Source organism: Schistocerca serialis, chromosome 4 (genome assembly GCF_023864345.2).
Source record: "Schistocerca serialis cubense isolate TAMUIC-IGC-003099 chromosome 4, iqSchSeri2.2, whole genome shotgun sequence".
Classification (NCBI taxonomy): domain Eukaryota; kingdom Metazoa; phylum Arthropoda; class Insecta; order Orthoptera; family Acrididae; genus Schistocerca; species Schistocerca serialis.
This window is the reverse complement of record NC_064641.1, coordinates 455,255,392-455,327,480: the sequence shown is the minus strand read 5'-3', so window position 1 is coordinate 455,327,480 and position 72,089 is coordinate 455,255,392.

Here is a 72,089-nt window from a genome sequence, read left to right as displayed (position 1 = left end):
ACGCAGCGGACTTTATAATGCAGAGTGATGGATGCCCTGACGTATCTACCGCCAGTTAATCTTGTTTACATTAATCTAGCAAACTGTCTATGGTTTACCTGTCCGTTTCCTAGAATTATCCTGCGGATAATTAGTTATTTAGGATAAGTAGACAAGTTGCCTGTCCTCTTCAAACTGACTCAAAAGTTGCACCACAACATAAATAAAAAATAAGTAAATTAAATGATCAGGATAAATTAGTACCTACGACAGAACCAATGCAGTTATCCGTATCACATTTATTTAAGATTGAAACCATAGATATTAAATCACTGGTATTGACCCCTCACTGCTTAGCTCTGCCCTGCTTAACGCACACGATCTGCTAATACACACGAATTGACTGACACCACCGTTGTACGAAATATCAAAAAAAGTTAGTACCCCAGTGCAGAAAGAATTGTACTTGTGATGTCTTCAATTTATTATAAAGTCAGTACAGTGCCAGAGCGTATGCTACATCACCGTAATCGTAGAAATGCGGAGATACAGAGCGCTGCTTCTCGAAGATTTCGAGCCAAAAGCACTGCTGGAGCCTCTCAGATCTCTGGAATATGACTCGAAAACCTTGGACGGTTGACTGCGGTGCGAATACTGCTAAATGAGTAATGCCTTATAACTTTAGTGTGCAGCAGATGCTGTTTGCTGTACCAGCGACGAACGCTCAGGCGTATGGCGAAATTCAGATAACGTATAAGTATAGCAGCAAATACAGTGTTCTAACAGCTGTCTACTACAAAAGAGCAGAAAGCAGCAGTCCGTCAGTCGTCTGCACAGAGCGCGTCCGATTTGAACGAACTGTAAGATGTAAGACGGCAAATTGACTAAGTTTCTCTATCGTGTTTCCTGCAGCAAATCTCAGTTCCCCTCCCCTTTAAACGTGGGTGGCGAATCATTTCTGGAAGTCGCTTGCTTTGGTTTTGGAGTCAAAGCTTCTGGAATATCTCCGCAGTTCATCGACGAAATGTGAAAATATCAATCCACGTCAAGTCGATTACATTTTTGCGGAACACGCCATGCCTACGTGCTCAACAAGTTAACGGCCAGCGGCGCCGTGGTGGCGGGTGTCAAGCCGTGCGGAATCCGCTGTATTGTCTACGGTCGTGACTGCCAGGCGCCGGGCGCCACATCGTCTCGGGGTTCGCGAGTCTTAAGCTACTAGAATGAGATTTTCACTCTGCAGTGGAGTGTGCGCTGATATGAAACTTCCTGGCAGTTTAAAACTGTGTGCCCGACCGAGACTCGAACTCGGGACCTTTGCCTTTCGCGGGCAAGTGCTCTACCATCTGAGCTACCAAAGCACGACTCACGCCCGGTCCTCACAGCTTTAATTCTGCCAGTATCTCGTCTCCTACCTTCCAAACTTTACAGAAGCTCTCCTGCTTCTGTAAAGTTTGGAAGGTAGGAGACGAGATACTGGCAGAATTAAGGCTGTGAGGACCGGGCGTGAGTCGTGCTTTGGTAGCTCAGATGGTAGAGCACTTGCCCGCGAAAGGTAAAGGTCCCGAGTTCGAGTCTCGGTCGGGCACACAGTTTTAATCTGCCAGGAAGTTTCTTAAGCTACTGCTCCCATTTGCTCTACAAAGACGGCCGCTGCGACCCACTCGTACTTCCCACGGCTACGTGTCTCAAGAGTTTCAGAAGGAAAATGGTTTAAGCATACGCTCCCATTCTTTCTTACACTGAGCTAGTACAGTATTGCTTCTACCCAGTCACCCAACATGAACAAACGCAGATGATACAGTAACGGATTAGACCCTATCTGATATCTCCCTTTATCAAGTAATACCGAAAGGGAAGGCTCCTTGTAAGGTGCAAAATACTACCACCTTGCAATCTACAGGAGCATCCAAGTTAAGGTCCCATTATTAACAGCTCTTATTGAAGGTTATACTGTTCAGGTAGTATTAAGAACGGCGAGTTGGATGCAACTGGAAGTGAACAGCAACGAAATCCTAAGGTCAGACTGGAATATTTATCATAAAGATTGGTTGGTCGCAGGTGGTAGTGGCTATTTATTGCAGTAAATAATTCGATAACACGAAGGCTATTTGGAAAGTAAGGTCCGATAGGTTGCGGAATGGAAACGACAGAAAAAATCCGATGCAGCTTTGTACAAATGTGTTGGGCAGTGTCTCTAGTATACCTGTCGATAGCATCACATTGCTCTTTCCAGTTCTGAGAACACAGCACGAATATAACAACAGTGTCTCCCGCTAAGTATGGGTACTCGCTGCGAGGTTCTGCCTGATTTCATGCGACCCCATGTAATGTACGTATAATGCATGACAGTACTCGGACACACACATCAGGTGCATATACAATGCCCCTGCAGCGTTTTCGATGGAAAGCGTTTGATCAGCCACAACACGGCCCCGACTTGGCTCCCTCTAACGAAAATGAACCGCCTGTAACGAGAACAACCTTTTGGCACAGACAACGACCAGTAGAGAAGCAGTGGAAATTACAGGCGGCTGACTTCTATGACGATGGTACTAGAAAGTTGGTACAACGTTACTACAAATGTCTAAGTCTGACCGGCCACTACTTAAGGAAACGGCTGGATGCTGTAGCAAACTGTTGCAAATAAAAAAGTTTTTCATTTTCTCTCTGGTTTCCATTTCGCGACCGATCGGTCCTTGCTTTCCGAATAGCCCCCGTATCTAGGGTAGGTATCACGGATTCCTAATGTGATTAAATTTTCATGGTTGGGGTTCACAGTCACCTAATTTTTGAAGGACATCATATTCGCCGTTGACTGTAGAAATTGTTTATTTCAATGTTCCAGTTTCAGCCTTTGGTCGATTTTGAAGTAGCACTGCAAAAGATTTTGTGTGAGCACATGTCACAAATGTGCTACAGCGAAGTTTTCTGCAGTTCCACTTGAAAATGGCCCAAAGACCTAAATTTCAGTAGTGGAATAAATAATTTCTGCAGTCAACGGCAAATATAGAGTCCTTTAAAATAGTTTCCGAATGTGACTTAATCTGAGTGAAGTTAAGCATCAAAAGTCGATCAACATGGTAATCGGATGCTTTTATAGATCATCTGTGCTAGGAGCTATGGTGGTTAGGTGCTTGAGTGTGACTTAAACTCACCAGGTAGATTGGGAGAGCCATGCCATCAAAACTGTTGGAAGAGGAGTGACATTATTCCGAAGTCTTGTCCGAAAACTATTGCGAACAGTTAGTTAAAGAACTAATTCCTTCAGTTAATGTTTTGGAATTCCTAACAACAAATCGATCTGAACTTCTAGAATCAGTTAACGTAGAGAAGGGTACCAGTGATCATACGGCCGTCATAACATTTATGAGTATGGGTGTTAATGTATAAGGACCGTCAACAAAGGTAGGAAATGTTTTTGCTTAGCAAGAGTGACAGGATAGAAACTGTAGAATATCTGAATAGTCAGAATAAAATACTCAAGCGGTGGGGACAAAGATGTGGAGCACAAAAACTTCAAAACCATCGTTCATAATGCAACTATGTAGGAACTTCTGCATCTGAATATACGTAACACACAGAACCATCCTCCAGTTACAGTATTATAAAATTTATGCCTAGTGAAATGGAAGATCAAACAATGTATTTCACTCCAAGATTAATGCTATTACTCCCAACAAGGGTAAATAAAATTAATGGACGTGATAAACGAATCTTGTCTATCTGAATAACAAACAGAATTAAGTATTTCGACATATTTATATCCAAGAGATTTATGTGATATGAAACATTGCTAGCATGACACGTCAATTCGAACCCCTACGATACTCCACACTACGAGACTGAGTCCTGCCTTCCTCACACTGCATGTAAGTCCGCGAAACACTCCATGTGAGTATGTGCCAAAAAGATAAAAAAAAACAATGGGAAATGGTAGCGATCGCCTGCGCCAATCACAAACCACCTCCATTTACCGTACAAATAAGCTGTTCCTCCAGTCCTAACACATTTTGAGGCATCGAATAGGCGTTCACTCTTACATTTTCTGCTATCGCGGTTGGCGTCCCAGTCGACATACTGTTATTTTGCACGCACGAGAAACAGCACAGCTTGTGTGATACGTGGCCCTGGAAAAACGCAAAAGCTCTCCTAGCGCCACAGCGTCGGATGTCCCGCAGTGCCGCCCCTTTTCCGCTGCTTCAGCAAAATGTTTCCACAGGTCTAACTGATACCGACCTTACAGGAATGTTCACAGGAAATAACGTGACGACCTCTGCAGAAACTGGGAATGCACAATGCCTCAGCCGGACAATTTTCAGTGTCTCAGTGTGTTACAACTCGGCGAAAGCAGACGTAAAACGCCTGGCGGTGGATTCGTCACTCCCCATGGCCAGTGGACCTCCCTGTGGCTCAGGCAGCGCCCTCTGCCTCGGCTTCCGCTGTGTGAAAGCCAGTCTCCTTTCATTCTGCTGGTACCTGCTCTTGCGACCCACTGTGTTCTCCCAATTGGCACAGTAATTCTCCCCTGCTCCAGACGTGGCTATCCGACAAAACAAGGACTGAGCTCCACTACCTCTAATTACTTCACGCATCTAGCTACCACTGAATTCAGTACTACAATCACTATCAACCCTCTTTGATAGTCTTCTTGACCATAGACGCTTCCTAACCAAATGAAAGTACCCTAATTGTATGCGTTAGCTCCACTGCTCCAAAGGACTTGTCGCCTCTCAATCTGACTAAGAACCATATGACGGTTTGGTCTTACGTAAAGTCAGAGAAATGTTCGAAATAATCTACTCAGTCACTTAATACCAAAGGAAACGCGGCAAGTATTTTTGGTGCTGATTTAATTAATAATTAGAATATTTTACTGTTCTGATGCTTACAACAAGGAAATCGGTATGGAAGACTTTATTGATATAACAAAATACGGTGATTGGCAGTAGGGTGACCTGCGTTATTTGCATGTCTCTCCTTGTTAATTCGGTGGCAGTCTTTAATGGATTGTGAACGGCTGCGGTGGGTACTAATATGAGGATTCGAGACAGAGAGACAGGAAACGCTTTGGCTGGGCAGGTATGTGACCGGTGTATGGGGCCGCAGAAGTGAGGTGGCGCCTGAACCTACAGGGTACGGCAAGTATTGTCCTCTGACAACGGCCGCTGGCGGCTAAGCTCCAGCCTCGGGCGGTACGGTGCCAGGCGCAGAAGTCGGGGGCGACTTTTCCATGTTTTTCTGAGTTCTTTGGGGATTAGAATGTGCCGCCTGTAGAAAGTGCAGTCCACCATAAAGTGATTTTAGCCGCGTAGTGGTCCTCTCTGAATTTCTTGAGCCTGATTGCGAGGGTGTGGACATTGGCGTGAGAACGTGCAGTTGCCATAAAGAAGAGTGACCTCAGATCGCAGTGTTCTAATGAATACTTTTTCGTAGTAGGGGGGAGCTCCTTGTTGCCATTGGAAGCTAGAAATGACGCGCTATTTTGGCGGGATTCTCTGTTGGAAGACTCCTCCTAGTTGGTGGGTAGTAGTTTGTATGTTTGCGATTGCGGACTGGCAATATTTTGGCGACAAGGAATACGCAGGACGCAAGTGAGCGCCGCATGCGAAGCACTGGCTGGTACGACGTGAAGGTGAAGCATTTGCGAGCAGGTTGCGAAAGTGTCCGGATCGACTTGGCGTAGCAACGCGTTAGAGGGTGGCGCATCTTGGAGTCCTGCTCAATTGCTGACGACTCCGTTATCGCGGCGGGTCCTGCACGTCTTCACCGTGCAGATAGAAGCGTCTCAGTCTCACTTGCGGCGAGCATTACTTAAACTCATTTCACATTTGTGGAATCCAGGACGATCGTCTGTCTCATCTCCTTTGCAATGGTAATAAACCTGTAGGTCTTACGGGCTTTTTATCATCAACTTCCAGTCACTGTACCGATCATGCATCATGGGATCTAATAACAGTCAGTTATCATTCAACATTGGGAGAGTGTAAATAACCTTTATATAAATTTAGATAGAGACAATTTGTAAGTAGGCTGTTTATGTTTTCTTATTGGCAACGTTACGTAGCGCTCAATATGAAAATCACTGGCTGTGCTGTGTGCAGTCTGTCGCTAGTTTGCATTGTTGTCTGCCATTGTAGTGTTGGGCAGCGACAGCTGGATGTGAACAGCGCGTAGCGTTGCACAGTTGGAGGTGAGCCGCCAGCAGTGGTGGATGTGGGGAGAGAGATGGCGGAGTTTTGTAATTTTTCATGAACTGATATATTTATATATGATGATATCAAGGTAAATACATTGTTTGTTCTCTATTAATATCTTTCATTTGCTAACTATCCCTATCAGTAGTTAGTGCCTTCAGTAGTTTGAATCTTGTATTTAGCTGGGAGTAGTGGCGCTCGCTGTATTGCAGTAGCTTGAGCAGCGAAGATTTTTGTGAGGTAAGTGATTTGTGAAAGGTATAGTTTAATGTTAGTCAGGGCCATTCTTTTGCAGGGATCTTTGATAGTCAGATTGCGTTGCGCTAAAAATATTGTATGTCAGGTTAAGCACAGTCATGTAGAAGTGTTCAAAGGGGACGTTTCAAATTATCACAGGTTTCTATTATTCATTAATATGTTGATCTCATGATTGTATTTATACATACAATTATATTGTAGGCTTCTCATGGCCAGCCGGTGTGGCCGAGCGGTTCTAGGCACTTCAGTCTGGAACCGCGCGACCGCTACGGTCGCAGTTTCTAATCCTGCCTCGGGCATCGATGTGTGTGATGTCCTTAGGTAAGTTAGGTTTAAGTACAGGGTCATTACAAATGATTGAAGCGATTTCACAGCACTACAATAACTTTATTATTTGAGATATTTTCACAATGCTTTGCACACACGTACAAAAACTCTAAAAGTTTTTTTAGGCATTCACAAATGTTCGATATGTGCCCCTTTAGTGATTCGACAGACATCAAGCCGATAATCAAGTTCCTCCCACACTCGGCGCAGCATGTCCACATCAATGAGTTCGAAAGCATCGTTGATTCGAGCTCGCAGTTTTGGCACGTTTCTTGGTTGAGGAGGCTTAAACACTGAATCTTTCACATAACCCCACAGAAAGAAATCGCATGGGGTTAAGTCGTGAGAGCGTGGAGGCCATGACATGAATTGTTGATCATGATCTCCACCACGACTGATCCATCGGTTTTCTAATCTCCTGTTGAAGAAATGCTTCTGCTTTAGCCTTTTCCGTAAGATTTTCCAAACCGTCGGCTGTGGTACGTTTAGCTCGCTGCTTGCTTTATTCGTCGACTTCCGCAAGCTACGCATGAAACTTGCCCGCACGCGTTCAACCGTTTCTTCGCTCACTGCAGGCCGACCCGTTGATTTCCCCTTACAGAGGCATCCAGAAGCTTTAAACTGCGCATAACATCGCCGAATGGAGTTAGCAGTTGGTGGATCTTTGTTGAACTTCGTCCTGAAGTGTCGTTGCACTGTTATGATTGACTGATGTGTATGCATTTCAAGCACTACATACGCTTTCTCGGCTCCTGTCGCCATTTTGTCTCACTGCGCTCTCGAGCGCTCTGGCGGCAGAAACCTGAAGTGCGGCTTGAGCCAAACAAAACTTTATGAGTTTTTCTACGTACTGTATCTGCAGTGTGTCGTGACCATATGTCAATGAATGGAGCTACAGTGAATTTATGAAATCGCTTCAATCATTTGTAATAGCCCTGTACTTCTACGTTCTAGGGGACTGATGACTTCAGATGTTAAGTCCCATAGTGCTCATACCCATTTGAACCATTTTTATTTGAAGGCTTCTGATCTATATCCTGGAAGATATTGGCAATCAGCTCAAAATCAGCCCCAATGTACTACTCCAGCCAGACAGCCTTAGGCAGAGTGAGAAATTTGTTTTACAAATTCCCTAGGGCTCTAATTATCCATTTAACTTTGTGCACAAGCTTTTGGAGGATAGGTCTTAGGGAGGTGGCCTACCTGCAATTAGTTTTGGAGATTTAAGAGAAATCTTTCATGACGGGGTTTTGCACATAATAGCACGGAAACGGAAAATGACAAAGCCGAAATATTGAATTCAGTCTTCCGAAACTGTTCAGCGGCGGAAGATCGTAACATGGCTACTCTTTTCAGTCATAGTATTAACACCGAAGTGCCAGGTATTGAGGTAACTGATAGTTTTGTAGTGGAGAGACAACAGAACCAGATCTGTAAGGTTCTACAGAGATTATGCGAAAGAACATGCCCTCCTTCTAGCAGTAGCTTATCGTAGGTCTCTGGAACAAGGAAGGGTACTTGGCGACTTGGGAAAAGGGTAGAGTTCCCGTTTTCAAGAAGAGTTGCAGGACCGATGCACATAATTATAGGCCCACATCATTGACATCAATCTGTTGTATAGTTATGCACATGTTTTATGATAATATATTATGACATTTTCGTACAGAGGAAATCTCCCCTATAAAAATCGACATGGATTCTGCAAACAGAGATGTTGCGTAACTCAGCCCGCTCTGTTCCTCCATGAGATCCACAGCGCTGTAGACATCGGCGTGCAGGTTGGTGCCGTGTCCCTCGACTTCAGGAAGGCATTTGACATGTACCGCACTGCCATTTAGCGAGAAAAATACGAGATTACCAAGTACCGGACTGGAATTAAGTCTTCTTTGCAGATATAACTCAACATGTAGCTCTCAACGGAACAAAATCGACAGATGCAAAGGTAATTTTGGGGATAAGCCAAGGAAATGTCGTAGATCCGTCACTGTTTACAACTTACATAAATGATCCAGTAGAATACGTCGGAAGCTCTTTGATGCTGTTCGCAGATGATGCGGTTGTCTATACATTTCTTAGCTATAACAATAAGGAGAGACAACAATAAACACACATTTGACATCTTCAGAAAGCCAACAGCCACAGACGTAATTATACATTCTTCATCCAACTACCCGCAAATTAAAAATTAGCGGCCTTATGACACATGATACAAAGACTAAATAACATTCCACTGAGCAAAGAAAACTATGAAAAAGAATTACAAACAATACAACTCATAACCAGAAACGATGGTTACAACACCCATATATTATGAAAACACAACAAAAAAATTAAATCACAACTAAATAAAAGCGAAAAAAAAGCAGAGAACATAAACACCAAAGAACCCCCCCAGACAACAACACACAGAGAAACACAAAACAATAACACTCATGATATGAAAAACAGGAAAAAGGTACACTCTTACATACAGACACAAAGCAACACACAAGATAGGAAATACACTAAAGAAATAGGGGTTACACATAGCTTACAGAATAAGAAACACACTCTAATCACATATTCAAACAACAGACAAACCAGATAAATACCAAGGAGTAGGTTCAAATGGCTCTGAGCACTATGGGACTTAACTTCTGAGGTCATCAGTCCCCTAGAACTTAGAACTACTTAACTTAACTAACCTAAGGACACCACACAAAACCATGCCCGAGGCAGGATTCGAACCTGCGACCGTAGCGGTTGCACGGTTCCGGACTGTAGCGCCTAGAACCGCTCGGCCACCCTGGCCGGCCCAAGGAGTAGGTATATACCAGCTATAATGCCAAGAATGTAAATCAGTATATCTGGGGATGACAAGCAGGAACTTCAAAACTACATACAAAGAACATATAAGAAGTTGGAAATATGGAAAAAAGCGATTCTACCTTTGCCGAACGCTTCATAAAACATGGACATGAACCATCAAACATGAAATGTGACATGACAGTTATCAAAGCAAAAATCTCCTGACATTCTAAGGAAACTTTCACATACAAAGAGCCATTGCAATAGAAAAGAAATTACTCAACGACCAAATGCATAAAAGCAATAACTTTCTGATCATGCTAGCCACCAAAAAACCGAAACGTAACCAGGATAAATAATTAGTGAATCTCCTTCCCCCCTTCTTTCTCTCTCTCTTTCTCTGTCTCTCCTTCTCCCCTCCACACACATACGCAAACACACACACACACACACACACACACACACACACACACACACAAATATAAAAAAAGAAATCACCTTCCCAGGAAAGAATTACACAATTACACACAGGAAATAACACACCCACACACACATACACAACAAATGGAAAATACCAAACCACACACGAAACACAAACAAAAGACAGATAAACACACAGCAACAGATGGCAACACTACACACCGAAAACAGACATATGTTGATTACAAAATGGAAAGTGCAAGTGATATATGCGATGTGGCAAATGTGGATGAAAGAAGCCAGAAATCGGCCAGCTGGAGCGTGGAAACTAATGAATACATCTCCAGGACCACAAGCATTTGTTAACAGCGCTGGAAATCGTAAGTAACGCCGAACGATACGTTCACATTACGAAATTTGTGCTACAAAAGTTGAGCCTAACTTAAAAACAAGAGAAGAACACAACAAAATGTAGCATACCAGTATATTATATCGATCACATAATACGTTTATTGTATGTACAAAAGGAAACATGTATTACAGGCCACTGATGATGCTTCGCAAATAAAAGAAGCGAAACGCGTATGGCAATAAACAGCCTTCAATTAGTTGCATAGACGGTACATACCTCCATGAATTAAACGCAACTAAGGGAAAGACGGAATACAGAAAAAAATGATGATAAATGTAACATATTGATTATACACAGGAAAAAAAGTCCTCTTATTGGTTATTCATCTATCTGGGCTATCTGGGATCCTCACCAGGAACGACTGGTAGTAGAGAAAGGTATAAAGGAGAGAGAGAGAGAGAGAGAGAGAGAGAGAGAGAGAGAGAGAGAGAGGGGAAGATGCAACGAAGTGCGGCGCGTTTTGTTGCGAGATCGTTATGTCGGCGCGAGGGCATTACAGGGATGATCAAAAAACTTCAGTGGCAGACGCTACGAGAGAGGCGTTGTGCATCGTCGAGATACTACTGAAATTTAAATTTCGAGGGAATACTTTCGGGGAACAATCGAACAAAGTATTACTTCGTTCCACTTACATCTCGCGCCATGTTCACAACGAGAAAATTCGAGAAATTAGATCTACTGCAGAGCCTTGCCGACAGTCATCCCTACTCCGCGCCATTCGCGAATGGAACAGCGAGGGGGGAATCAGTTAATGGTGCCAGAAGTACCCTCTACCACACACACTCATGTGGCTTGGGGGTATCGATATAGATGAAGATGTAGATCACTGTCCTCGGAACACAGCAGCACTTTTGTGGCCTTGTGACGCGGTCATCCTGCTAGAAGATACCATAGCCAGCGGGGAAGATATCAAGCATAAAGGGAAGCATTTACTCAGAAAAAATGTCACGTACTCCACAGCTTGTTTAGGGTCACTCCTACAGGTCCCATGGAACTTCAGATGATTGTCCTCTAGCGTAATATAGTCCCCAACGGCCTGTGGTTTTTGCCTGGACGACACCATACCTAGACACGACCGTGGATCTCTTGTAGCCACGTGATTCATCAGACTTGGGAGCACTTTTCCGCTGACCCAGGGTCCTATCTCGGTGATCCTGTGTGCACTGCATTCGTAATTGTCGATGTAGTTAGGTTAAAATGGTCACATGTAACGGTGTCTGCTGCAGAGCCCCATGTTCAACAATACACGCTGAACACTGTGTTTCTAAGCACCAGTGTCGTGCTCTGTCGTCGGATCTGCCACAGACCGCCGCCTACCATGTGTTATTGAGCTGGCTAGCCTCCGACCACGAGGTACTCTAACGAGACGTGGACGCCCAACACCTTCCCGCCTACTTGCCTTTCAAAGACGCACGCGAACAAGTGAACAGCTTTTTGTACTTATTCGTTTTTGAGACGATCGTTCCCAGGCACCGGACATAATAATCTGACCTTGGCCATAGTTGCTTATGCTAGTGTATTTCCGACTTTGAGACCCGTGCCGCAGTTACCATTACTGGTCATTCGTCTGTGCTCGTAATATATATTTCTCTATCGTGTCATATGCCAACAACACCACTATATGGCATCTAATCTCTAGGTGGGCACTAGTTCAAAATGGCTCTGAGTACTCTGGGACTTAACATCTGAGGCCATCAGTCCCCTAGAACTTAGAACCACTTAAACCTAACTAACCTAAGGATAACAAACACATCTATTCCCGAGGCAGGATTCGGACTTGCGACCGTAGACGTCACGCGGTTCCAGACTGAAGCGTCTAGAACCGCTCGGCCACTCCGGCAAGCCGATGGGCACTAGTCATAACGTTTTGGTTCATCAGCAAACGTAGATGTAATAAAAGAAACATTCGCGATTTGACTAGCAAATGGGAGAGGTGACAGTGGTACACAAAGTGCCCTCCACAAAGTGACTTGCAGGATAGATACGTACAGAGGGTGGACAAAAATATGGAAACACCAAAACGCAGCACATTATCTTGCCAAATTCGTTGTAGGAAAACTGTTGGTATTCAAAACAGCTGCCAATCGTCTCTTAATGGATGTATATAGGTCGTCTATGGTTTTGAAGAGAATCTTATACCATCCTTCCTGCAAAATAGTGGCAAGTTCAAGCAATGATGATGCAACCATGCACTCTTGTGTCGAAAATAGGCTCAAAGCCAGAATAATATTATAATCTGGAGACTGGGACGGCTACGGGAGATGCGAAAATTCATTCTCGTGCTCAAAAAACCCGTCCTGGGTGGTACGAGCTGTGTGAACAGCATCCTGTTGTCATGGAACACTGCGTCACCAATGAGGAAGAAACACTGTACGACGGGATGGAACTGATCAACCAGAGAAGTCACATAATCATTGGCGGTAATGAGACCTTGCAGAGTAACCATGGCCCCCTTGGAATACCACGATATGGCTGCCCGAACCATCACCGAACCCATGACATGTTTCTCTCTTAGGACGAAAACATTGTGGGAAGTTGGAAACATTGTGAAACGAGACTCATCTAATCTGCCTTTGCTCCATATTCCAGATTTTATGTGTCGGCACCACGTTTCCGTGTTTTGGGCATTTGCATCACTGATGACTTACTTTAGAATTCCATCTCCCCATTCAAGTCCCTGCTTATGAAGCTCCCTTCATGTTGTTTCGGTGCTGTCAGGGATCGCGAGTGCGACATTCTGCTCTGTAGTGGCTTTTGCAGATGTCGTCCTCCCATTTTTCGTCACAAGCCACTTCAATGACCGTCAGGCACGATCACTCAACGAACACTTTCGTCCGCATTCTTACTCAGGGCTACCGAGCGAGGTGGCGCAGTGGTTAGCACACTGGACTCGCATTCGGGAGGACGACGGTTCAATCCCGTCTCCGGCCATCCTGATTTAGGTTTTCCGTGATTTCCCTAAATCGCTTCAGGCAAATGCCGGTATGGTTCCTTTGAAAGGGCACGGCCGATTTCCTTCCCTCACCCGAGCTTGCGCTCCGTCTCTAATGACCTCGTTGTCGACGGGACGTTAAACACTATTTTCCTCCTCCTCCTCTTACTCAGGGATGACTTTTTTCCGGTTTCGCTGTACACATTTTATCTCTTCGATACGGTGCCAAATATTTCGGCTGTGTTGGTTACGAAAGTACCCACCACACTCGCGCCAATTTGCCCACGTTGGAATGCATAAATGACCTAGTAAATGGTAGGATTACCGGTAACATTTCGACGCGCAGGTCGCCGAAGTGGCGTCAAATCGAAAGACCTGCACCAGGCGAACGGTCTACCCGACGGGAGGCCCTAGCCACACGACATTTCCATTTTTACCGGTAACATTGGTAGAAAAGAGTTGGGAGTCGATGATTAATGTTTGCTTTTTGTTTGTTTCGCACATAATTAGAACAGCACTTCGTTCAGCGTTACTCCATTGTGTATTTTATAGCCTTAAAAATATAACTTGCATTTTATAATTATTAGAAATTAGTTGGGAACGTAACTTCTGCGCTTTTAAGCAAGCAAAGCATTCACTTTTGATGCAAGTACCGCTCACATGATCAAATGCAAATAGGGTATGTAATTGTTGCTGTTAGCCGGCCAGAGTGGCCGTGCGGTTCTAGGCGCTACATTCTGGAACCGAGCGACCGCTACGGTCGCAGGTTCGAATTCTGCCTCGGGCATGGATGTGTGATGTCCTTAGGTTAGTTAGGTTTAATTAGTTCTAAGTTCTAGGCGACTGATGACTTCAGAAGTTAAGTCGTGTAGTGCTCAGAGCCCGATTGTTGCTGTTATTTTGCACTCAATAGAAATTTCTTCTTCATGATCAAAGGTAAAAATTTCCTGCTACTATTGATAAGTACGAAAGCTGTTTAGCAAATAACAGGAACATGTTTTATACAAGGATTTTTCCCACTGTGTACAAACTCTAGGGATTGATCAATGACAAAAAAGGTCTATGTCCGTGGCTTCTATTCTAGAGACCATTTATTCAATCATACATTGTTGCAAGACTGCGGTCTAATACGCGCTGTACCACGCAGCCACAGTCACAGTATGCATGGTTTCCTTCTAGAGTGTGGTACTGCTCCTCATATGTTATGCCCTAGCGCCTTCTCCTGCCATAGTAATTGGTTATGTTGTGTCCGATTCACTTTTCTTGCTGACTCACCTCGTAGTGGATGTGATACAGCGTTGAACACAACTGTTCCATATTCGAAACGAGAGCTTGCCGATATGGTGTTTACTTACGGAAAGGCAAGTGGCAACGGGGGGCGGGCAGCAAGGTTGTATCAGGAGACTATCTCCACCGACAACCACTGCATTCAGTGTTCACAACAGTGTTTCGCCGTTTGTCTGAGAGAGGGTTAGACAGCAGTCCACGAAACAATGTACGATTGGACGAATGATCTCTAGCATTGTAACTATGTATTTTCGGACGTAAGTTCATTAGATCTTTTTTGTTCCGTATCCTGTCATTGATCAATCCCTAGAAATTGTACACGGTGGAAAAATCTCCATGTATAAGCTTGACGAAATATTCAAGCGATGTTTGATAAGTTTTTGTTTCGCATTTTTCTTTTAATTGCAGCTTGTTTTTGAGGAAATTACGTCTTATAGCGCTACACAAGAAATCTGCAACAGTCCTCTATTTTCCGAATAAAACCTCAAATAAACATTGACAAGATCAATTTTCCTCTAAGCACTGCTTACGTAACAGACTGAAGGATAACAATATAGAACAAATATGTTCTGTGGGTTACACAGCCCTTTATACGAGAATAGCCTCACTAAGTTTCTGGGCGGTTCACTGATTCCAATTTCTAGGGGAATCTAGTGAGACACTGATCACCTATGCAAACAAAGAGATCGAAATGAGGTAACGCCCGATAGTTATGCACAACACCTAACGTACAGGTAGTGGTGTTACGATCTTAACTGACCAAAGCTACTAGGATGAGCGCCATAGTCTACTCTCACGATAGTTTACAGTAGCCTACAGTAGTGTTAAAAGTATACTCATCACACATTTTCGTCCAAGTCCTGACTTAGCGGGTTATGTTTTTCGCTTTCCTCGGATGCAATATAAATCTTCGATATGGTGCCTCTAGAAACAGCAAACACTTTGGTTATCTTGGTTATGGAAGCATCGGCCTTACGACCACCAACAGTTTGCCCATGTTTCAATAAACTGAACTTCGACATATCTACATCTGCATCTACATCTGCATGGATACGCTGCAAATCACATTTAAGTTCTTGGCAGAGGGTACATCGAACCACCTTCACAATTCTCTATTATTACAATCTCGTATAGCGCGCGGAGGGAATGAACACCCATATCTTTCCGTACGAGCTCTGATTTTCCTTATTTTATCGTGGTGATCGTTCCGCCCTATGTAGGTCGATGTCAACAAAATATTTTCGCATTCGGAGGAGAAAGTTGGTGATTAAAATTTCGTGAGAAGATTTCATCGCAACTAAAAACGCCTTTCTTTTAAAGATTTCCAGCCAAAATCCTGTATCATTTCTGTGACACTCTCTCCGATATCTCGTGATAACACAAGACGTGCTGCCTTTCTTTGAACTTTTTCGATGTATTCCGTCAGTCCTATCTGGTAAGGATCCCACACCGCCAGCAGTATTCTACGTGGTGCATTCAAGTTCTAAGGCCTGCGATTTTTTTCTAATTAACTGCTCACCCGAAATCGATGAAACTACTTCTCGACGTAATCGACCCGCAGACGTACACATTTTTCACAACGCTGACGCCATGATTCCATGGCAGCGGCGAAGGCTTCTTCAGGAGTCTGTTTTGACCACTGGAAAATCGCTGAGGCAATAGCAGCACGGCTGGTGAACGTGCGGCCACGGAGAGTGTCTTTCATTGTTGGAAAAAGCCAAAAGTCACTAGGAGCCAGGTCAGGTGAGTAGGGAGCATCAGGAATCACTTCAAAGTTGTTATCACGAAGAAACTGTTGCGTAACATTAGCTCGATGTGTGGGTGCGTTGTCTTAGTGAAACAGCACACACGCAGCCCTTCCCGGACGTTTTTGTTGCAGTGCAGGAAGGAATTTGTTCTTCAAAACATTTTCGTAGGATGCACCTGTTACTGTAGTGCCCTTTGGAACGCAATGGGTAAGGATTACGCCCTCGCTGTCCCAGAACATGGACACCATCATTTTTTCAGCACTGGTGGTTACCCGAATTTTTTTTGGTGGCGGTGAATCTGTGTGTTTCCATTGAGCTGACTGGCGCTTTGTTTCTGGATTGAAAAATGGCATCCACGTCTCATCCATTGTCACAACCGATGAAAAGTAAGTCCCATTCATGCTGTTATTGCGCGTCAACATTGCTTGGCAACATGCCACACAGGCAGCCATGTGGTCGTCCATCAACATTCGTGGCACCCACCTGGATGACACTTTTCGCATTTTCAGATCGTCATGCAGGATTGTGAGCACAGAACCCACAGAAATGCCAACTCTGGAGGCGATCTGTTCAACAGTCATTCGGCAATCCCCCAAAATAATTCTCTCCACTTTCTCGATCATGTCGTCAGACCGGTTTGTGCGAGCCCGAGGTTGTTTCGGTGTGTTGTCACACAATGTTCTGCCTTCATTAAACTGTTGCACCCATGAACGCACTTTCGACACATCCATAACGCCATCACCACATGTCTCCTTCAACTGTCGATGAATTTCAATTGGTTTCACACCACGCAAATTCAGAAAACGAATGAGAGCACGCTGTTCAAGTACGGAAAACGTCGCCATTTTAAGTATTTAAAACAGTTCTCATTCTCGCCGCTGACGGTAAAATTCCATCTGCCGTACGGTGCTGCCATCTCTGGGACGTATTGACAATGAACGCAGCCTCATTTTAAAACAATGCACATGTTTCTATCTCTTTCCAGTCCGGAGAAAAAAATCGGAGGCCTTAGAACTTGAATGCACCTCGTAAAAGAGGATGGACAAGCGAAGTGTAGGCAGTCTCCTTGGTAGGTCTGTTACATTTTCTAAGTGTCCTGCCAATAGAACGCAGTCTTTGGTTAGCCTTCCCCACAACATTTTCTATTTTCTTCCTTTGAATTTAAGTTGTTAGTAATTGTAATACCTAGGCATTTACTTGCATTTACGGCTTTTAGATTAGACTGATGTATCGCGTAACCGAAGTTTAACGAGTTCCTTTTAGTACTCATGTGGATGACCTCACACTTTTCGTTATTTAGGGTTAACTGCCACTTTTCGCACCATTCAGCTATCTTTTCTAAATCGTTAAGCAGTTTGTTTTGATCTTCTGATGACTTTATTAGTCGATAAACGACAGCGTCATCTGCAAACAACCGAAGACGGCTGCTCAGATTGTCTCCAAAATCGTTTGTACAGATAAGGAACAGCAAAGGGCCTATAACACTACCTTGGGGAACGCCAGAAATCACTTCTGTTTTACTCGATGACTTTCCGTCAATTACTACGAACTGTGACCTCTCTGACAGGAAATCGCAAATCTAGTCACATAACTGAGACGATATTCCTTAAGCACGCAATTTCACTACGAGCCGCTTGTGTAGTACAGTGTCAAAAGCCTTCCGGAAACCCAGAAATACGGAATCGATCAGAAATCCCTTGTCAATAGCACTCAAAACTTCAATTGAATAAAAAAATGTCTCTGAGCACTATGGGATTTAACATCTGAGGTCATCAGTCCCCTAGAACTTAGAACTACTTAAACCTAACTAACCTAAGGACATCACACACATCCATGCCCGAGGCAGGATTCGAACCTGCGACCGCAGCGGTCGCGCAGTTCCAGACGCGCCTAGAACCGCTCGCCCACAACGGCCGGCAATAGGCCGTTTCCTTCGAGGTAATTCATAATGTTGGAACACAATATATGTTCTAAAATCCTGCTGCATATCGACGTTAACGATATGGGCCTGTATTTAGTGGATAATCCACAGAACAGTGTACTGATCACGACTGACATTTGGAACGAATCGAGAACATTGCACAGATGCTGTTAGTTGGTTGGTTGGTTTTAGGGATGGGGACCAACAGCAAGGTCACCGGTCCCATCGGATTACGGAAGGATGGGGGAAGGAAGTCGGCTGTGCCCTTTCAAGGGAACCATACTGGCATTTGTCTGAAGCACTTTAGGGAAATCACGGAAATCCTAAATCAGGATGACCGGACGCGGGTTTGAACCGTCGTCCTCCCGAATGCGAGATCAGTGTGCTAACCACTGCGCCACCTCGCTTGGTACAGGTACTGTTCGTGGTCAAACAGAGTGGTGGAAGCTACAAGACTTGGTTAGCATCTGCACCTACTATATGTTCAAATGGTTCAAATGGCTCTGAGCACAATGGGACTTACGGAATATCGGACCAGGTTTGTGATTGGATTCAGGATTTCCTAGAAGAAAGAACACAACATGTCATTCTTAACGGTTCAAAATCTGCAGATGTAGAGGTAATTTCGGGAGTACCGCAGGGAAGCGTGATAGGACCTTTATTGTTTACAATATACATAAATGACTTAGTTGACAACATCGGTAGCTCCGTGAGGCTATTTGCAGATGACACGGTTGTCTACAAGAAAGTAGCAACATCAGAAGACTCGTACGTACTCCAGGAGGACCTGCAGAGGATTAACGCATGGTGCGACAGCTGGCAGCTTTCCCTAAACGTAGATAAATGTAATATAATGCGCATACATAGGGGCAGAAATCCATTCCAGTACGATTATGCCATAGGTGGTAAATCATTGGAAGCGGTAACGACCGTAAAATACTTAGGAGTTACTATCCGGAGCGATCTGAAGTGGAATGATCACATAAAACAAATAGTGGGAAAAGCAGGCGCCAGGTTGAGATTCATAGGAAGAATTCTAAGAAAATGTGACTCATCGACGAAAGAAGTAGCTTACAAAACGCTTGTTCGTCCGATTCTTGAGTATTGCTCATCAGTATGGGACCCTTACCAGGTTGGATTAATAGAAGAGATAGACATGATCCAGCGAAAAGCAGCGCGATTCGTCATGGGGACATTTAGTCAGCGCGAGAGCGTTACGGAGATGCTGAACAAGCTCCAGTGGCGGACACTTCAAGAAAGGCGTTACGCAATACGGAGAGGTTTATTATCGAAATTACGAGAGAGCACATTCCGGGAAGAGATGGGCAACACATTACTACCACCCACATATATCTCGCGTAATGATCACAACGAAAAGATCCGAGAAATTAGAGCAAATACGGAGACTTACAAGCAGTCGTTCTTCCCACGCACAATTCGTGAATGGAACAGGGAAGGGGGGATCAGATAGTGGTACAATAAGTACCCTCCGCCACACACCGTAAGGTGGCTCGCGGAGTATAGATGTAGATGTAGATGTAGATGTAGATGTAAGGGGGGTAGGACGTCAAACGGGCCGACTTGGAGCAGGAGAGGCATCACAGGGCATTTTAATTTCCAGTGTCTATAATTTTACAAATAAATTCATAAAACTTTTTCAGACACACCAGTAAGGATTCAGGATTCACACTCATTGCAGTGGAAATTCGAAAACAAAACAAAATATTTTTTTTATGTGTGAAATTTCATCATCTTTTTCACTTACTAATGGCTGCATTTGTTGTTATAGGTACACTTTTCTTCATAAGTTAGAGAGATTCTTCGATGAATTTTGCACAGAATACATACCATACCCACAGGTGTATGAAACTTTAGAATTTATTTAAGTTATGAAACAGAAGAATGAACTGTTATATTTTAAACTTCGTCATTTAGAAAAAAACACAAATTTTATAGTTAATTACCTCAATTTTCGCCCGAGTTTTTAATAGATCTGGAAAATACTAGAGTTTCATACAAGTATGTTTTGTATGCTGTGCAAAACTCATTGAAGAATCTCTCTTACTTATGAAGAAAAGTGTACCTATAGTAACAAATACTGCCATTAGTAAGTGAAAAAAATGATGAAATTTCACATGTAAAAAAAGTCATTTTGTTATGTTTTCGAACTTCCACTCCTATGAGTGTGAATTTTCAATCCTTCCTGGTCATGCTGACAAAGTTTTATGAATTTATTTGTAAAAATATAGACAGTGGAAATTAAAATGTCCTGTGGTGCCTCTTCTGCTCCAAGTCGGCCCGTTTGACTACCCCCTTAACATCTGAGGGACTTAACATCTAACTAACCTAATGACATCACACACATCCATGCCCGAGGCAGGATTCGAAGCTGCGACCGTAGCCGTCGCGCGGTCCCAGACTTAAGCGCCTATAACCGCTCGGCCACACCCGCCGGCTAATATGTGCTCGAGGATGCGTTTCTCGCAGTATTTTCACATTTTTGTCCACCCCCTGTAGATGAAGTAGAAGTACTTTGGTCTACCAGAAGTCTTTCATAACTGTAACGGGTCAGAGAGCAGCCGCGGCGGAGTCTGTCCGCCCACGCGCATGAATGGGGACCAGCAGGCGGCACACATGCTGAGGGACGGAGCAGGCGCGAGGCGTGGCGGCCAAAAAACAGCCGCGTCTCGGCGCCGCTCGTCTCGGGTTGCGGCCGCGGCTTTGTCCCGGCTACAAACAGCGCGCCACGCCGCGAGCTGCGCGTGCGCACCCCGCCCCGTCAATGGGCGCTGGCTGGCCTGCGGCCTGCGCCGTGACGCAGGCATCCACAAGCCAGGCGAGCCGGCGGAGGCGCTACGTCTGAGCGATGAGAGGCAAACATAGCCTCACCACAGGACTCGGAAAAGCTATCAGAATACCGACATCTTGAGGAAGTCCTCACAGTTCAGCTCTCGTGCCAATCAGAACTGGAACCCAGATCTCCTACTGTCCCCATCCGTCTTACACCTTCTTACACCTTCACTGTCCATTCGTTGTTGTTGTTGTTGTGGTCTTCAGTCCTGAGACTGGTTTGATGCAGCTCTCCATGGTACTCTATCCTGTGCAAGCTTCTTCATCTCCCAGTACCTACTGCAACCTACATCCTTCTGAATCTGCCTGGTGTATTCATCTCTCGGTCTCCCTCTACGATTTTTACCCTCCACGCTGCCCTCCAATACTAAATTGGTAATCCCTTGATGCCTCAGAACATGTCCTACCAACCGATCCCTTCTTCTAGTCAAGTTGTGCCACATTCTCCCGAATCCTATTCAATATCTCCTCATTAGTTACGTGATCTACCCACCTTATCTTCAGCATTCTTCTGTAGCACCACATTTCGAAAGCTTCTATTCTCTTCTTGTCCAAACTAGTTATCGTCCATGTTTCACTTCCATACATGGCTACACTCCATACAAATACTTTCAGAAACGACTTCCTGACACTTAAATCTATACTCGATGTTAACAAATTTCTCTTCTTCAGAAACGATTTCCTTGCCATTGCCAGTCTACATTTTATATCCTCTCTACTTCGACCATCATCAGTTATTTTACTCCCTAAGTAGCAAAACTCCTTTACTACTTTAAGTGTCTCATTTCCTAATCTAATTCCCTCAGCATCACCCGATTTAATTTGACTACATTCCATTATCCTCGTTTTGCTTTTGTTGATGTTCATCTTATATCCTCCTTTCAAGACACTGTCCATTCCGTTCAACTGCTCTTCCAAGTCCTTTGCTGTCTCTGACAGAATTACAATGTCATCGGCGAACCTCAAAGTTTTTACTTCTTCTCCATGAATTTTAATACCTACTCCGAATTTTTCTTTTGTTTCCTTTACTGCTTGCTCAATATAGAGATTGAATAACATCGGGGAGAGGCTACAACCATGTCTCACTCCTTTCCCAACCACTGCTTCCATTTCATGCCCCTCGACTCTTATAACTGCCATCTGATTTCTGTACAAATTGTAAATAGCCTTTCGCTCCCTGTATTTTATACCTGCCACCTTCAGAATTTGAAAGAAAGTATTCCAGTTAACATTGTCAAAAGCTTTCTCTAAGTCTACAAATGCTAGAAACGTAGGTTTGCCTTTTCTTAATCTTTCTTCTAAGATAAGTCGTAAGGTTAGCATTGCCTCACGTGTTCCAACATTTCTACGGAATCCAAACTGATCTTCGCCGAGGTCCGCTTCTACCAGTTTTTCCATTCGTCTGTAAAGAATTCGCGTGAGTATTTTGCAGCTGTGACTTATTAAACTGATAGTTCGGTAATTTTCACATCTGTCAACACCTGCTTTCTTTGGGATTGGAATTATTACATTCTTCTTGAAGTCTGAGGGTATTTCGCCTGTCTCATACATCTTGCTCACCAGATGGTAGAGTTCTGTCATGACTGGCTTTCCCAAGGCCATCAGTAGTTCTAATGGAATGTTGTCTACTCCCGGGGCCTTGTTTCGACTCAGGTCTTTCAGTGCTCTGTCAAACTCTTCACGCAGTATCTTATCTCCCATTTCGTCTTCATCTACATCCTCTTCCATTTCCATAATATTGTCCTCAAGTACATCGCCCTTGTATAAACCCTGTATATACTCCTTCCACCTTTCTGCCTTCCCTTCTTTGCTTAGAACTGGGTTGCCATCTGAGCTCTTGATGTTCATACAAGTGGTTCTCTTCTCTCCAAAGGTCTCTTTAATTTTCCTGTAGGCAGTATCTATCTTACCCCTAGTGAGACAAGCCTCTACATCCTTACATTTGTCCTCTAGCCATCCCTGCTTAGCCATTTTGCACTTTCTGTCGATCTCATTTTTGAGACGTTTGTATTCCTTTTTGCCTGCTTCGTTTACGGCATTTTTTATATTTTCTCCTTTCATCAATTAAATTCAATATTTCTTCTGTTACCCAAGGATTTCTATTAGCCCTCGCCTTTTTACCTACTTGATCGTCTGCTGCCTTCACTACTTCATCTCTCAGAGCTACCCATTCTTCTTCTACTGTATTTCTTTCCCCCATTCCTGTCAATTGTTCACTTATGCTCTCCCTGAAACTCTGTACAACCTCTGGTTCTTTCAGTTTATCCAGGTCCCATCTCCTTAGAGTCCCACCTTTTTGCAGTTTCTTCAGTTTCAATCTGCAGTTCATAACCAATAGATTGTGGTCAGAATCCACATCTGCCCCTGGAAATGTCTTGTGAAAATCATCAATATCCACCTTCGGCAGCGAGGGCCGCTGCGAGATGTGCGGAAAGAGACTCAATGAGGTTCTGAAAGGTGTGGGACCGTGTCGACTACTTGCCATGGACAGCTGCACTGTATCCGGATGGTCCCACAGAATCTGGAATGCACTTAAATACGAGAAGTTTGGTGACCGGGGACATACAGTATACTCATCCTTGTGCTCTTTGAAGCACGCACGTAAACTGTCCTGCTGGTAGATGCTGAGGAAAAACAAACTGCATGTAAGGTTGGGCATGGTCCCTACGGATAGATGCACAACTGTGTTGCTACAGAGACCCTTCCAGAATGACGAGATCACATAGGGAACGCCAGGAAAACATTCCCCAGACTATAACGCTCCCTTTCCGGCCTTTATCCTTCCAGCTATTGTAGCAAGGTGTTTCCTTTCAGGAGTTTCACGCCTTACACGCCATCCGCAGCTCGTGGTCGTGCGGTAGCATTCTCGCTTCCACGCCCGGGTTCCCGGGTTCGGTTTCCGGCGGGGTCACGGATTTTCTCTGCCTCGTGAAGACTGGGTGTTGTGTGCTGTCCTTAGCTTAGTTAGGTTTAAGTTCTAGGGGACTGATGACCATAGATGTTAAGTCCGATAGTGCTCAGAGCCATTTGAACCATTTTTTGAACCTTACACGCCAACGGTTATCTGCCTGATGGAACTTCAACCGTGATTCGTCTGTGGACGTCCAGTCGCGGTACTAACATGGAAATTCCAGCCTTCGTCGCCGATGAACAACAGTCATGGGTGCATGAACCAGGCGCCTGCTGCAGAGGCCTATACGCTGCAACGTTCGCTGAGCAATTGTTCAGGAGATTCTGTCGATAGCCCCTTCGTTAATCTGAACCATCCGTTGCTCAACACTTTCGCTTCTATTCGCCTATACACATCACTCTAGCCGTCGTTTACCCCTGTCATCCATTGCTCGTGATGCACCACAGATGCCACTTAATGAAGGCACCAGTCGAAAAGCTTACAAACTTTGTAGTTTCGGAAATGTTTCCATCCCTGTCTCTAATGCCAATGATTATGCCCTTTTGGACGCTAGATAAATTCATCCGTTTCTGCATTGCGACAGCTGTAGTGTTTTCTGTGAACTCCCGACACGATTTATATACCCTCCACTGCTGGTACTGCCATATGCCGTCTGTGAGTGGTTATTGCACGTTGACTTCGAACGTACACGGTGGTGAATGGAGCGTGTATAATCTCCAGACACTACTGCTAGATGGAGGGGGAATTTCAGTAGCAAATCTGCACTAGTGACTATTAAATCTCAAACACTGGGAGGATAACAAATAGAGAAAAATTGCCTCGTGTATATGGCATAATGTGAAAAATACATGATTAAATTTCGTGATTTGGAGGTATACAATCGTGATATATATTACATAGAGCTACCGCTACTAGGGCACCTAGCCAAGTAAAAATAAAACGTTCTTCTTTGAAGTTAAAAAATTAGTATATCTACACCGCCATATATTAATATCTGGTCATGGAAACACTCAATTTGTGAATCCGGTGGTTGTGGCCAGTTGGTCTGATCAAGTCAAATCTGTAGTGTGATGCTATTTATTTACTTTTTTTTTATTTTGACTAAAGTTCAGTCTTGATCACACCATTTATGTTTCAATGACATAGGTAACCGGTTTCGGTTATTTTTACATAACCATCATCAGACCCATGGCTCCCTTAGGATGGTATGCGGAGCTCTCCTCAGCTACTACGAAGTCCATTTATTTACCTTAGTAATAAATGTAAAAATATTGTTCAGGTAGCTCAGACTCAGTCACTCGCTTCAGCCCTTTTACTCTAGGGCTCCATCTACTTCTAGCAACTTCTTTGATCAATCTAAATAATGTCAAACTCTCTATACTTACATCTATACTTGTCTAATCTCTGTTAGAGCTCTGTAGAGGAGCACTATAACGGTTAACATAACAGTAACTTGTGTGTCTTGGAGGACCACTGTTTGCGGGACAGTCCAGAAATCGCAATCACAGAAAAGTCTAACATCGCTGAATACGAAGTCCTGGTGATTCTGTGGGTCCACGGTGGCGGAGTGTCGCTCAAAGTGGACAGCTGATGTCTCGTGCAGGCTATAGAGGTGGTGATACAGGATTGTGAGTTGGCTTCGACTGACTTTGCTGTGGCCATGCAGCGTCTTAAATAAAGTCGTAGCGGAAGGATAAGATTCTGAATACTTGTGGTCATGTGACATCGTGGACACTTGTAGGATGTCTCGGATCGTAGGCACGGCATGATGGAGTTCCATATGACAACAAACTGCTCTTGCTATCATTACTCGGATCTGTTTGTTTCTGGCTTGTGATACTGTGGCGGCTAGAGGACCACGAGCGGGCCACCAGTCTCTCTCTCTCCTGTTTTGTCCCTAATAGTCCCAGGTGCAGGTATGGCGACCAGCACGACGCTGCAGCCTCAGTCTTCTAATCATCTCCGATTTTATCCATAACAGACATGAGGTCCTGTTTTGAAGGTCAAGCGTTCATCATCCAAATTTCTATACAACAACCCCTAAAAGCGATCAACATGAAACATAAACAAGAATGTCAAAAATAAAACAGCGTGGCTGTGCCATTGGAGCTGTGACTTCTTAAGATGCACGAAGGGTGTTCAGTAAGTAATGCAACAACTATTTTTTTGCTCTGCGTATTCCGGTTGAAAAAACGCGAAAGTTGTGCGACATCGTGGAATATTTCCGTTTCGGCCCCTACAGTTTCATGAATTGTATATATCGTTTATGCAAACTAGCCCCGTAAGCGTCGGTTTAAGTATGAACATAGTGTACTGAAGCATCGAAACTGGTAACCATATAATAAATAACAAAGAATGGCTGCAGGTGCTCTATTTTATTACATAAGTGAACGGCCGGAGCCCCACAAAACTTCAGGCAGAAGGATGGATATACAAAAACTCCCGTTCGAGCTGATCGACAGAGTACAATCAAACACTCCGCTGCTCAAATGGAATTCTGTGTTGGTAGTGTTGACACATTCGTCCACCATTTGTGGTACTCAAACGTGTGTGCTCGTGGGGTTCCTCGTCGCCTAGCAGAAGACCATAAAGACCAACGAAGGACCAACTGTACGAAATTGCTTGCGGGTTACGAGGCTGATCGTGACAATTGTTTTTTCGAACATGCCTTGGACGATGAAACATTGGTTCACGTTTTCGAACCGGAAACAAAGCGGCACCACCTCTCTCCCGAAGAAAAGGTCCAAAGCAGCAGCCTCAGGTGGTAAACTCATAGCATCGATCTTATGGTGCTCTAAAGGAGATTGATGTGCTCCCTCACTGTACAATGATCAACTCTGAAGTGTTAAGTGCCACCGTCAGGAAAACGAAGAAATGACTTCAGCTTGTTCGTCGCCACAGAAGTACAAATGAACTTCTCTTTCTCCACGAAAACGCAAGGCTTCACACAAGCCTGCACCCCCGAGAGGAGCTCATGCAAATTTATTTGGTTGTTCTTCCTCATCCACCCTACAACCCGGACCTCGCACTTTCCGACTTTTGGTGTAATGAAGGATGCATTCCACGGAAAGCAGTATGTGATGGGAGGGAGATTACTGGTGCAGCAAGAAGTTGGTTGCGACGTCGACCACTGGGAGTGGTGCGCTAATACAGTTTCTCCCAGTACAGAGGCGTAGCACCATCGCACCGAATGGAGGTTATGATGGAAAACAGGGTTTTGTTGCCAAAAGGGTGGGGAATAATACGATGTACCGGAATTGGAATCCTGTATTAAAGTAACCATCTTTCAGAAGAAAAATTCTGCATTAATTATTGAACATCCTTCTTATATCCAGATCACTCTCAACTGATAAAACAGACTAAAATGGAATGGCGTATGTTGTTCTGGGTATTGGCAGCGTCATAATAACAACCATGTATCATCCTCACAGCCACATCCGTAAACAAACAGTATTAATAAAGATCCAGGTTAAATAAAATTTAAATGAATTTACCATCAAAATTAGGACGACATCAGAACCACCAGCTACGACTACCAGATTAATAAATTGAATGCTTCGAAAATAAATTATTAATTACAACAACAAATTATTTATAAAATACACAGATTAAATAAAGCTTAAATGAATTTACATCACAGTTAAAACAAGAACAGCATATGAAAACGGGCCAGTGAAAGGTAACTTCAGTAATATATTGAGTCTAAAAAGACAAATGTTTACTGTAAATTTTATAGCTGTTAAGAACGTTAGCTTCCCTTTTGAAACACTAGGCGTGTTCACTATTTTAAAAAGTGCCATAAACACGCTCCATGGTACATGAACTTCAGTTAACATCCACAGAGTATACCACAGAAACTAACCAGAAACAGTTCAGTATTAGAAATATAAAACACCAGTACCATAGCTACTCATGGTGCACACAACCAATATAAAAGCATCATCAATCGTAACTACAAAAACATTGAGCAGACTGATTCTCCAACTGACAACATTCGGGGTGACAATTATTGACCTATACGAAAAAAAAGAAATTATTTACTAACTAAGGCATACGAACACTTAATTCAACATGTAAACGACACTAAGGATATTCGGATTTCAGCTGTTGTGGATTGGCAAGAGCGCCAACCCACTATGAGAGGAAGCCGAAAGGCACGCGTCTTAACTCACGCAGGTTGGCGTGAGGTCTGGAACAGGTCAAGGAAATGAGACTAACAAAAAACGTACGTAGCTGCTGGAATACTTAACTTTAATCCATAATTGGTGAACATCGCTCTTGACGGTACATGTTTTACAGCATCAATAGTAACTGGTAATGACGCCTTGCTAGGTCGTAGCAAATGACGTAGCTGAAGGCCATGCTATCGTCTCGGCAAATGAGAGCGTAATTTGTCAGTGAACCATCGCTAGCAAAGTCGGCTGTACAACTGGGCGAGTGCTAGGAAGTCCCTCTAGACCTGCCGTGTGGCGGCGTTCGGTCTGCAATCACTGATAGTGGCGACACGCGGGTCCGACGTATACTAACGGACCGCGGCCGATTTAAAGGCTACCACCTAGCAAGTGTTGTGTCTGGCGGTGACACCACATTCCTCCCCCGCAAATCGGCGGACGGTTGTGGCATAAGGCTTCCGCCCGCCGGGGGAAGGACCCCATGTTGACGTATGCGACGAGGTGGGGAGCCTAACAACAGGCGACGCTGTGTCACCCGCATCCTGCCATTCGGACCGAGGGGACCTAGGAAACGCCTGAAAACCTGCTCCAGGGTGCACGCCAACAAGCGGTGTATGCGCCCGTAGAGAGGCAGGAGGGGCCGAAGGGTCGACCTCCATCGGGCAGGGGCACCCGACGGGCGAAGACGACATATGGTCCGGAGCGGGCAAGAGTTCCATGTCGGAGGACAACTGGTCACGGGAAGCGATCGGCGGCGCGTGACCCAGGGAGGCGCCCGGCGGTTGCAGCGACGCGTCCACTGCGGGCGTCGCCGGCGGGAGAACAGGCGGCGGCGGCGGTGGCGGCGACGCGTCGTCATGGGGCAAAATGGAAGGCAGCGTCGATAACACCTGGGGCTGAGGCGAACCAGTAGATGGGTCCCCCGGGTGCTGACCGGACGGCACCGTCGCTGAAAGCAGACGGGGAGCGGCAGATCCCGTGCGACGACAGAGGCGCAGCTGATTGAGATACCGACGCACCTCACCAGAGGCCCCCAAAACCAGATACATAGCGCGGCCGAGGCAGCGAAGAATGCGCCCTGCGAGCCAACGCCGTGAACCTCGATAGTTGCGATAGTAGACAACGTCGCCTGGAGCAAAAGCAGGTGTCTGCCGCTGCACAGGAACCTGATACGGCGGATGTAGCAAAGACATCAAGGTGCGATGACGGCGACCTTGCAGCAACTCAGCCGGCTAGCGACCATCTCGGGGCTGAGAGCGATACGAGAACAAAAAGAGCAATAACGCGTCCTCCCAAGAATGAGACTCTTTCAACTTCGACATCTGTGACTTGAAAGTCCTGACCAAACGTTCAGCGGCACCGTTTGACTGTGGCGAAAACGGCGCGGACGTCAGATGTTGAATACCATTGGCCTTGCAGAATGACTGAAATTCTGCGGACATGAATTGTGGGCCATTGTCGGAAACAATAGTCTGTGGAAGACCTTCAATGCAAAAGATAGCGGACATCGCTTGAATGGTGGTAGATGACGTCGTGGAAGACATCCGGACAACAAAGGATTATGAATGAATCTACCACAACCAACCATCGAGCATTCCAGAATGGACCAGCAAAATCGATGTGTAAGCTTTGCCAAAGGGAAGTGGCTTTTGGCCATGCAAAGAATTTCTGCGGTGGTGCTGATTGTGGTTCGGCACACACCATGCAAGAAGAGCACATATTCGTAATCGCGGCATCGATTCCGAACCAAGTACAGTGCTGACGAGCAAGTTGTTTCGTTCTCACTAAACCGCAATGTCCTTGGTGGAGAAGCTGTAAGACAGAGGACTGTAACGAATGTGGGACCACGACCCTGGACTGATCATTATCAGAACGCAACAGCAAAACACCACATCGTACAAAAGTCTCTCCTTGTGAGCAAAAAATCGGCGAACCAACGGATCCCCGATCCGTGACTTTGACAAGGGCCACTGAGTAGCAACGAAACGCAGAACGGTAGCCAGGACAGGCTCGGCAGCTGTGGCTACACGACGAAAATCAATCGGAAACGAGTCGACCACGTCATCGGTTTCCGAATCAATGAACATGCACGCATGTTTGGAGGAATCGAATGCTCTATCCTCAGCAACAGGCAAACGGGACAACGCATCGGCGTTTCCGTGCTTAGCAGTGGACCGATACAAGATATCGTAGCGGTACTGCGAGAGGAAAATAGACCAGCGAATAAATTTCTGCGCTGTACGTGGAGGTACAGACTTGTTCGGATGAAAAAGCGATGTCAAAGGTTTGTGGTCCGTGATGATGGTAAAGTGACGACCATACAAGAAATCATGAAACTCAGTAACACCAAATACGAGAGCCAATGCTTCTTTCTCGATCTGTGAATAATTTCTTTGCGTAGACGAGAGCAATTTGGACGCAAAGGCAATAGGGCGATCGTGCGAACCATCTTTGTGCGCAAGCACAGCACCGATCCCGAAATCCGATGCATCCACCATCAACAAAAGGGGCTTCCGGGGATCGAATGGCATAAGGCAAGTATTGGAAAGCAACGCCGATTTCAACTGGCGAAAGGCGCGTTCGCATTCCGTCGTCCAGACGAACGGAACGCCTTTACGGTGTAAGCGATGAAGCGGAGCTGAAATGGAAGAGGCGTGGAGCACATATTTATGGTAATAATTGATTTTTCCCAGCACACTCTGTAGCTGCTTCAAATTCTGCGGCGAAGGCAAGTCATGTATGGCACGGATGTGCTCTGGACTGGGATGTATGCCTTGGGCATTGAGTACATGTCCCAGATAGGGTAAGTCACGAGCAAAAAACACACATTCGTCCTTCCGCAAGCGAAGACCATTTTGTCGCAAGACCTGAAATAATGATCTGAGATTGGCTAAATGTTCTTCTTCCGTCTTTCCGGAGATCACAATATCGTCCAGATAGTTTGCTGCAGTAGGGACCGACGCACAAACAGTTTGTAGATATTGCTGAAACAATGCAGGGCGGATGCACACCCGAATGGCAGTCGTTTGAAGCGATACAAACCAAGATGCGTGTTAACCACCAAAACGCGCTGGGATTCTTCGTCCAGCGATATTTGCAAGTACGCATCTGCTAGGTCCAACTTCGAAAAATATTTACCCGGGCACAGTTTGTCAAAAAGATCTTCCAGGTGTGGTAAAGGAAAAGTGGCAGTCACTAGTTGTGGATTCACTGTTGCCTTGAAGTCCACGCAAAGTCTCAATTTTCCGGAAGGTTTTTGCAAAATTACTAAGGGTGATGCCCAGAGAGAAGCCTGCACTCGTTCAATTACACCTTGTGATTCCAAATCGTGTAATGTTTTTGCGGCCTCATCACGCAATGCGTGGGGAACATTGCGTGCACTGAAAAATTTCGGTTGCGCGTTTACTTTCAGTTCCAAATGTGCTTTATAGTTCTTAGCACAACCAAGGCCCGGTGCAAAAAGGTCTGGAAATTCTTCACATAGACGAGAAGGCACAGTCTGAAGGCACAGTCTGGTTCACTGATAGGACCTGATTTACTATAGACAAGTTAAACAACTGAAATAAATCGAAACCAAACAAGTTCACTGCAGAAGAAGAACAAAGGACGTAAAATGACACAAGTTTTCTTTGTCCTTTGTATGTTGCAAGAAGGCTGCAATGTCGTAACACAGGGATCACTTGTCCTGAATAGCTACTTAACATTTGTGGCACGCAACGGAGGTGTGCCCAGCTGTTTGTACATGTCTTGATTGATCAGTGAAACTTCAGCTCCGGTATCGAGCTGGAATTGTATCACTTTGCCATTAATGTCCAAGTCCACAAAAAGTTTATTGCCCTACTGACGACAAGAGCGACTGTCTCGTGCAACGTGAACTGACACTGGTACAAAATCACTTGCGACTTGACGGGATTTCCCGCGATGTTGACGCACACTATTTGTGGGATGAACACCGTCACTGTTAGAGAGAGTGGCACTGGGCGGAGTGGAATGAACTGCATGAATTTCCATAGGCGAAGTTTCACGAGCCTGAGTATCCTTGGTTCGATTCCGATTCCGGCGCAAAGCAAAGGGCCTGGCATGGTAGTGAGCTTCCGAGCGGAGCTTTTTCTGACAAACACTTTGAACATGTCCTTTTTTATTACAGAAAAAGCAAATAGCCTGGCGCGACGGGCAATTCTCACACGAATGTCTAGTAGCACACCGTGGGCATGATTTTAGCACTGCATTTGCTTGCCTGCGCGGCACACGCGGCTGAGAGCCTGGTGGCAGCTGTGCGGACGGGCGCGAGGGCTGTTTACTCCTCCGTGCAGCTCGCCTGGCGGGCCGGTTAACGTGACACACGGCTGGTGAAGTTTCAAATGATTCCTGAGCAAAGTCAAGTGTGTCCTGTCGATCCAATATGTCCATCACTTGTTGAAGGGAGGGATTGACTAGTTTCAAAATCTGTTACCTTATACGAACATCAGAAACGTTCTGTGCAATTGCATTGAGAGGTGGCATGAGCCCCCTCTCATATTTCTATCTTACGATTTTCCTCTCTAATTGCATGCGGTGAAAAGTTGCTATTCCTTCACACGCGGACTTCCCACACAGCGTCTCTCGTCACCCAGGTGCTCCGGTGACCGGCGGGCTCTCCTGATCTCGAGAGGGTTAAGCCGACGGGTGTGAGGGAGTGGAGTGAATGCTTTCCAGACGCCGACATTGTCAAGAGACACGCCCACAGGGGCCTGAAGTAGCGGCTGGGCTAGAGGTTCCGTTACTTCGCAGAAACTTAGCGAAAACACTTTCTGGTGGGCTACCAGCGAGGCGTGGGAATGACTCGTGTACCCAGCCAGTTGTGGCGGGAAAATTCCCGCGCTTTCTGCAAAATAGTAACTGTGATTGGCTTGCTCAAGGCATAGCTCCGTTACATAGCAAAATCAGCGCAGAAATTAGCGCCAAGAATCTCCATTGATGGAATGGTAGTGCTCCGGCAATAGAGTGGAATTTTCCGCCGGTTTTCGAGTTGCTGATTGGAACGGTTAACCACGGCCACTGTCGTGTGGGCGGGAATGTTCTGTGTTTGGCCTGTACAGGTGCTCTAGTAGTCGGCTCTCGCCTTTTGGTTGGAGTAGGTTATAGGACTGAGCTCTCGCTGCTCAGGTCAGCCTGCCTTCCGTGGGCTGTCTAATATACTTTTATTTAATTGTAACTGTTTGACGAAGTTGCTGAAGTTTCAACTTCAATGTAACTTTCCGAGTACAGTTCGCAATTGAGCGTTCTGCGTACAAGCGGCCTATGTTGTCTGTCTTGAGCAGTTTTGGCTAAAGTTGACTGTATTGGAGTTACAGTGTGACTTCGCTTGTTAGAATCAATCACTGTACCGTCAGTGATTGTGTGGCGAGCCTTCTTCGTCTCCCTCAGAGGCGCATTTGTATTGCTAGGAAGTCTTTAGTCTGGAACAACCAAACCAGGATAATTCGTTTCGGGCTATACTCGCGACATTATCATCACCACAACAGGACGTCGAAGCAACCAGCCATCGCCTCAGGTACGCCAGATCGTGTTCTGGCAGTTAAGAAGACAGTTTTGTAATGTATGTCCGCAGCACCGGCAGATAGGGATTTTCCTAGGTGATAATCAGAGCTCAGCAGAGCGCGCCTGTTCGTCTTTTTCTAACTTTGTCCTGTCTTGGGTAGCAGCAATTAATGTTGGGTTAGCTGTGTGTCTCTCTTAAGATCTGAGTGACAAGGAATTGGCTCCACATACCACTTCGTCATGAACTTCACAATCTAGTTTAGGGACAACTTCACCTTCAAAGCGTTTGTTTGAGTATCCAATTTAAGCCAATTTGATGTATTGTAAATGTTTCATGTGTTTTTGTTTATTATTTTGTGTTTAGTCTTAATAAATCATATTGTTATTTTGGACAGAACTTTCATTCTGTTAATCGGTAGAGCAACCCTATCATTTCTCACTACGTTAATGAAACCATCCTTTATTTAACTTATTTATCATTTTAAATTATTGTAGATGCCAAACTCTTTTCTACTCCACTTGCAGGGTTGATTTCAGTCAGTTCGCATATATTTTATAATCCATGTGCAACAGCAAAAGTCGGAGTTAGAATAGGGGGGGCTTAGAGCATCATTTACATATGTAGATTCTAGAAGAATTTAGTGATAAATACACTGCTAGCCCCGGCACCTCGCAGCTTCACGCACCATAGTATCTGAATAAGGGAGTCCACATTGACACTCAAAAGCACAATCCCTAGTAAGGCCTTGCAAAGTTGCAACCCACTCCCTATTAGTCTGACCTGCCGTACGTTTTGTACGAAAGAAGGTATACCGTTTGGCAACTACATTGACTGATTCTTTGAAATATGCATCTAATGCAGACAAAATTTCGTCGTAGGACAGAGTTGCTACGTCGCGTCGGGGAAATAATTTGACTATCTCACGGTACGTTTGCACCACGACGGATGCTAACAAAAAAGGCTGCCGCTCGTTACCTTGAATTCTGTAGGCGGTGAGATGGAACCCAAATTGGCGTGACCACTCCGTCCAGCTTTCCAGTGCAGCATCAAAAGGACGAAAAGGTGGTGCAACTGCGTGTTGTGGCTGCGTGAGCGGTGGAGCGGTGGCCGCCGCATCGTTTTGCATTGCACGTTGACCCTGGACGAGCTGTCCAAGGGCATCCAGCAAGGCCTGCGTCTGTTGGTTCTGTAAGCGATAAAATTCGGATGTACATCTGGAGATTGTGGCGAAGGCATTACACAAGTAAATCAGGGCAGTATAGTTACGAACGCGAATTGGCCTCGTCGCCAGATGTTGTGGATTGGCAAGAGCGCCAACCCATTATGAGAGGAAGCCGAAAGACAGGCGTCTTAGCTCACGGAGGCTGGCGTAAGGTCTGGAACAGGTCAAGGAAATGAGACTAACAAAAAACGTACGTAGCTGCTGGAATACTTAACTTTAATCCATAATTGGTGAACATCGCTCTTGACGGTACATGTTTTACAGCATCAATAGTAACTGGTAATGGCGCCTTGCTAGGTCGTAGCAAATGACGTAGCTGAAGGCCATGCTATCGTCTCGGCAAATGAGAGCGTAATTTGTCAGTGAACCATCGCTAGCAAAGTCGGCTGTACAACTGGGCGAGTGCTAGGAAGTCTCTCTAGACCTGCCGTGTGGCGGCGTTCGGTCTGCAATCACTGATAGTGGCGACACGCGGGTCCGACGTATACTAACGGACGGCGGCCGATTTAAAGGCTACCGCCTAGCAAGTGTGGTGTCTGGCGGTGACACCACATCAGCTATGACATATTCGATATGCGCGACATCATTGGCAACGATGTGGCGCAAACGAATAGAGAAATTCTGCATGACCTGCTGAAGTGTCGGAACATCGATGCTGTCAATGACCTCCTGAGCAGTTGTTTCCAGCCCAGTAATGGTTTTGAGGTTATTTGTGTATATCTTGTCTTTAACATAGCTCCACGAAAAGGAATTGCATGTTTGCGGATCCGGAGAATATGGCGGCCAATCGAGGCCCATGCCAGTGGCCCCTGAGTACCCCAGGACAGAATGCTGCCCCCTAAGTTCTCCGCCAGGACATCAAACGCTCTCCTGCTTCAATGGGGTCAAGCTTCGTCTTGCATTTACCACATTTTGTGAAAATCGGGCTAACTTTGGATAATGGGGATGAAATCGTTTTCTAAAACCTTCACGTACCCTTTGGTATCACTGTGCCACCAAGGAGTATCGCACCGATTATACCATGACTGGCCACTGCACGCCATACAGTCACCCGTTGAGGTTGAAGAGACTGTGGATTCTCAGTCCCCTAAATGTGCCAGTTTTGCTTATTGACGAACACATTCAAATGAAAGTGGGCTTCGTCGCTAAACCAAAAATATTCGCATCAAAATTCTCTTCATTCCCCTGCGACCAACCGTGCAGTTTGAACGTCCTAACGCAAACCGTCCAGAAGTTATGACGATTTTATTTCATGTAGTTTATTAATTGTCACTCTCTACAATCAGCAAAAATTCAGTATCCTACACTGCAAGCATAATACACTGTGAGCAGCCATAAACATCATGCACTGTATGTGTCTGACACGGAGAGGACACCGCCACACAACCAGCAGTATCCATAGCCCCGTAGCTCCCAGCTCCTCAGTTCTGTTCAATTCAGTAGGCGCACAGTAACTGCCTTGTGTGACGGCGACCACACGTAAACGGGTCCGCTCTCGTCTTGAGGCCAAAGGTCTGCCGGCGGCCCACCAGCGCCGTCAACAATAGTCGCTCCGCTCACATGACAGTGAGCGAAGGAATCTCAGACAGGTTTCTCTATTAATAAATGCAGTACGTAACTATTTCATTTGATCGGGCATCTTAAAAGTAGAATGAGATCCAGTACACAGATATATTAATCTCAGACTGGTAAAAGTTTACAACAGGCGCAGAAAGTTACCATGTACCTATTTACACACATAGTTACAATTATAAAAACAAGGGAAAGAACGCGATACTCAGCACTGTTTTAGGTTAATTAACAGACTGAGACGGACAGTAACAATACTGCGTTCCAAAACATGTTTCAAGTTCCTATAATTAGTCGAAAAAGTATCAGTTATACCTTGGAAAGTACAGTGATGCCCGGTACTTTGTTTTCAATAAAGGAGAGCACTTGTACCCGGGGAACCTACTGCGAAAAGGAAAACAACGCTGAATACGAGATACGAGGGGCGTTCAATGAGTAACGCAAGGAGGTTGCGTTTTTCAATATTCCACTAAACCATATTATTTCCTATTCGTTTGGTTAAAATCTCTATTTTTCGACATAACCTCCGTCCAATGCGACGGCCTTACGCTTCCTTACTTGGAGAGCCAGTATGCCCGCATGGTACCACTCTCCCGATCGATGTCAGAGCCAACGTCTTGCAAATCAGTAGCTTCCCCATCATCCACGCACTGTTTCAGGCGGAGTGCATCCTTCATTGAGACAAAGAGATGAAAATCGGAAAGTGCGGAATCTGGGCTCTAAGGTAGATGAGGAAGAATACTCCAATGAAGTTTTGTGAGCTCCTCTCGGGTGAGCTGATTTCTGTGAAGCCTTGTGTTGTCATGGAGAAGGAGAAGTTCGTTTACATTTTGTAGCGACGAACGCACTAAAGTTATTTGCTCAGTTTCCTGAGGGCAGTACAAGACACTTCAGAGTTGATCGTTGCACCATGCCAGAGGATGTGGTTGTTGTGGTCTTCAGTCCAGAGACTGGTTTGATGCAGCTCTCCATGCTACACTATCTGTGCAAGCTTCTTCATCTCCCAGTACCTACTGCAGCCTACATCCTTCTGAATCTGTTTAGTGTCTTCATCTCTTGGTCTCCCTCTACAATTTTTACCCTCCACGCTGCCCTCCAGTACTAAATTGGTCATCCCTTGATGCCGCAGAACGTGTCCTACTAACCGATCCCTTCTTCTAGTCAAGTTGTGCCACAAATCCCTCTTCTCCCCGATTCTATTCACTACCTCCTCATTAGTTATGTGATCAACCCATCTAATCTTCAGCATTATTCTGTAGTACCGCGTTTCGAAAGCTTCTATTCTCTTTTGGTCCAAACTATTTACCGTCCGTGTTTCACGTCCATACATGGCTACACTCCATACAAATTACAAATACTTTTAGAAAAGACTTCCAGAGACTTAAATCTATACTCGATGTTAACAAATTTCTCTTCCTCAGATACGTTTTCCTTGCCGTTGCTAATTCACATTTTATATCCTCTCTACTTCGACAGTCATCGGTTATTTTGCTCCCCAAATAGCAGAACTTATCTACTTCTTTAAGTGTCTCATTTCCTAATCAAATTCCCTCAGTGTTACCAGACTTAATTCGAGTACATTCCGTTATCCTCGTTTTGCTTTTGTTGATGTTCATCTTATACCCGCCTTTCAAGACACTGTCCATTCCGTTCACCTGCTCTTCCAGGTCCTTTGCAGTCTCTGACAGAATTACAATGTCATCAGCAAACCTCAAAGATTTTATTTCTTCTTGGATTTTAATTCCTACTCCAAATTTTTCTTTTGTATCCTTTACTGCTTGCTCAGTATACAGATTGAATAACATCGGGGAGAGGCTACAACCCTGTCTCACTCCCTTCCAAACCAGTGCTTCTCTTTCATGCCCCTCGATTCTTATAACTGTCATCTGGTTCTTGTACAAATTGTAAATAGCCTTTCGCTCCCTGTATTTTACCCCTGCCACCTTCAGAATTTGAAAGAGAGTGTTCCAGTTTACATTGTCAAATGCTTTCTCTAAGTCTGCAAATGCAAGAAACGTAGGTTTGCCTTTCCTTAATCTAGCTCCTAAGATAAGTCGTAGGGTCAGTATTGCCTCACGTGTTTCAACATTTCTACGGAATCCGAACTGATCTTCCCAAATGTCGGCTTCTACCAGTTTTTCCATTCGTCTGTAAAGAATTCGCGTTAGTATTTCGCAGCCCTGACTTATTAAACTGATAAGTCGGTAATTTTCACGCCTGTCAACACCTGCTTTCTTTGGGACTGGAATTATTATACTTTCCTTGAAGTCTTGCTCACCAGATGGTAGAGTTTTGTCATAGCTGGCTCTCCCAAGGCTATCAGTAGTTCTAATGGAATGTTGTCTATTCCCGGGGCCTTGTTTCCACTAAGATCTATCAGTGCTCTGTCAAATTCTTCACGCAGTATCACATCTCCCATTTCATCTTCACTTACGTCCTCTTCCATTTCCATAACATTGTCCTCAAGTACATCGCCCTTGTATAGACCCTCTATATACTCATTCCCTCTTTCTGCTTTCCCTTCTTTGCTTAAAACTGGGTTTCCATCTGAGCTCTTGATATTCATGCAAGTGGTTCTCTTTTCTCGAAAGGCCTCTTTAATTTTCCTGTAGGCAGTATCTATCTTACCCCTAGTGAGATAAGCCTCTACATCCTTACATTTGTCCTCTAGGCATCCTTGCTTAGCCATTTTGCACTTCCTGTCGATCTCATTTTTGAGGCATTCGTATTCCTTTTTGCCTGCTTCATTTACTACATTTTTATATTTTCTCCTTTCATCAATTCAATATCTCTTCCGTTACCCAAGGATTTCTACTAGCCCTTAGTTTTTTACCTACTTGATCCTCTACTGCACTCACTATTTCATCTCTCAAATCTACCCATTCTCCTTCTATCGTATTTATTTCCCCTATTACGGTCAGTCGTTCCCTAATGCTCTCTCTGCAACTCTCTACAACCTCTGGTTCTTTCAGTTTAGCGAGGTCCCCTCTAATTAAATTCCCACATCTTAGCAGTTTCTTCGATTTTACTCTACAGTTCATAAGGAATAGATTGAGGTCAGAGTCCACATCTACCCCTGGAAACGTCTTACAATTTAAAACCTGAGGATATCAAACACAATAACCTCTTCAGGGCTCCAGAAAACCGTCGCCATTGCTTTAGCGGCTGAGGGTGTGGCTTTGAATGTTTCATTCAGAGGAGAAGTGGAGCGGCACCACTCCATGGATTGCCATTTTATTTCAGGTTAGAAGAGATTAATGGACGTTTCATCGCCTGTGACGACGTTCGGCAAAAAATTCCCACGATCAGCCTCGTAACGCGCATGAAATTCTGCGCAGATAGTCCTTCCCTGCTCTTTGTGGTCTTCTTTTAGGCGGCGAGGAATGCAGTGGGTGTACACCTTCGAATATCCCGTCTGGTGGACCAGTGTGACAGCACTACCACCAGAGACGTGCAGTTGAGCAGCGAGGTGTTTCACTGTGATCCGTCGATCACGAGTTATGAGAGTGACCGCACGTTTCAACATTACAGGAGTCAAAGCTGCATGCAGCGGCCGGCACGCGAGATGCTAGACAGGATTGCACGACCTTGTTGCTGAGGACCGGCTCCTAACTCAACGAATTACCATGCTTTTGTTCACTGCCAGGTCTCCGTAGACAGTTTCCAAGCGCCTTTGAACATCCGCGATTCTCCGGTTATCCGGTAAAAGTAACTCACTGACGCCTCTCTACTTGGAACGCACCTTCACTACAAACACCATTTTGAAGGCCAAGTATTACGCCGCGGTCTATCTGAACTTCATGAAATTATAAGACCTGGAGCAGGAATATTCGACTGTGTCCCTCAACAAATTCCGCATTTTTTAATCCTAATTGGCCGAGAAAAATAATGTGTTGCATTATGTATTGCAAATACACGCTTTACAGGTAACAGAATTTTAGAAAATGTGATCATTTACTGAAGCATCGATTTCTTCAGTGCACCAATGTTCTTCTCATGAAGTGAATGAAGAAATACCGAAACTGCACTTTATTTTCGCTCTTTGCACCTAACGACGTGAAAAATAACTCCCGTTCTTGTTTCTCTACGCTGACCGTGTTCCATCGTAGCGTCTTTTCGTTAATAATCTTCCATTATGGCCAGCCATGACACAAATGCTTCTCTTAGCGGCTACTTAGATCTACACGTGTAGAGGGACAGAGACGGACATAACAGTACGCCCAGTGGAAAGTTGGTCTTTCGGCTCAGTGTGTCGGAAATGAAAATTTGTGGCCCACGTAAAGCGCAAACACCTGCAGACGATGGAACGTTGAGGTACGCACAAATGCTTAACTTTGGCGCCTTCTGAAAGTATATAGTTGGCAGATGAAGTAAGAAATTCCAGTCACACTCCCTAGTAACCGATGAGAAACGGTAATAGAAACACAGACTAATTTGTAACCACAAAAACCAGACCACATTTAGAAATTGGTAATAATCAATGTAATTTTCTGTAATACGTATGATGAATAATTCACTTACATTGAAACTAATGTGGAGTTGTGCCTCCGTCACACTACAGTTCTGGAGTAGTCTATCTTTATATCATATGAAATGGGTTCCTTGAAACTTTGCATTCATCTGTTCAGCTACTCCCACTGGAAGGTACCTGAACTTCTAGCAAAGAATGCACTACAGCATCTCCCTCATATTGTTAGAATTAGGGCAATGAATATTCGACTAAAAAGACGCTGTTTGTACTCGTATATCCTAACGAACCCCCCCCCCCCCTCCGACACACACACACACATATCCTATCCAACTGACTTTGATGCTGGTGAGCACACCTTTGACGCTCTCGAGCGAGATATTAGAGCTCTGGATCGGAATTCATGTGAGTTAAACGACCGGTTGAACGGTCGTGGATTATGGTGGCTCTCCGAAATTGTATTATGATTTCCGGTACCACGCGGAGTGGCCGCGAGGTTTGAGGCGCCATGACACGGATTGTGTGGCCCCTCAAGCCGGAGGTTCGAGTCCTCCCTCGGGCATAGATGTGTCTGTTGTTCTTAACACTAAGTTAGTTCAAGTAGTGTGTAAATCTAGGGACCGATGACCTCAGCAGTTTGGTCTGGTCCCTTAGGAATTCACGCTCATTTGAACATTTTTGATTACCGGTATCCATCACCCGCGGGAATCCACATATCGTAGTTGCAATGGTACTGGTGGTGGTCGTAGTGGGGGAGGGGTCTGGAGTCCAAAGAAGGGTTGAAGCAACTCTGTTCGCTAGTGTGTCCTGTGCAGGCGTCTAAATTTATGCGTAGCTACTGCAAGCTACATCAACTTATAACCCGCTTACTCCGTCTCTGTCTTTACAATTGTTACCCGCACACTTCCCTCCATTGACAAATTGACAATTTCTTAATGCCTCAGAATGTGTCCAAACTATCGGCCCCCTCTGTTAGTCGAGTTGTACCATAAACTTCTTTCTTTCTCAAACCGATTCCGGATCTCTTCATTATTTGTCGGATCTGCTCAACTTATCTTCTGACTTGTACATATGCATATGATGGGCCTTGCTGAAAAGTAATGCCTCTGAACTTTTTATTCTGTATTACATATCATGCACATGACTTTGTCGTCTTTCCCAGTTCGCTGGCGCAAGTTGCAACCCTTTGTCACTAGAAGGCCCCGAAGTAGCGTGTAACTTGGCGGTGTGTAACATACCTAAGTCGGTATGTGAGAAGCAATGAGCTGTAATTGAGTTTATAACCACAGAATACTTCATACATGGAGCACTCCCTCTTTCATTATGACAATGCCACACCATAGACGAGCGCCGCGACACCTGGAACAGGCCGGCCGGAGTGGCCGAGCGGTTCTGGGCGCTACAGTCTGGAACCGCGCGACCGCTACGGTCGCAGGCTCGAATCCTGCCTCGGGCATGGATGTGTGTGTTGTCCTTAGGTTAGTTAGGTTTAAGTAGTTCTAAGTTCTAGGGGGCTGATGACCACAGCAGTTAAGTCCCATAGTGCTCAGAGCCATTTGAACCACCTGGAACAATCCGACGCTTTGGGTTCTCTGTCATCGGTCGTCGTCCATATATTCCGGACTTGGCCCCATGTGATTTTCATCTGTTTCCGTAATTGAAATAACCCCTTCAAGGACTTCAGTTTGATAGTGATGGAGCGGTGCAATAACGGGGAGGCTGTGGTTCTATTAACAAACATTCTACAGTGACGTATCAACAAACTAGTCTTTCATTGGGAGAAAAGTGTTCATCGCCTGGGTGACTATGTTGACAAATAAATACGTAGACATGAAGAATAAAGATATAGAGACGTAGAAAGTTAGTAAAGTGTGTTTTGTTTAAAAAGCTTTAGAAGTTTTCACATAAGGAATTCGGAGGCACTACCTTTCAGCACGTCCTGGTATACTCTGCATGCCACGATATGGTATTTCCAAAGCATGGCTTCTCTTCTTAGATGTAATTTTTGTCGTCCATGTTTCATTTCCATACAAAGCTACACTACAGATAAAAACTTTCAGGAAATGTTAACAAATTCCTCATTCTCAGAGACGCTTTTCTTACTGTTTCCAGTTTGCATTTATGTCTTCTTTGGCCATCGCCGCATATTTATCTGCGTGAATAGCAGACCTCATCTACCACTTTTACAGTCTTAATGAGTAGTTGCCACCAATTTAGTTGCTTACATGTGTATGTAAATGCGACGCGCATACACAGCCAGATATCCTACTTTATACTATTACATCATTCTTTATCACTGTAATCAATGTTAGCCATTAAACACCGATTAGTCCACTGGAAGTTATTTAAAGTGGAACGACAACACAATTGCAATTATGAGGGAAAAAGATTCCGGACAGAGATGCAAATGAAGAATACCAGAGTAGTGTGATTCATGTATGACTGACATGACTGACGAAACCATTGTCTGTTCGAGTCTTGTGTACTGATCATCACACTGTAACGTTTGCAATGTTGCTTCAATTTCTTTGTATGACTGTGTGGTCCTGTGGTCCAAGATTCTTCGAGCTTTGTCACTTGGCAGTGACACGTCATGCGAAAGTTACTTCTATCCTTAATTTTACACAGCAAACTAACTTCCTTCAACTTAGGTAGCATGTCCGAAAGACCTGGTTTCTCGGAACTATCCACGAATTGAAGAGGGAGGAACAAAGATAATGTTACTGTTTCATATTTCCTGCTGAACAAACAGTAATGTCACAGCGGACTAAGATTGAGATGTACACTGAAGAGCAAGAGAAACTGTTATCCCTGAATTATATCGTGTAAGGCCCCCGCGACCACGCAAGAGTACTGCAACACGACGTGGCGTGGACTAGAGTAATGTCTGAAGTAGTGCTGGAGGGAACTGACACCATGAATCATGCAGGGCTGTCCATAAATCCCTAAGTGTACGAAGGGGTGGCCATCTCTTCTGAATAGCATGTTGCAAGGCATCCCAGATATGCTCAATATAGTTCATGTCTGTGGAATTTGGTGGCCAGTGGAGGTGTTCCAGTTCAGAAGAGTGTTCCTGGAGCCACTCTGTAGCAATTCTCGATGTGTACGGTGTCGCATTAGCTTGCTGAAATTGCCCAAGTCCGTCGGAATGCACAATCAACATGAATGGATGCAGGTGATCAGACAGAATGTTTACGTACGTGTCACCCGTCAGAGTCGTATCTAAACGTATCAGGAGCCCCATATCGCTCCAACTGCACGCTCCCCACGCCATTACAGACCTTCCACCAGCTTGAACAGTTCCATCATGAGGTTGCCTCCATACCCGTACAGGTGTATCCGCCCGATACTATTTGAAATGAGACTCGTCCGACCAGGCAACAAGTTTATCATCATCAACTATCCAAAGTCGGTGTTGACGGGCTCAGGCGACGCGTAAAGCTTTATGTCGTGCAGCCGTCAAGGATACACGAGTGGGCCTTCGGCTCCGAAAGTCCATATCGGTGATGTTTCGTTGAATGGTTCGCACGCTGACACTTGTTAATGGCCCAGCACGGAAATCTGCATCAATTTGCGAAAGGGTTGCAGTTCTGTCACGTTGAACGATTCTCCTCAGTCGTCGTTGGTTCCGTTCTTGCAAAAAATCATTCTGGTCGCAGCGATGTCGCAGATTTGATGTTATATCAGATTCCTGATGTTCACAGGACACTCGTGAAATGGTCGTCCGGGAAAATCCCGACTTCATCGCTACCTGCTGTTTGCCATCGCTCATGCACCGGTTATAGCACCACGTTCAAACTCACTTAAATCTTGATAACCTGCCACTGTAGCAGCAGTAACCGATCTAACAACTTCGCCAGACACTTGTCTTATATAGGCGTTGCCAACCGCAGCACCGTATTCTGCCTGTTTACACATCTCTCTATTTGAATACGCATGCTTATACCAGTTTCATTGGCGGTTCAGTGTATAAAGACAGTAAATGTCGTCGTCTACATTCAGATTTCCAGCTTGGTTTCGGTGTTTTCTTAATTGTTTTATTTCGATATTGCAGGGAGCAGACTAGGAAGTAAGATATTCTTTGGGTGCTTTTTGTCGGTTATAAGGCTGAAATTTGATAGCCCTCAGCGGAGATAACTCACCGCCGTCGACCGTGCCAGACACGCCTGGATACCAGGCTGCTAGCAGTGTATTGTCTGGCTCATGTGCGATAGCAGAGCGGATTTTCGGAATTTGTAACATTATCGAGGGCGGGCCGGGTAGAAGGTCAGACGGGCGCCAGATATGGCATGTGCCCGGCTCACCTGTTATCTGTCACGCCCTTGCTCGAAATATGAAGTTCAGGACAACGACCACAGCCATTTTATTCTCACAGTCGGGTCTGAATGAGCGTTGTGTGTTGCTATCAGACACTGCAAATAGCACCGACAAATATCCATTGAAGACACCTATAAATAAAAGTAGAGCTGCTGTTTGATTCACCTGTGCCTCTGACAGAGCATGTCTTTGAACGTGGGCGCTAAAGCTTTTCAAATACATTAATGGCGTGACGGATGTATCGATGATTTTGATAGTCACGTGTCTACAGTTGGAGAGCAGCCTTGACATTTAATACCACACCGGTAGCGAGGATGTGGAAGAATAGGAACCTGTATCAAGTCTACGTTTGCTCTAGAGGAATCGGTCATGGAATTACCCGGCCATTCACATCTACATCTGAACCCTGAAAGCCACCATAATGTGTGTGGCGGAGGGTAGAATGTATGCCAAAATCATTTGCTGTCTTCCTATTCTGTTCGTGGATAGTACGCCGAAATTAAAACTATTGGTAGTTCTTCTGTATGAGCCCAAATTTCCTTTGTTTTATCGTAGTAAAATAATAGTTGCAAATTCAAATTATTTACAGAAGAATGGAAAAGCTAGTAGAACACGGGAAAAATTATCTTGAGTTTCGCATAAATGTAGGAATATGAGAGGCAATACTACCTCTACAAATTATAAGACAATCTGAAGAAAGGCAAACCTACGTTTATACCATTGGTAGATTTATTGAAAGCTTTTGGCAGTGCTGACTGGGCTACACTCCTTGAAATTCTGAATAACGCTAAAATACAGGGAGTGAAAAGTTATCCATAGCTTGTAGGTGAATCATACTGAAGTCAAAAACCAATCTTGAAAGAGAAGCGGTAATCGAGATGGAAGTGAGGCACGGTTTTGGCCTATCCATGTTATTCAATCTGAAGTTTCTTGGGGTCTTTTGTACCCACAGCAAGGACAGATTTATGAAGCAGTGAAAAATTACTACTCGGACTCGAACCCGGAACGATCCCATGTGCAGACAATGCTATTAATGAATCAGCCAACGATACGCTCTCACTGTTTCATATCTGTTAATATTTACTCACAGAGATTAGAGTTATTTGGGCTCCACTGTCTCTGTATTAAATGTTCTTGCGCACATGATAATTTCTACCAATCCTTCTGCTATAGAATCCCAGCAAGGCAAAGCTATAGATATTCACATTTGAACTAGCACATTTATTACAGATGAACCTACATCGATCCCATAGAGATCGTTGGGATAAAATTTTACTAACACCAATTATCACCAGGCTCCACCCGTAAAGGGAACAGGGAAAAATTTTATTGCTTACTACAGTGAAAAGTCATTACAGTAATGTACACAATTTGGTAGCTGAAATTCTTGCACAAATTAATAAGTATGCTTAACAAGGCGACCAACGAAATGTTCAAACTGTTGGAAAGCGCGGAACGTAGATAACATAGGCTCGAATTCGCGCGCCGACGATGCCTCTTTCCACACACGTGGCTTGGTGACTGCATCAAGAGCATTTCAAAGTAAGATACGTACCATGAAACTTGCAATGAGTGAATAAAACTCTACCTAGCATAGCTGTGGAAATATGTATTTTCCTCCGGTTGATCGCTACGGATTCAACAACGGCAGTCTAGTGAGATACAGGAAACTGCCGAGTTGAGAAACGTTCGCAGGCGGCAGGACACCCACATGATAAAACACTTACTAATCTTTCAGAAACAGGTTTCAATTTCGTTACTTTACGATTTAGGTGTGGGGTGATACAAACGAATCTTTTTTGTATCCGATAAGTTACAAAGACGGCAGTAGAAGTTTCCTAAGAGGTAAAGACGACTGTAATCAATGGAATTTTGTAGCGTTAGGGAGAAAAATAATTTGTTAAAAATTGAAGAGCTGAGAGAGGACTCAGAAACTGGCTTGCAAATAAGAGACTGCATTTGTTTCAGTGGTCTGAAAAATGATATATGGTGTGCAGTGGAAGTCTGCAAAATATGTTACTGTGTACAGGAAGCCCGTAAGGCATCCTCCATCTGTGAAACAGATGACAGAATAGATACAGATGTACATAACTGTGCCCTTGGGAGCGTGCATGGTCATACGTTTTGCATTTTGACACTCTGACGTAGACGTCACCAGAGCGCAGTACGTCACGCGCGTTACACGAAGTTTTCTTTTCAATATTAGAACTTTTCCACGCTTCTTATGATGCACAAAAACAGCAGCATGTTTAAGGTGAACATTTATGCAACGTCCAATGCGTAGTTCTGTTTTGTGCCACTTCGTCCTACTCGTAGTACGAAATCATCATACTACAGCTCTTTAGTATTACATTATCGTTATGTCTTCTTGAATCGTCAGGTTTAGGAATTGTACCGCCATGAAAAAAAATTTTTCGAGAGAATAAATATCATTTGTTTTGATGTCACAATTTTGTTTTGCTATTTGGGGAGCAAAATAACTGATGATGGTCGAAGTAGAGAGGATATAAAATGTAGGCTGGCAATGGCAAGGAAAGCGTTTCTGAAGAAGAAAAATTTGTTAACATCCAGTATTGATTTAAGTGTCAGGAAGTCATTTCTGAAAGTATTCGTATGGAGTGTAGCCATGTATGGAAGTGAAACATGGACGATAAATAGTTTGGACAAGAAGAGAATAGAAGCTTTCGAAATGTGGTGCTACAGAAGAATGCTGAAGATTAGATAACTAATGAGAAAGTATTGAATAGGATTGGGGAGAAGAGAAGTTTGTGGCACAACTTGACCAGAAGAAGGGATCGGTTGGTAGGACATGTTCTGAGGCATCAAGGGATCACCAATTTAGTATTGGAGGGCAGCGTGGAGGGTAAAAATCGTAGGGGGAGACCAAGAGATGAATACACTCAGCAGATTCAGAAGGATGTAGGTTGCAGTAGGTACTGGGAGATGAAAAAGCTTGCACAGGATAGAGTAGCATGGAGAGCTGCATCAAACCAGTCTCAGGACTGAAGACCACAACAACAACAACAACAACAATTTTGTTTCATATAGTGTATAGACGTTGAATATTAAATTTAAATCTTTATCTGTTCCCCAACAGTCTCTTCTAGGGGCGTGACAGACTGTAATTCCTCTAGTGCTTTCTTTCCCCTGTGTCCAGTTACATTCGCGAATATTGTATTTCAGTCAGTCTCCGTATGAGCTATTATCTTATGTAAATTATAAATGCAAAAGTTCGCCCTCGCGCGCATGTGTGTATGTGTGTTAGTATAATTGTTACCACATCATGCTGAAACGGCTGGACGGATTTGGATGAAATTTGGAAGAGGCAGCTTATATCCTTACTTAATACATAGTGACACTGGTGGCGATGAAAAATACTTTAGCCGGAGACGCGCAAAACCCATAGTTTATTCATTCAGTAACTGAGAATTAGAACATTTTGTTACTACTAGAAAATTCTACACATTATTTGTAATCTTTATGAAACTTTTCTTGCGGGCTGCCTCCAGAAAATGATGAAAAGAAAAAAAAAATATTGCCTACTATATTTTCGATGATCATGCAGTAAAGCAGTCCCATGAAGCATGACGTGTTAATTTATTACTTCTTTGCCAGTGACTGTATTCACATATGGAAATGAACGTACCTGCAAAATTACATCACTGTATGACACATATTTCAATAGCTATCACGTCGTACACACTGAGATGCGTTAAAAACAGTTGCATCATGTATGACGTTTAAATTTATTACTTCTATTCGCACCACATTTCGCAGGCAGTATCCACATGTTGTCGTTGTTGTTATCTTCAGTCCTGAGACTGGTTTGATGCAGCTCTCCATGCTACTGTATCCTGTGCAAGCTTCTTCATCTCCCAGTACTTATTGCAACCTACATCCTTCTGAATCTGCTTAGTGTATTCGTCTCTTGGTCTCCCTCTACGATTTTTACCCTCCACGCTGCCCTCCAATGCTAAATTTGTGATCCCTTGATGCCTCAGAACATGTCCTACCAACCGATCCCTTCTTCTTGTCAAGTTGTGCCACAAACTCCTCTTTTCCCCAATCCTATTCAATACCTCCTCATTAGTCATGTGATCTACCCATCTAATTTACAGCATTCTTCTGTAGGACCACATTTCGAAAGCTTCTATTCTCTTCTTGTTCAAACTATTTATCGTCCATGTTTCACTTCCATACATGGCTACACTCCATACAAATACTTTCAGAAACGACTTCGTGACACTAAAATCTACACTCGATGTTAACAAATTTTTCTTCTTCACAAATGCTTTCCTCGCCATTGCCAGTCTACATTTTATATCCTCTCTACTTCGACCATCATCAGTTATTTTGCTCCCCAAATAGCAAAACTCCTTTACTACTTTAAGTGTCTCATTTCCTAATCTAATTCCCTCAGCATCACCCGACTTAATTCGACTACATTCCATTATCCTCGTTTTGCTTTTGTTGATGTTCATCTTATATCCTCCTTTCAAGACACTGTCCATTCCGTTCAACAGCTCTTCCAAGTCCTTTGCTGTCTCTGACAGAATTACAATGTCATCGGCGAACCTCAACGTTTTTATTTCTTCATTTGCCTGCTTCATTTACTGCATGTTTATATTTTCTCCTTTCATCAATTAAATTCAATATTCCTTCTGTTTTCCAAGGATTTCTACTAGCCCTCGTCTTTTTACCTACTTGATCTTCTTCTGCCTTCACTACTTTATCCCTCAGAGCTACCCATTCTTCTTCTACTGTCTTTCTTTCCCCCATTCCTGTCAATTGTTCCCTTATGCTCTCCCTGAAACTCTGTACAACCTCTGGTTTAGTCAGTTTATCTAGGACCCATCTTCTTAAATTCCCACCTTTTTGCAGTTTCTTCAGTTTTAATCTACAGTTCATAACCAATAGATTGTGGTCAGAGTCCACATCTGCCCCTGGAAATGTCTTACAATTTAAAACCTGGTTCCTAAATCTCTGTCTTACCATTATATAATTTATCTGAAATTTGTCAGTATCTCCAGGATTCTTCCATGTATACAACCTTCTTTTATGATTCTTGAACCAAGTGTTAACTATGATTAAGTTATGCTCTGTGCAAAATTCTACCAGACGGCTTCCTCTTTCATTTCTCTCCCCGAATCCACATTCACGCACTATGCTTCCTTCTCTCCCTTTTCCTACTCTCGAATTCCAGTCATCCATGACTATTAAATTTTCGTCTCCCTTCACTACCTGAATAATTTCTTTTATCTCATCATACATTTAATCAATTTCTTCATCATCTGCAGAGCTAGTTGGCATATAAACTTGTACTACTGTAGTAGGCATGGGCTTCGTGTCTATCTTGGCCACAATAATGCGTTCACTATGCTGTTTGTAGTAGCTTACCCGCGCTCCTATTTTTTTATTCATTATTAAACCTACTCCTGCATTACCCCTATTTGATTTTGTATTTATAAGTATCCACATATGCCACTGAATATACCTACAAAAATATATATTTGTACGGTACACAGTTTCGGAGATACGACGTCATAGCCCTGAGTTGAGAGAAAATGAAACTGTAGCGTAAAATTCACTAGAGATACTGGTAAAACATGTGCAGAAATATGTGAAAATATGTGAAATGTATGTGACGTGTGCATATGCGGGCAACGTCACGGGTAGAAAGTTCATCCTAGACTCTTGAAATGATTTCAGCTAGATTTGGTACACATAAAGTTGAGATCTGAAAAGAAATACTGTGGTGTTAAGAACTACTAACGTAAGTAGGGTACCTTCATTCTCAGAAACGGATGTAATTCGTGAACAAGACATGCGTACCATAATTATTGATGTCTGCAATATAGACCTAAATTTATGTGCATCTGTACGACTAAGCTGGAAAACTAAGATATATAAGATATTGCAGTGCTCGTGTTATCCCGATAACGATAATGGCTTGCAGCTTATTTCAGTCTGTTGACACAGTTTGTTGCTCAAGCGATCTAGATAATCTGTTGACAGAAGGAGAGAAAATCCTTCTCGTAATCTGTGTAGAGTGTTACAGGTATATTATGATGTCCATCTGCCTTTCCACGACTGATTTTAGCTGATTATGTATTCCGCGAACACCGTAACTCAGTACCTGCCATTTCAGTTTTCGAGCGGTGGTTTCGCAAATTTTACTTTAGGTTCCATTGACAGCTTCTAGCATTTCTCCCATTTAATCGTTTCGGTTCGAAATACTTTTTATTTTCTGTCGATGTATTGAGTTAAATCTGTGACGAAATCCATTCTAAAACGGTTACTGCAGCAAGGTTGCTTTTCACATTACTCACAATCTTGTTCGCAACTATATTTTTTTGACATATGTTGTTGTTGTTGTTGTGGTCTTCAGTCCTGAGACTGGTTTGATGCAGCTCTCCATGCTACTCTATCCTTGGCAAGCTTCTTCATCTCCCAGTAACTACTGCAGCCTACATCCTTCTGAATCTGCTTAGTGTATTCATCTCTTGGTCTCCCTCTACGATTTTTACCCTGCACGCTGCCCTCCAGTACTAAATTGGTGATCACTTGATGCCTCAGAACATGTCCTACCAACCGATCCCTTCTTCTCGTCAAGTTGTGCCACAAACTCCTCTTCTCCCTCAATTCTATTTTAGACATAGATTGGATCAAATCCGAAATCTTCGTAGAATAGCCTGGACCATATGTTCATAATTGTATTAAAAGAATGAGAATCACGTTAGAATTAGCCAATAACTAACAAATAACATGTTTATAACTAACCAGTTCTACGTATGTTTCAAAATTCTCTAGTCATACAGTGGATAGTAACATCCTATACCGTCGCAGATTCATCTGAAACTCTAGTTGAAGCCTTCTAGTTCGACTATCTTTCGTGAAGCTTTCGGTCACATATTTGGAAAATAATCTCTTTTTTTCACATTTGAAGATTTTATGCAGCATTGGACTTTGATGTAAATGGGACAGTAACAAAAGAGGGGAAGAAAGCGTAGCTTGTGTCTTCACATTCAAAGTGGAAGATTTTAAACTACGGATGCTTTTATCCTGGTATTTCTCTACGGTAATCCCCCCCCCCTCCCCCCCACATTTCCCCTGCAAACACAAACAGCCGCTTTGTGTTCCTTTCACGATGATCCACACAAACATGACCTGATAGTCGGCTTTAGCAAGAAATTATTTTTCGACGCGTATTGGTTGCGCGACTGTTTTAAAACTTTGAGTTGTGTCCGTAATTTGAGTGCTTTAGATAAACTGAGCAGAATTTTCAAACGACAATTCCGATGTATCTGAAACGGAAAGTTTATAATTGGGATTTATTACCAGATTTGTCATTTGACACTGAAGCAAGGACTTTTGAGCCGAAAATTAAAATAAAGGGTAGCTTAGTGAGCAACGAAAAGGACAATGTAGGGAACTTTTAAGGGGGACATAAAAACAAACAATGGATCAGGGAACAGAATGGTGTATGATTAATGAAATAGTTGCGGGTGAGACGCGCACACAAGTATATGAAAGATGGATCAAATACTGTTCTCTGCTAGTTAACAAGAGATAATAAATCATCGAGGCTATTATCTTAATCAAATAACAGCTTATGAGCAGAATGGTTCTGTTACACGGCTAGGTAGCCCCGTTGACCGTATTTAGTCGAAACAGAGAAACTGAAACACTTTGCCAGCAGATTCTATGCTTTGAACAGCATGTTCTGTCAGAGAATAAAATAGTATAATTAGAAATGAAGAACATTTCTAAAATACACATGTTTAAAAAGGTAGCTTTAACGCTCTCCGTCAGTAAAGCGTACAACGTAATTAAAGATTATTTGGAGCACGTAGAGTACTGGTTAGTAATGAAAAGGAACAACTGCAAGCCCTGTCGTATTTAAATAAGTGATCATGTTTTATTGCTTTCACAAGGAAATCGTGTCTCGTGACGTAAAATGAATGGTAGTAATGTCTTGTAATCCTCCTGAGTTCAACATCTCATTCATCAGGGGAATTTCTCACTGAATTGTTTAAGTGGACTGAGGTGCGCCGTTGAATATGTACCGGCATGGAAAGTTCCTTCTGAACAGACTTAAGTTGTTGCAAGGAGCACAGCAGCATCTTCTACATCTACATCTACATCTACATCCATACTCCGCAAGCCACCTGACGGTGTGTGGCGGAGGGTACCTTCAATACCTCTATCGGTTCTCCCTTCTATTCCAGTCTCGTATTGTTCGTGGAAAGAAGGATTGTCGGTATGCTTCTGTGTGGGCTCTAATCTCTCTGATTTTATCCTCATGGTCTCTTCGCGAGATATACGTAGGACGGAGCAATATACTGCTTGACTCTTCGGTGAAGGTATGTTCTCGAAACTTTAACAAATCCCCGTACCGAGCTACTGAGCGTCTCTCCTGCAGAGTCTTCCACTGGAGTTCATCTATCATCTCCGTAACGCTTTCGCGATTAGTAAATGATCCTATAACGGAGAGCGCTGCTCTCCGTTGGATCTTCTCTATCTCTTCTATCAACACTATCTGGTACGAATCCCACACTGCTGAGCAGTATTCAAGAAGTGGGCGAACAAGCGTACTGTAACCTACTTCCTTTGTTTTCGGATTGCATTTCCTTAGGATTCTTCCAATGGATTTCAGTCTGGCATCTGCTTTACGAACGATTAACTTTATATGATCATTCCATTTTAAATCACTCCTAATGCGTACTCCCAGATAATTTATGGAATTAACTGCTTCCAGTTGCTGACCTGCTATTTTGTAGCTAAATGATAAGGGATTTATCTTTCTATGTGTTCGTAGCACATTACACTTGTCTACATTAAGATTCAATTGCCATTCCCTGCACCATGCGTCAATTCGCTGCAGATCCTCCTGCACTTCAGTACAATTTTCCATTGTTACAACCTCTCGATATACCACAGCATCATCCGCAAAAAGCCTCAGTGAACTTCCGATGTCATCCAGAAGATCATTTATGTATATTGTGAATAGCAACGGTCCTACGACACTCACCTGCGGCACACCTGAAATCACTCTTACTTCGGAAGACTTCTCTCCATTGAGAATGACATGCTGCGTTCTGTTATCTGGGAACTCTTCAATCCAATCACATAATTGGTCTGATAGTCCATATGCTCTTACTTTGTTCATTAAACGACGGTGAGGAACTGTATCGAACGCCTTGCGGTAGTCAAGAAACACGGCATCTACCTGGGAACCCGTGTCTATGGCCCTCTGAGTCTCGTGGACGAATAGCGCGAGCTGGGTTTCACACGACCGTCTTTTTCGAAAGCCATGCTGATTCCTACAGAGTAGATTTCTAGTCTCCAGAAAAGTCATTATACTCGACCATAATAGGTGTTCCAAAATTCTACAACTGATCGACGTTAGAGATATAGATCTATAGTTCTGCACATGTGTTCGACGTCCCTTCTTGAAAACGGGGATGACCTGTGCTCTTTTCCAATCCTTTGGAACGCTACGCTCTTCTAGAGACCTACGGTACACCGCTGCAAGAAGGGGGGCAAGTTCCTTCGCGTACTCTGTGTAAAATCGAACGGGTATCCCATCAGGTCCCGCGGCCTTTCCTCTTTTGAGCGATTTTAATTGTTTCTCTATTCCTCTGTCGTCTATTTCGATATCAACCATTTTGTCATCTGTGCGACAATCTAGAGAAGGAACTACAGTGCAGTCTTCCTCTGTGAAACAGCTTTGGAAAAAGACATTTAGTATTTCGGCCTTTAGTCTGTCATCCTATGTTTCAGTAACATTTTGGTCACAGAGAGTCTGGACATTTTGTTTTGATCCACCTACCGCTTTGACATATGACCAAAATTTCTTAGGATTTTCTACCAAGTCAGTACATAGAACTTTACTTTCGAATTCATTGAACGCCTCTCGCATAACCCTCCTCACACTACATTTCGCTTCGCGTAATTTTTGTTTGTCTGCAAGGCTTCACAGTGAAGGAGTCTTCAGTGGGCGTCCTTATTGTGTTCGGTAGTGAAGAAAGGAACTGTGTTTTAAATTACGAGTTGCCTGAAACAAATTGTTTGTTAACGAAGGAACATATACAATAGGGACCAAATGAATAGGGCAGTGCAGTTATTAAGACACGAGCCTCATTTTATTGAGCATGGAGTTGCTCTGTCTTGCCATTCTGATTTAGGTTTTCGTGATTTTCCAAAATCAGTAAGGCAAATACCACTATAGTTCCTTAATCAACGCCAAGGCCGAACATTTGTCCTATCCTCATAGACCATCCGATTGCATAAAGGACTTTATGCACTTTGTATGTTTTATATTTTAAGCAACTGATTTGCATCGCATTGGCTTGATTATGAGATGATCCTTGGATGAATAAAGACGATAATCATAACCGTTGTCGCCTACATAAATTAACCAAAAATAGATGAAAATTTCAGGGGATGTTGTTCTTCATTACAAAAATGCAGAAAATCGTTGTCTACATTCAAACGTAATCCACCTCCACTTGAAGATATTGCTCATTAAGTATATCCCTTAATGCATCTCGTGATGGAAACATTAAATAAGTGAACATTACGGTGCATTCCATATTCGGTGATTTAAGTTGTTGTGAAAAGGTGACGTCATAGAATTGTCGAGGGTAATGAGCGCCGTTTGATGTTCTGTCGATGATGCGTCGTTAGTAACGACGCAAAACATCAGACTGTCCTGGGAAGGTAAGCAATTAGAACACTGCTTCACCCCCAAGTATCTTGGAGTAACCCTTGAGCGAGCACTTACCTACAGAATACATTGCTTGAACACCATACGGATGGTATCTATCTGCAAGGAACAACATTCTCCGGAAATTATCGGGTACAACCTGGGGGACGCATCCTCGCATCTTAAGAACTGTAGCTCTTTGTAATTCAGCTGCAGAATATGCTTGCACTGTCTGGTGCAGATCTAGTCATGCTGAACAAGTGGATATAGCCTTGAATGACTCATTACGGAATTGACTCATTACGGAATGTCTGAGATCTACACCACTTGATAAAGTTTTTTGTCTAGAGAACATCCCACCTCCAGATATCCGTCGTGAATGTGCATCCAGACTGGAAAAGTCTAATGCACTGAATCTTAAGACCCATGTACTACACGGGTATCAGCCAGCAGTATCAAGACTCATGTCAAGGAAAAGCTTTTTCTCTTCAACTGAAAGCCTCACTGAACTCCCTTCGAACTTCAGAGTCAACTCATGGCGTTCCAGATCCATCCACCTTGCAGGGTGGATGATCCCGACCGAAAGCCTCCCATCAGGTCACGAAGAAAGCTGGCCAATATGGAAAACCCTCAGAAGGCTGCGTTCTGGAGTTGGAAGAACGAAGACCAACTTGAAGAAGTGGGGATTTACATGCGACTCCACAGCATGTGAATGTGGTGAAGAACAGACAATGAGACATCTTCTTGTCTGCATCCTATACCCAACGTCATGCACGCTATAGAATGTCATCGATGTCACCAAGGAAGCATGCGAAGTTGTTGCATACTGGTCAAGCCGCATTTAACTGTAACGTTAATGCTTATAGTACCATGTTTTGGAACATTTTCTATAACTTGTAAACTATAATGTGTTTCTGACACGATTAAATAAAAAATAACAGATTGTGGAAGAATAGGAGAGGAAGACAGGTGTGTCCTTCTGAAAGGAACCATCCGGACATTCGTTGCAGACAGTTTAGGGAAACGATGTAAAACACGAAATCCGGATGGACTGCCTGGGATTTGAAAAGCCGTCCTTCAGGATACGATTACAGTGTCTTAACAATGCGGCACTATGCACGGATTTGAGTAAGCCACTTCGCTAGATGGATTCTGCGTTTGTCGGATGTTGATATCAAAGGCCAAAACGAATTTCTCACGAATATTACGCCTGTTTAAAAGAACCCACACCGCCTCACCCTAGAAAAGTAGCGGGGGAGTAACCCATGGATCTGCACAAATGAGCACATAGGCGATATGAACTATATGACATGCCAGCAAGGTCGAAGCCATTGTTTTCTGAGATTCAGAATGGATTTTTCTTATTGAGAACGTTGCTAAGGGTAACATTCACTTATTGTCCAAGTCTTCTGGAGCGAATGAAAAAAAAAGTGCTCCAAAAGAGTTCCGTACTCTCAGGTAGAACAAAACTATACAAACCTTACTGACGCGGATAATTGTAAGTATCCTAAATACGTTTAATAAATCCGATTCACGTGCTGCTTGATCACATCAGTCCTTCCTAGGCTCATAGTGGATACAACGTTATAGTGACGTGTTTTTCGCCATCTATGTTTTGTTTATCGGCTTCTTAGACACCCGTACGCTTAGTACCTCTCCTCAATATCATTTCATATAGAAAATGAAAGGTCTGATAAGTTCAGAAACGTGGCACAACACTAAATCATTATGCGTTCCCGTCTCCAGATCAGCCGTATGACTGTCGAATAAACTAACTAGAAACCATTGTACTAAACGACGCTGGATTTAAGAGGCTTCATGTTATCACTGGCGTAACTTCCCTCTTGACGCATCCCAATTGTCTTTGTTCCGTTCAACAGCAAATTAAAATTTTTGTCGCATTGCCAACACCGACCGTGTTTTCCTCGGTACTATGTATTTCAGTTTTCCTCCTGTGTCACGAACTAGTCATATTCTGATATTTTTGCCTCTTCTCCAAATCAGTAAATTCCTTCTCCAGATTTGAATCCTTCTGTAATATTACCACACAACTTTGTCAGATATCATTAGTCACATTCCATATAAGTGTGGTGAACAGATTACTTAACACAATGTTAGCTAGACTGACAGTTATGAAGCACAACCTATTTAACAGTATGAGTATTATACCATTAATATTATGTACCACTCATGTGATACACATGTCTAAATGATTATTATTTATATCCTTCTTCTTTTGCTTTTAAGCCGCTATTGACTACGATTATTTCAACTGTTTTTCCTTCCTTTTATACTACAATTTTCTCATCGTTTCTCGAGTTTTCTTTCTTCTGTCCAAATGGCTCCAGTGTTCTCTTGTGTTTTTCATGGAAACCTTTTTACTCCTGTGATTTTTTTCTGAGTGCCAGACGTTTCTCAATATCTTGTGGAGTAATCTGGAATCTGTCCACGTCCCTTTCAACTTCTTTGCACAATGTGCTCTCCGTTTTTAATTTAACAAAGTAAGTGAATCGTCCTTTTGTCAGTCTGGTAAGATTCATCCTTTGGAAGTGGCCGTAGAAAGTTTTTCATCTTCTCTTAAGCATGTCTGTAATTTTTTCAATATATGCATGCAATTCAATATTATGACGTCTTTTGAATCGTGTTTGCCCTTTGACTGGTCCCAAAATTTCCCGTAGTATTTTTTCTTCCTTGATTTCCGGTGCTTCCACTATCGCCTTTTTGTTTAGAGCTAATTATTCTGTTACATTAAGTGCTTCCAGGTGAGATACTGTAGAGTTGTGTAAAAGTATAACATTGATTGATACTTCCTTGGTGAGGTAGTATGCTGATTTCAGATTATTAACTCTTGTTTCATTGGCTTCTGTTTCAAAATTATCTTGTTCAGTTATTGCTCGTAGATTCATGGATTCATTAGTTCTCTTAGTTTTTCCATGTTTAGTTTTCATCATGTGTGGGGTGCCTTGATGTTTGCCTGAAATTTGATTTTGTCAAAGGAGATTTGCAAGACTGTTTTTTCAGTATGTTCAGTTGTATTTGTTTAGTGGCTGTTTCTCTTTAGTCTGAAAAACTAGCTAGGTCGTCCACAAATGCTTTATTTGTAGTTTGTCCTTTTTATAACCTAATCAAACTCCCTCATTGATTTGGTTTTCGCCTAATGATATTCTGCGATTCCTTAAGACTATTTCTAGAACACAGTTAAAGAGCAGTGAATAGATACCGTCTCCCTGTCTCACTCCAGTTTTGAACTCAGAAGTTCTAGAAATTTCAGTACTATATTTCAATTTAGAGATGGTGTTTGTTAGCATTTGTGTAATTAGAGCTGTGGTGGAATTTGGAATGTGACAAAGCAGTCACCAGAAAACAAAGGGCGTGGCAAAACTGGAATAAAGACAAGAACGCGTAAAACAGGACAAGATTCCTTGAAGTAACAAAGGGAACAGCTAAAATTATGAGAAATACTAGGATAAATTATAACAAAAGTCAGTTAAAACAAACAGAAACTATTTCAAAATGAAAAACATTAGAAATTTCTACACGATTTTAAAAGGAAAATTAAGTAAACATTCTGCATCAAACCCGCTCTTTAAACACAGAAATGGGAAAATTAGCACATCATAATCAAGAAAACTATTTTGAAAATTTACTAAACTGTGAGTGACTGAAATTAAGATTTAACTCTACAGAAGGCAACACTCAGTACCTGGACTTAGATACTCCAAAGAAATTGGAAATGGAGGAATTAATCAAATCTCTCCAAAACTATGAAGCAACTGGGGAGGATTCCATCACTGCAGAACTATGGATGCATTCAAATGACGAAAGTCTGGACAAGCTAACCCAAATAATCCAAAATATTTGGTTAAGAGAAGAGTCCCTGAAGTGTGAAAAACACCTTTGATCCACCCACTGCACAAGGCAGGTGATAAAACAGATGCGAACAACTACAGAGGCATCTCTCTCTTATCTGTTACCGACAAAATCGTATCAAAAGCATTGTTAGCTAGGTCGGAACAAAATCTCAACTCACAAATTATTGTATATGAATGTGCTTCTGGAAACATGGTGTTGGAAGCAGGTACTCAACTTAAAGTTAATAATAAAGTCTCTGAAAAGACGCTCTAAAAATTTCATAATTACTTTTACTGACTCTGGAAAGCCTTTGACTCAGTTGATAGAAAGTTACTATTTGAAATGCTATTTATATTATTATAATTATTATTATTATCAGCTGCTTTCCATATTTGAATGGTACGTCACTAAGACTGTCCAGTTGCAAGTAAAAGAGGACCTGAAGACCCTAATCTTGCCGGACGGAATAAAGTGAGTGACTGAAACTCAAAGAAGGGTTCCATTTATGGAGATCTGAATTTTGCGGCTAGATGCGGCGTATGACGCGAGGGTTGACACGATATCTTAGTTGGCTGTCACATGTACGTGTGTAATGAACATGGCAGCATGTCTCAAGTTAACCGACTCTGAATGTGAGATGACTATCGGTGCAACACACGTGGATCATAGTATGAAAGGTGGAAAGGTGTATGCTCAGTATTATCACAGATAAACGTTTCCATCCGTGTAAACCTCCACCCATGACGACAATAAGTGGTGTCACAGACAGTCAGCTGTGAGACAGATGGCCGCAAATTTCAAGATGGGGCGCCAGGAATCCACTTCTGCCAGGACTGTATGTAGACAAGTGTATAATAAAGCCTACACGAGCCGCCAATCAACTCGTACCCCTTTGCTTACGTTTTCACTAAAGGCCGCTGTTTTTGAAGAGTTTTGAGTTATTGAAGAAAACCGTACAAAAGTGGCCTTCAAACACATCCCTACTCAATCACCCTTCAGCGGTCAGGATTTGTAGTTCATGGCATTCCCTCCTACCATTACACAAATACTTGCGACAGCACAGAATTATTTCCTAAGTGCCATAGTTTTTTATCTTCATTTACGTGCCTTATTCAGCCACCTGCATAGTCGAGCGCTTACAAATCGTAAAGATGACGTTTGTGTAAATTTTACGTAACAGTTTTTTGAATTTTAACGGAACAATATAAACAAACACATTCTTGTATTCGTCAGGCCTTCTGATAACGAAACTATTGGGCTTGTAAGAGTTAACTTTGGATCTAATTGTCAACTTAATTAGTTTTAACATAACGTTTAAAAAATCGTTTTTCGTTCATTGCTCTCATGGACACATTTAAATTAATAATGTTAATGAAGTAGCCGACTCTAATGGTGGTGTAATAGGCCGATCAATAGAAACTAAAAAACGGCTGAATATCGGGAATAGTTCGTGTAGTCAGAAGTTTTTTCTTGGTGGTAGGAGGGAGTGCTACGAACAACACAGTAGAAATCCTGGATGGTGAGGGATCTGTGTGGTGTGTAAGTGCATTTGAAAGTCACTTTCGAACGTGACTTTGGAAGGGCAAGCACTCGACACAGTATCAGCGTTGCTCTAACAATCAAGTGACATTTCATTTGCATGGTGCTAGTGCAAGGGATGTGGGAAAAACCTCAGAATCGGCTTAAACCAAATTCGTCACAGAAACAGAAGTCCTCATGAGTATCAGCACTGTGGAGTTTATAACCTCCTACTTCCAGTAGGAGCCGGAATACAGACAAAAAAGTGTTTTATCCAGTGCCTGGCATATAGTCTGCCCTGAGTGACTGGGATATTGTGTGGGAACAGAATTGTTCTGCCAAATCTACCTGTTTCTTTCTGGGCAGTGTACATGTCAGGGACAAGACATAATTTTTGAGCCCCAAAATGTAGGCTGTCCTGCATGGCAGGTGTGTTGTGTTGAAGCAATATTGGCCTGCTTTATCGATCTGATTTGCTTGGTGGCTTCTTCAGCAGAAACTAAACGATGTTCAAGCCCCTGATGTGTAGCCTGTGCTGCATGACAGAGATCTTGTGGAAGTAGCATCAGTTTGCTTTATTGAACTGTAATCTAGGGTCTACACATGCTGATGAGCGTTGTTGAAGATAGGTTGAGATGGATAGCAGATGGGGGGAGCGAAAGGGAGCAGGAAATGGATGAAGAAGGGGATATAGGGGGAGATACACAAGGTATGTGAAAGATGTACAGGGGCAGAGGGCAGGTGGAAAATGTGGAGATGAATAGTGACAGGACAACGAGGATATGGTCACATTGAGGGGGGAGGAAGATATGTTCAGAGAGAGGGGATGGAAGAAATGCACAAAAAAGGGTGGAGAAGGAGATGAAAAGACAAAGTGAGGAGGAGGAGATAGAAAGAATGGGAGGACGAGTTGGACAGACAGATGAAGAAAGATGTGATCACAGAAAGTGGGAGGAGTTGGTGTGTTCAGTATATGTGTGGAATGTATCGAACATATATGGAGGCGAAACCATGGAGAAAAGGCTAGAAAATAAATAAAAGGGGGATGTCAGAAAATTAGCGCATGCTCAACCTCGGAAGCTGTGTGTTTTAGAGCCATGGGCGCCACGAGCTCCACAAATGAGTGTCAACAAAGGGCCCATACCCAGCGCTTATCCAGCTCAACAAAGCTAATCCATTCTTTCAGTGATACTTCCTATTGGTAACAGTCATGTCCACTTTAATTTTCACCCCCAAGTTCGTATTCAGGACTGCTAGGTTCCGTCTCAGCTTTACTGCTTCAGCTGTGTTAGGTGTAGTTCGCTGAGTTATGGATAAGTATACTGATGAAGAATCGGCCGATAAGCACCTTTTAGTATCCAACAACGATTCGGATCACCCGCCCAAGCCGAATATCGATATTGGTAGACTAGCACTCTACTAAAACTTCGATTTAGTAGTTCTAGCGCAGTTACCTAAATGACGTAGTAAAAGGTAGGATTACCGTAGTATTGGTAGCATTGGTAGAGAAAGAAACATAAATGAATGTATGAAAAAGACACATGGACCTAAGAACTTGTGTTTGTTTGTTTTGACCATAATTAGAAGTGCACATTGTTCAGTGTTAGTCCATTGAGTATTTTATATCTGCATAAATTGCATTCGATAAGTAAGAAAAATTAGATGATCGCCGAGCTTATGCCCTTTTATGCAAGCAAAGAATTTAATTTTCATGCAGATACTGTTTACATGAACAAACATAAAATATCTATCTAATTATTGTCGTTATTTTGTACTCAATGGAACATCCTTCATCATGTTGAGAGGCAAGAGTTTCCTGTTACTATTAATAACTGCGAACGTTGTTTATGTTTCATAAAAGCATGATGAAGTATCAAAGAAATATTTTCTATGTTTCGAGTTTTTTAGTTTCACTTATTCTGGAGGAAATTGCTATGATCGCGTGCGCAAAAAAAAAAAAAAAGAGGTATCGCCCGATACGTAGGCAATACACCTAACATAGGGCTAAAGTGGTTACGATCTTAATACTATGAATCCTCCGATACACGCCACTGATTGCTCAGTCATTAACCATTCCTGTGTTTAAGGTTTTCGATTCGGATCGCTCTCTAGACTGTTTTTTAATGCTTACAACGGCTTCTCTACGCTCTGAAACTTGGTTCTGAATAGCCTTTCATCTGGTGAACTCCGCTGCCATTGACCCAAAGAACCACCTGTTTGATGTACCAGTGTCTGCATCACCACCAGTGCGAGTGATCATAAACTGTGTTTTATCTACGCCGTGTAGAATGGAAAACACATTGTGCATGGGCTCAACGAATGCAATAGAAGAGTGGCACAACGGTGCAATTTTGAGATGTTTCAATAGTGATACTAAGTGCATCACAGTATTTTGGCACTGAGGGATGTTGCATTACCATGAGATTTGTACTGCATTTTGGTGAGTCGATATTACAGGCTTTCTCACTGTTGCGAAGATATGTTCACAGAAACAAACTTAACTGGAATAGGAAAGCAAAATAACTGCTGGTGCGAGAAGTAGAGAGGTTGTAAAATGTAGACTCGCAGTGGCAAGAAAAACGTCTCCGAAAAAGAGAAATTTTTTAACGTTTAATACAGATTTAAGTGTTAGGAATTCTTTCCTGGAGGTATTTACCTGGAGTGAAGCCAAGTTTGGAAGTGAAATATGGATGATAAAGAGTTCAGACAAGAATATAAGCTTCTGAAACGCGGTGCTACAGATCACTGCTGAATGTTGGATGGATATATCTCTTAGCTAATGAGGAAGCACTGAACAGAATTGGTTAGAAATTGATTCAGCGTATAATGAAGGAGGTTTAGCTAGGTTTTTAGTCGGTGTGTTGCACGCTTGAGCAATTCAGTCCAACGGAGTAAATACACAGTTAATGGCGAGCACTGGCCTTCTACTTTGTGATCAACCCTATCACGTTATTGACGTACGTTACATTTGCTTCCAGAATCTGATGATTACCTGCACTTGGCAAGTGTTAATGTGTTAAGTGCTCAGTAACTTGTTCATTTTGTGCTCCATAACGGAATAATATATATGTTAATGAAAACCACCATTGCTGTATTTCATGTCCTTTTATTACACCCCTACCGATTTCGTTCTAAATACACATCTTCAGATGATGCCGAAAGTCCATCACCAGTCACCGAATCTAATTCTCACGAAGTGACAGAAATACAACATTGTCATGACTCAAAAATGTCACTAGGTTATGTTCACCTAGAACGAAACTGTTGACGTCACAATCGATTTCGTTCTTAATGAACATCCGCAGAGGATATCGGAAGTTCAACAACAATCACTGTAACTTTTTGCGCCACAACACTGGCACTTTCTGGGTCCATCAGAATTACTTGCGATGACGGTGTCACCTGTATTTCATTTAGAACGAAACCGGCTGTGACGTAATTAAAATGTTACAAAATAGTGAATGATGTCGTCTGGTGACTGACAGATATGTTCGGAATTCTAGAAAACGCAACTCTGAGGAAAGCTTTCGTCGAAAGGAATCCAGAAAGCCTGAAAAAGTCCAATGCCGAAAGAATGCGATACTACGGCAGAGTCATATGAAAAAAAAAGGTGCAAAGCGATTACTCGGCAGCTCCATCGGGCATTTTGCGGCCAGCGACAGTCCAAACGTCTAAAAGAATCGTAAGCAGGTGACACTGGAAGGCAGCACAGCAAACACTAGTAATGGCGACATCTAATGTCAGCATGACAGTTTGCAGCACTGCGTCTGCTGTGTTCGGATGCGGGCTGAGTTGACATCCCTTCGCTCCCAGCTTCAGGCACTGTTGGCTTTGGTCACTCAGCTTGAGGCTGTTGCCAATGGACATCACTGTGGGGGTCCGGATGGGGGTTTATCGGGGACGGTCAGTTCGTCCCACGCATCCCCCAATCGGACTCCGGCTGTGGCTGTCCGGGATACTGCCCACATTGAGGCTGACTCCTTACCTGTGGTAGAGTGGGAGGTCGTCTCGAGGTGTGGCAGGGGGCGAAAGACATTCTGGAGGGCTGAAAGGAAGACCTCTCCAGTTTATCCGACGAACCGGTTTCAGGCTCTGTCTCTGGCTGATACTGATCTTAGGCCGGACATGGCTGCTTGTCCTGTTCCAGAAGTTGTCCCTCAGTCTGCAAGATCCAGGCAGTCGCAGAGGGTGGGCTTACTGGTAGTTGGGGGCTTCAACGTCAAGCGCGTAGTGGGGCCCCTCAGGGACATAGCAGCCAGAGAGGGGAAGAAAACCAATGTGCACCCCGTGTGCATACCGGGGGAAGTCATTCCAGATGTGGAAAGGGTCCTTCCGGATGCCATGTAGGGTACAGGGTGCACCCATCTGCAGGTGGTAGCTCATGTCGGCACCAATGATGTGTGTCGCCATGGATCGGAGGAAATCCTCTCTGGCTTCCGGCGGCCATTGATTTGGTGAAGACTGCCTGTCTCGCTAGAGGGATGAAAGCAGAGCTCACCATGCAGCATCGTCGACAGGACTGACTGCGGACCTTTGGTACAGAGCCGAGTGGAGCGTCTGAATCAGAGATTGAGACGGTTCTGCGACCGTGTGGGCTGCAGAGTCCTCGACTTGCGCCATAGGGTGGTGAGGTTTTGGGTTTCGCAGGGTAGGTCAGGAGTCCACTACACTCAGCAGGCGGCTGCACGGGTAGTAGGGGTTGTGTGGCGTGGACTGGGCGGTTTTTTAGGTTAGATGGTCTCGGGCAAGTACAGAAAGGGCAACAGCCTCAAAGGTTGCAGGGCAAAGTCAGGACATGTGGGAACCAAGCAGCAATCGGTATTGTAATTGTAAACTGTCGAAGCTGCGTTGGTAAAGTACCGGAACTTCAAGCACTGATAGAAAACACCGAAGCTGAAATCGTTATAGGTGCGGAAAGCTGGCTGAAGCCAGAGATAAATTCTGCCGAAATTTTTACAAGGGCACAGACGGTGTTCAGAAAGGATAGACTGCATACAACCGGTGGGGGCGTGTTTGTCGCTGTTAGTAGTAGTTTATCCTGTAGTGAAGTAGAAGTGGATAGTTCCTGTGAATTATTATGGGTGGAGGTTACACACAACAACCGAGCTAGGTTAATAATTGGCTCCTTTTACCGACCTCCCGACTCAGCAACATTAGTGGCAGAACAACTGAGAGAAGGTCTGGAATACATTTCACATAAATTTTATCAGCATGTTATAGTCTTAGGTGGAGATTTCAATTTACCAGATAGAGACTGGGACATTCAGATGTTTAGGACGGGTGGTAGGGACAGAGCATCGAGTGACATTATAGTGAGCGCACTATCCGAAAATTACCTCGAGCAATTAAACAGAGACCCGACTCGTAGAGATAACATCTTGGACCTACTGATAACAAACAACACGAACTTTTCGACTCTTTAAGAGCAGAACAGGGAATCAGTGATCATAAGGCCGTTGCAGCATCCATGAATATGGAAGTAAATAGGAATATATAAAAAGGGAGGAAGGTTTATCTGTTTAGCAAGAGTAACAGAAGGCAGATTTGAGACTACCCAACAGATCAAAATGAAAATTTCTGTTCCAACACTGACAATGTTGAGTGTTTATGGAAAAAGTTCAAGGCAATCGTAAAATGCGTTTTAGACAGGTACGTGCAGAGTAAAAATGTGAGGGACGGGAAAAACCCACCGTGGTTCAACAACAAAGTTAGGGAACTACTGCGAAAGCAAAGAGAGCTTCACTCCAAGTTTAAACGCAGCCAAAACCTCTCAGACAAACAGAAGCTAAACGATGTCAAAGTTAGCGTAAGCGTGAAGCGTTCAGTGAATTCGAAAGTAAAATTCTATGTACCGACTTGACAGAAAATCCTAGGAAGTTCTGATCTTACGTTAAATCAGTAAGTGATTCGAAACAGCATATCCAGACACTCTGGGATGATGATGGCATTGAAACAGAGGATGTCACGCGTAAAGCTGAAATACTAAACACCTTTTTCCAAAGCTGTTTCACAGAGGAAGACCGCACTGCAGTTCCTTCTCTAAATCCTCGCACAAAGGAAAATATGGCTGACATCGAAATAAGTGTCCAAGGAATAGAAAAGCAACTGCAATCACTCAACAGAGAAAAGTCCACTGGACCTGACGGGATACAAATTCGATTCTACACAGAGTATTCGAAAGAACTTGCCCCCCTTCTAACAGCCGTCTACCGCAAGTCTCTAGAGGAACGGAAGGTTCCAAATGATTGGAAAAGAGCACAGGTAGTCCCAGTCTTCAAGAAGGGTCGTCGAGCAGATGCGCAAAACTATAGACCTATATCTCTGACGTCGATCTGTTGTAGAATTTTAGAACATGCTTTTTACTCGCGTATCGTGTCGTTTTTGGAAACCCAGAATCTACTCTGTAGGAATGAACATGGATCCCGGAAACTGTGATCGTGTGAGACCCAACTCGCTTTATTTGTTCATGAGAACCAGAAAATATTAGATACAGGCTCCCAGGTAGATGCAATTTTCACTGACTTTCGGAAGGCGTTCGATACAGTTCCGCACTGTCACCTGATAAACGAAGTAAGAGCCTACGGAATATCAGACCAGCTGTGTGGCTGGATTGAAGAGTTTTTAGAAAACAGAACACAGCATGTTGTTCTCAATGGAGAGACGTCTACAGACGTTTAAGTAACCTCTGGTGCGCCACAGGGGAGTGTTATGGGACCATTGATTTTCACATTATATATAAATAACCTAGTAGATAGTGTCGGAAGTTTCATGCGGCTTTTCGCGGATGATACTGTAGTATACAGAGAACTTGCAGCATTAGAAAACTGCATTGAAATGCAGGAAGATCTGCAGCGAATAGGCACTTGGTGCAGGGAGTGGCAACTGACCCTTAACATAGACAAATGTAATGTATTGCGAATACATAGAAAGAAGGATCCTTTATTGTATGATTATATGATAGAGGAACAAACACTGGTAGCAGTTACTTCTGTAAAATATCTGGGAGTATGCGTGCAGAACGATTTGAAGTGGAATGATAATATAAAATTAATAGTTGGTAAGGTGGGTGCCAGGCTGAGATTCATTGAGAGAGTTCTGAGAAAATGTAGTCCATCAACAAAGGAGGTGGCTTACAAAACACTCATTCGACCTATACTTGAGTATTGCTCATCAGTGTGGGATCCGTACCAGGTCGGATTGACAGAGGAGACAGAGAAGATCCAAAGAAGAGCGGCACGTTTCGTCACAGGATTATTTGGTAAGCGTGATAGCGCTACGGTGTTGTTTAGCAAACTCAAGTGGCAGACTCTGCAAGAGAGACGCTCTGCATCGCGGTGTAGCTTGCTGTCCAGGTTTTGAGAGAGTGCGTTACTGGATGAGGTATCGAACATATTGCTTCCCCCTACTTATACCTCCAGAGGAGATCACGAATGTAAAATTAGAGAGATTCAAGCGCGCACGGAGGCTTTCCGGCAGTCGTTCTTCCCGCGAACCATACGCGACTGGAACAGAAAAGCGAGGTAATGACAGTGGCACGTAAAGTGCTCTCCGCCACACACCATTGGCTGGCTTGCAGAGTATAAATGTAGATGTAGATGTAGTCTATATGAAGTGGTCCTGTGTTTATCTACTCTGTAATCATTATACTACACTGTATAACGCTGTATTAAATAGATTGATGATTAAATTACGTGTTAATACAAAACGCCTTTTATGATTTTATCTCGACGTTTTCGCAAAAAGCCTTTGGCGCGGATCTGAGCAGCACTCACAGAAATTCTAATAACATCTGTGTTCGGGGCCTTGGTTCTGGCTCAGTCCATTGCGATACAGAGGCCAAAACAAGGCGATGATTCCGAAAAAGTAGTAGAGGAGGTGCTGCACCTGGAACTACGAAAAACAACGAGGTACAGAGGTTTGTAACCGTACAACAGATGAAAGAAAAGGTCTTAACGTGGAACCCTGAGGAACAGTACTTGTAATACTGTAAACGAACGTGGTGGAGTAGAGGGAGCAACGGTACTCCCACCTGCCAGGCAGCTGTCTCTAATGACTTCGTTGTCGACGGAACGTTTCTTCTAGGTAACCAAATGCGATAGTGTTGTCAATCGACGCCACGTGCGATAAACTTGTGATTTATTGGTTCTGTAACCATTACATTTTATATGCAACCGTTATATGAGGATCACTCAATAAGTAAAGAGACAAAATGGCCTGGGGAAAAAACTGTTAGTAGGGCAAGCACTTTTATGGCTTTAAGTTGGCATCACTAGGATGAGCCTTGATCAGCTGATGTATCAACATCGTTTTGTTTATAACCCCAAAAATACATTTCAAGATGGCGAGCCCGCTTGAAACGCCCACATTAGTTGAATAACGTTCTGTTATTCGGTTTTTACTTGCTGAAGACGAGATACCAGTGAATATGTACTGTAGACTGTCTAAAGTCTATGGTGGAGGTTGGTGTGCAAATTTTTGCAAGTTGGTAGAGCAGTTCATAAATGGCCGCGACTCAGTGACTAGTACAGCTCATAACATTATCTGTAACAAGCTGAAGTACTGCAAAACCTGTGCAAGATGGGTCCGAAAGTAGTTGAGGCGGCTACACAAGGAAACGAGGTTGAGAGTGCGCACAGAGCAAAAGGAACTTTATGAAAGAGAAGGTGAGCACTTCCTCAAAAAAATTTTAACTTCACTATAATAACCATAATCAGAAAGACAAAGCAGGGATTGGAGGCACACTAGCTCACCTGCCAAGAAAAAATTCAAAATCCAAGTATCGGCAGGAAAGTCATGTTGACGGTGTTTTGGGATGCTGAAGGTACAGTTTTTTGTGATTATCTTGAAGAGCAGCGTACAATGAACTGTGAATACTATTCAGATTTGCTTTTACACAAGGTGAAGCCAGCCATGAGAGAGTGACGTCGTGGATCTCAGACGAGAAGTGTGATTCTCCAGTAAGACAACGCCCGTCCTCATATTGCTCAACTAACCCTTGAAACCATCGACAAAATTGGCTGGAAAGTACTGCCTCACACCCTTTACGATCCTGGTTTAGCACCTAGTGATTTCCATTTGTTTGCATTACGTGGGAAGACGTTCCAGGACAAATAGGACGTGAAAAAGTTTGTGGGAAATTGGTTCAAACATCAGGATAAAGAGGTCTTGGCAGCAGGAATAAAAAGCTTTCAGCCCGTTGGAACAGTTGTATAAATCTTCAATGAGATTAAGTTGAAAATTAGAAAAAGTATTGTTTCTTAAAAATAAACGCTTTGTTCTCTAGACCAATGTCTATTTAATTATTGAATGACCCTATTAAAGATATTGGTAATTAAATTACCTGTGAACCCAAGAACTTTTATCCCAAAAAATTCGTAAAACCTGCTGCGTGGACACGAATTGCGCACACAGAAATTTTATTAACACTCATGTTCAGGTAGTTGGTTTTGGGTCACTGGGTTGCGTTGTAGAAGTCCGAATTAAGTGATAGTTCTGCACAGTAGCCACAAAAACACCGCACTTATGGCTCTGAGCACTATGGGACTTAACATATAAGGTCATCAGTCCCCTACACTTAGAACTATTTAAACCTAACTAACCTAAGGACATCTCACACAGCCATGCCCGACGCAGGATTCGAACCTACGACCGTAGCGGTCGTGCGGTTCCAGGCTGAAGCGCCTAGAACGGCTCGGCCCCACCAGCCGGCTCACCGCACTTACAAAACTTTGTAACCGTACAACAGCTAAAAGAAAAGGTCCTGAGGTGGTATCATGAGCAATAGTACGAGTAACACTGTAAAAGACCATGGTGGAGTAAAAGCTGCGGCGGTGCTCTCACCTGCTAGAATATGGTAACTGGTGGGAAGGGTGACGGTGCCCATCCATCCACAATCCGAGCATCTCTAACGACTTCGTTGTCGAGGGGACATATTCCTGCGATCACCAAATACCATCGTGTTGTTGTAAACCAACACTACGTGCGATATCTGTGGTTTATCTGTTCAAAATGGTTCAGATGGCTCTAGGCACTAAGGGACTTAATATCTGAGGTCATCAGTCCCCTAGACTTAGAACCTGAGGACAACACGCACATCCATGCCCGAGGCAGGATTCGAACCTGCGACCGTAGCAGTCGCGCGATTCCGAACGGAAGCGCGTAGAACTCCTCAGCCACAGCAGCCGGTGTTTATATGTTTTGTAACCATTACATTTACCTGTGTAGTCTCTGTATTAGGGATATTGGTCACTAATTTATATATTAATGCGAAACACTTGTTATGATTTTATGTCGAAGTTATCACGAAAATTTTGCAGTCTACTGCATAAACAGGAACTGTGCTCAAAGAAATTTTATTAACGATTATGTTCAGAAACTTGCTGGTGGCTCAATGCGTTAAGTTATAGAGGCCAAAACAAAGTGACTGTTCTGCGAACTACTACCTCTTGTGGAGCACATGGAACCAAAACTAAGCACATACAAAAGGTTGGAGCTGCGCAGCAGCTAAAAGAAAAGTTCCTAAGATGGAACGGCGAGGTACAATAGTTGTAAAACAGAAAAAGAGTGTGGCAGAGTGAATGCCGCGACTGTGCTCCAAGCTGCCAGAGTGTGGCCTCTGGCGGGAAGGCTGCTCTCACCTGCCTTCCACAAGCCGAGCTTGTGCTCTGTCTCTGATGACCTCGTGGTGGACGGGACTTTTTTTTGCGTTTACCA